The sequence below is a fragment of the Micrasema longulum genome, unplaced genomic scaffold (assembly GCF_059751315.1).
Source record: "Micrasema longulum isolate JH-2025_06_02 unplaced genomic scaffold, ASM5975131v1 h1tg001277l, whole genome shotgun sequence".
Classification (NCBI taxonomy): Eukaryota; Metazoa; Arthropoda; class Insecta; order Trichoptera; family Brachycentridae; genus Micrasema; species Micrasema longulum.
Window position 1 is genome coordinate 88,339 of NW_028278464.1, and position 72,089 is coordinate 160,427.

The 72,089-nt window shown below is 31.6% G+C and overlaps 6 protein-coding genes across 7 annotated transcripts in view; 4 read left to right on the forward strand and 2 right to left on the reverse strand.

Moving 5' to 3' along the window:
- Positions 1–12,424: 12,424 nt before the first annotated feature.
- LOC148276112 (uncharacterized) lies at positions 12,425–13,780 on the forward strand. Its single transcript, XM_088234744.1, has 2 exons — positions 12,425–12,657; positions 13,401–13,780. Exons 1-2 carry the CDS (start codon positions 12,474–12,476, stop codon positions 13,694–13,696), a joined length of 480 nt encoding a protein of 159 aa, XP_088090870.1. The 5' UTR covers positions 12,425–12,473; the 3' UTR covers positions 13,697–13,780.
- Positions 13,781–15,629: 1,849 nt separating this feature from the next.
- Positions 15,630–19,083, forward strand: LOC148276113 (dnaJ homolog subfamily C member 17). Its single transcript, XM_088234742.1, has 3 exons — positions 15,630–15,794; positions 15,911–16,532; positions 18,153–19,083. The coding sequence occupies exons 1-3, from the start codon at positions 15,720–15,722 to the stop codon at positions 18,350–18,352; spliced, it is 897 nt and encodes a 298-aa protein (XP_088090868.1). The 5' UTR covers positions 15,630–15,719; the 3' UTR covers positions 18,353–19,083.
- An 870-nt stretch (positions 19,084–19,953) lies between these two features.
- Positions 19,954–27,744, reverse strand: Cog2 (conserved oligomeric Golgi complex subunit 2). The gene is made up of 6 exons (XM_088234740.1): positions 27,559–27,744; positions 27,248–27,475; positions 26,183–27,029; positions 25,455–25,681; positions 23,358–23,827; positions 19,954–22,853 (listed from the first exon to the last, which is right to left on the reverse strand). The coding sequence occupies exons 1-6, from the start codon at positions 27,634–27,636 to the stop codon at positions 22,577–22,579; spliced, it is 2,127 nt and encodes a 708-aa protein (XP_088090866.1). The 5' UTR covers positions 27,637–27,744; the 3' UTR covers positions 19,954–22,576.
- Positions 27,745–28,214: 470 nt separating this feature from the next.
- Positions 28,215–36,387, forward strand: alphaSnap (Alpha-soluble NSF attachment protein). The gene is made up of 6 exons (XM_088234736.1): positions 28,215–28,469; positions 28,868–29,064; positions 30,598–30,677; positions 32,880–33,065; positions 34,375–34,548; positions 34,933–36,387. Exons 1-6 carry the CDS (start codon positions 28,378–28,380, stop codon positions 35,080–35,082), a joined length of 879 nt encoding a protein of 292 aa, XP_088090862.1. The 5' UTR covers positions 28,215–28,377; the 3' UTR covers positions 35,083–36,387.
- Positions 36,388–50,171: 13,784 nt separating this feature from the next.
- On the forward strand, positions 50,172–64,418 carry Spn77Ba (Serpin 77Ba). 2 transcript variants are annotated; one of them, XM_088234738.1, is made up of 9 exons: positions 50,214–50,558; positions 53,933–54,048; positions 54,721–54,975; positions 56,054–56,201; positions 57,431–57,648; positions 58,480–58,533; positions 62,275–62,481; positions 63,161–63,302; positions 64,198–64,418. In XM_088234738.1, exons 1-9 carry the CDS (start codon positions 50,546–50,548, stop codon positions 64,326–64,328), a joined length of 1,284 nt encoding a protein of 427 aa, XP_088090864.1. In that variant the 5' UTR covers positions 50,214–50,545; the 3' UTR covers positions 64,329–64,418. The 2 variants fall into 2 exon arrangements, with proteins under 2 accessions (XP_088090865.1, XP_088090864.1); XM_088234739.1 differs by lacking the exon at positions 58,480–58,533 and having other exon boundaries at positions 50,172–50,558.
- A 7,279-nt stretch (positions 64,419–71,697) lies between these two features.
- The window catches only part of LOC148276117 (IDLSRF-like peptide), a gene marked incomplete at its 5' end in the record, with an annotated part of 17,166 nt that continues 16,774 nt past the window's right edge, over positions 71,698–72,089 (reverse strand). The window contains one exon of the mRNA XM_088234737.1: positions 71,698–72,089. This exon is cut by the window's right edge and continues 123 nt beyond it. Coding sequence (XP_088090863.1) covers positions 72,019–72,089 — 71 coding nt within the window.

The following is a 72,089-nucleotide window of genomic DNA, read 5'->3' on the forward strand; positions in this document are numbered from 1 at the left end:
AATAAACCATATTTCTTTAAGTCCTCCCCTGTCCATCTTCGAAAATATTGATATCAAATTACCACCCTTGTAAGGAAAATAAAAATTTGATTTATTGAGTCCACGCGTAGTATTAAGTTGACATGATAAAAATAAAATAGGAAATAATTTATAAGTTACGTAAACCTTGACGAAGAAGCTTGTTTGCTTTAAAACCGGTCGGTAGAAAAAAATAAATCCATCGAGAATTTGATGACATGAGACTCTATGAAATAAACGCACGAGATGAATCATCAGCTTTTTATCGAAAAGCGGTCCATCAGATGGATTATCAAGTACCAGCGACTAGGGATCAGACGATTAGAGACAACTTCTGCGCATGAAGGGTGTTTGGGTACGCCTTATTAAGATAAATAATGGGTTTTGTGCATACAGAAGAAAGGCGTGTTTAGAAAAGCAATCTCCCTTATTTGCTGGTAATAGGAAACGCACCACCACAAAATAAAATGGGCTGATGTACTTAGTAACAATAATCTTTCGGTAAGTAGGTAGGTACTTGATATCGGGTCTCAAGTGCTTGTGAGTCACCAGTCACCAGTCGATAGTGTTGATAAGGTTTCCCTTCCACATTCTCAAGTGTACTCCTGTCAATCTATGGGCCTATTTTACACGTATCGTCCAAACCACACGGCGCGGTCAAATTAGGGTGGGCCGTGTTTATTACATTCTTTTCTGCCTCTTGGTACACTGGATACTGCGTTTCATCATCATCATCATCATCAGCCGTCTCTTGTCCAATGTTGAACATAGGCCTCCCCCTTTAGTCTCCATATTTTCCTATCCTGAGCCAACCGCATCCAACCACTTCCTGCAACTCGTCTTATGTCATCAGACCACCTCGAGGCATGCCGAAACTTCTTCTACCCGTTCTGGGTCGCTATTCCAGGACTTTTTTGGTCAATCTAGAGTCTGTGATTCTGGCTATATGACCAGCCCAGCTCCATTTCTGGTTGGCAGTCCTATGGACCACATCGGTGACCTTTGTTCTCGCTCTAATCCATGTATTGGTTTTTCTGTCTCTCAACGAAATACCCAGCATTCTCCTTTCCATGGCTCTCTGTGTCACTGATAATTTGTGTAAAATTATTGTTCGTGAACACTAAAGTTTCACAGCCATATGTCAGTACAGGGAGAACACAAGCATCAAAAAGTTTCTTCTTTAAGTAATAGGAATACTTCGATTTGAGGATATATGAGAGCTTACCAAAAGCGGCCCATGGTAAACCTCGCCTTCTTTCTATTTCTAACTCTTGATTATCTTTCCCGAGCCTTATTTCGTGTCCTAGGTATAAATAACTATCAATCTTTTCAATTATTTGCCCATTTACTAAGATGTTACATGATTGGTTTGCATCACTCTTTACTTGAGTTTTGAAGCTAAATAAATAAAATCACAATAATAAAAAATAAACCAACAGTATTTTGAGTTTGTCCAAATTTTTGTAAACAAGGACTGGATTCAACTCCCTGGGGAACTGTGAATATTGACATATTACAACAGAGATAAAGAACATTTGAGATAAGGTAATATTGTAGTCTAGGCATCTACAGGGCTAATGACCTGTCATTGGCTGGTTTAAGTGGCCACTGTGTAACATTCACCATTCTGCCCATATTTGAACATCCATATTCCTTCGATCCTTTCATCTGTTGATGTTTGTGAAGTTAAAGAGCTGAAACCCTTATTTATGCGGCTGAGATTCATCTCATTGAATTATTTCACCTACATACTAGGCAACGCCTGAAAATTAAAAAAAAAAAAAAATTTGAACAAACTCAAAATATTGTTAATAAATCCACCTGGTCCATGAAGAAGTATAGAAATTGAAAATATTTTTTATAAATATGTACCGGTACTGTATGTTTCCTAAATAAAAGAAAAAAATAAAATACCGAGGTAGATTCAGATAGTACAGAAGTTAAGTTTTTTTTACATTGACTATCAAACTATATCACTAAAATATATGTGTCGTATTATCATCGCTATGATTTTTTTCAAGTTATGTAATTTCGAAATTACTCCACCCGTGACGTCATTAGTTACCGTCAGTGAATTGTACTGACATTTAAAAAAAAGGGCCACGTTACTACGGGCTACCGAACATCAAAATCCACTAAACGTTGAAAAAAATTGCTACCCCGAAACCGGATATCCATCACAACACTGTAATTGATTGGTTGATTCACATTTACACAATTATACATTTTTGTACAACTAAGCGGTACAATAAAATGCTCTAATTTTTACTGCGTGTAAGAAAATATTTTTTATTTCCAATTTACCATAGCACTGAACTTCCTCCTTAAATTGTATCTTTCTTTTTTTTAATATCTTAAATTACAGGTTACTGACAAACATTCTTCATATTTGTGAACAAATATATTATTTTTCATACAGAAAATTTGAATTTCTGTGCAAAGATCTATAAATGACTTTGTCAACTTTCCATTGTAATTACGTGCTAGCAACGCCTTTTCTACCCCCGAGACAACGTTCAGAGTCGCACTGCTGGCAAGTGACAATTATCTGATGGAATTACATACCTTTCTCTCCCTCCTTGTGTTTGATATATATTTTATTTTATTTGGGAAATCAACAGTTCTACATACATATTTCATGCGTTTTCTTTAAAAAAAATCTTATATTATATAAGTATATTTATATTTTATATTTATACATTGTAAGTATATTAAGAATGAAGTGCAGAGTACATTTAAAACATACCAATATATTCATGTGCATTAAAGGGAAAACATTGTCATCAAACCATTGACATATTTATATATAGACGCGCCTTATAGAGTAAAATATTTTAAAAGTAGTGACACGAAAACGTACCCATAGTTACTAAGTCTATTTTTTCATACAATGGTTGCGTTCAAAAATCATTAATATGTTATCGAAAATTGGAAGATGCTTATTTTTGGTAAATAAAAACGTTGGAATTTTAACGTCAACAATCAACATTAGTTTTTGGAGGATCCTAATCAGATTTTTACTATAAATTCCTTATAATTTCGACCAATTTCATTATTTTCAAGGGATTTTAAGAACGCAAAAATAATATTAACGCACATATATTGTATTTTAAAAACGTATTCCTATTAGTGCAGAAGAGCTTCACAATATGGAAATATTACATACTACGAACACATATAAAAAAATATGAAATGGATTTGGAATAATTAGTTGTATTGTATTTTCAAAATCAATATGAAGAAATGTTTTCATACATAAATATAAAAAATAAATTTAATAAAAATACGTTGCCAGAAAAACGCGACGTGTTTGGTCTTGATTGTTGTGACGTCAAGATTTGTAATAATGTCCTTAACAAATTTAAATTGCGACAGGCGTCGTGGCGCAGTTGGTTGGACGGCCGACTGTGAAACTAGCGCGGGTTCGATTCCCGACAGTTGCAAGAAAAAAATCCATGAAAGATTTTTTCTCCATTGGTCTGGGTGTTATGATGTATTTTTCATTACCTCCTTCCATATCCCCTCTTTCTCACATGCTGACAAGCCTCTAAAATAGAGGCTTAGCGGGTTATTCCTTAATTATTTTTGTTTAAATGTAGTCATTATTTCCTAGTGGAAAAAATAAACATGAATCGTGACGTGTTAGGGGCGTGGCCAATGGAATGACCGTTTTTGCGGAAATTTAAAAATATTTTTCATGCTGCTAATAATTTGCTAATTTTTTTTTTACTGGACAGTATTTCATAGTCCTTTATTACTTTAAAAATGTAAAAAAATAGTGATATATTATCCCTATTGCGTTGCTAGGTGTAGTTTTGCGTTTACAAAAAAAGGTATTTATAAAAATATATTAATTGTTGTAGGCTTTAAAAAATTTTAAAAACAAACCACGAAAAAACAATTATCAATGAAAATTACACAATCCGTTTTAAAACGTTCCTTGAACGTTTTTTAACGGTCTTATGATACAAGCAGGTATTTTGGTTTCGATTCTAAACGTCACGCCTGGCCAGCGGTCAACGAACGACTAAATATGCGTTGGGCATGAGTTAAGTGTTATAAATTTTGAGGGCTCAGGGCATGTCCATGTGTATTAATATATCAATGCATCAAACTCACTAAATTAATTTGTGCTGTATTACCGTATGCGCAAGAGCGCAAGCCACTTAATTCTGTCCCTTTTCTTAATCTTTGGCGCCGCTCCCACTCGACTGATTACTAATTATTACAACAATCTTTATTACTACAGCCATGACTAATCAATTAATCAATCAAGGGCCTGCGAGGCCCTGATGACTGGTGAGTGGTGAGTAGTGAGTAACAACAGTTGGTTATGATTAATGATTGTTTATCGCTGAAGCTTTATAAGAGTGTGCCTGACAGAAAAAAATATATGTACAATTTTCCCTTCCCAATTTTCAGCCCCTTAACAATCACACAATGCTCTAGAATCTAAAATAAATGGATTATCAAATGTACCTTATGTAACATACCCGTTTGTTTTTTTATTTTGTAAATATATGCATTTTCAAAATACTTAATGCTTTAAGTGATGTCCCATCTCTGTTGCAATCAATTTCTTTTCATGTTCCTAACCGTGTCACCAGAAGTCAAAATCTGCTATTTATAAAATCTTCTAAGAGCAACTTTGGTTTTTATGCCCCAATGTCCAGAATGTGTAGATAAGTCAATTCATCACACGACTTGGAATTCTTTGGGATAGATCTTCCGGCTTTTCGTAGATCTCTTCGCGACTAAACAGTGTGGAATGAAGTTGGATTGGCATGGTTTAGCTCAAAGTTTTTGATCTTTCGTTTTTTTTTAAATATATTGTATACTATTATTGTTTTGCCCTTGTTTGTCTTTGCTAAATAGTTTTATGTTCTTTTTGTTCAGTTTCTTGCATTTATGTTTCTTCATGTAACTATTGTAATTGGCTTAGCCCGTATATATATAATAAATAAATAAATATGTATGATGTGTAAATAAATATAATATCTGAGCTCAATAAAATTAAATATCCCAACTAGAAACCTCAGACAAAACTTCCTTTTTCATACCGACAACCATGGAACGAACTATGGTTTTCACTCCCCTATGCCTAGAACTCTTAGGTCTGCCAACAAACATACCAGTCTTGATTTATTTGATAACAAGTTCTCTTCTTTCAAACGGTCACTGAATCAAATTCAATTATAAACACCTCTCTCCCGCTTCCACTCCCACAAAGTCTACTATATACCATAGTTTTTTTTCTACTTTTCTTTATAATAATTTTATATGTACAAATATGTCCTTAAAAATGCCCATTGGGCGTATATATAAATAAATAATTAAAAAAATATTCGTATGTATTTGCAAATTGACAAAAAAAAGATACGATAAATTACGAAAAAAATACGAGTAAGTATTTACTATTTTGGTAATAATTATCTTCACTCCTGTCATAATTTAAAACTTTGAATAGAAATTGGAAAATGTAGAAAATATTTTTTTGAAATTTCATAGAGTATTTTATAGAAACGAAAAAGAAGTCTTGCACTGACAACTAATATTGTAATAATAATTCGAAATAATTCTCTCCCCTGATGACTCACGAAATCTCCAATTTTGTATGTAGATGCTTTTTATAATATACACAAACGAAACCACCCCTGCTAGTTGGGATTGAATTATGCATTACTTATATCAACTGCGCTAACTTGCGAGAATCTGAATTTTTATTGTTTTCAATATTTATAGTTGAAAACATGAAGAAACAATTTTTTTATTAATTATGAATTCTAAATTAACTAATAACTATGGAGAAAGACTACAGTTAATTTATATTCCAATAAACTTTATTTAAATGGTATTGGTGTAAATACATATGTTTTAAATTGATTTTATTTATTTTTGCCTATACGTGATTGCAATAAATATGCTGAATACGGGTTCTACGGATAATACGTATCTGTTTTTATGTACATATCGGCCGTTTAGCAGCTAACTGCTTATTAATTAACTTCTAACTTATATTTACAGTCTACATTACGTGATGGGTTAAACAACCCGTAAAGTAAAGCAGACTGCAATAGTCAATTCAATAAGCAATCAAAAGAAAATGACGAAAAAATCAACAAGGCAAGCTAGTTTTTTATACTAAACGACAAATATATACATAACTAGAATACATTACTTAAAATTTTTTTCGTTTTGGATTGCATCAAAGTCAAGTTAAATAAATCTATATCTATGTATACCAGCAGCGTGCGGTAAAGTTTTCGATTAGGGAAGTAGTCATCTGGTATTTGGTACATACATATTTAGGTAAAATGTCTGCTTTGAAATAAACTATAAAGCAATTCTATGCCATAACTTCATAGTTTAATATTATAATGCCATCTCGTCAACCGATTTCAGTACTAAATTTGTTATAAAACGGTCACAATACATAGAAAATGAACCCGGATGTGTTTGTTAGGATTGGTTCCAGAGATATTAAAGATCTCTGTGTGCGCATGCGCGGACTTGTAAAATTCTGTACTGACTAAAGCACTTGCGTATTCTAGTTCGCGCACAACTGCGCGGTCGAAAGGTTGCGTTTGGGGCTGTCGCAATTTTTTGGACGTTATTGATGAATGAACATCGATCCCTTCTCAAATTGCTTCGATTAAAACAACAATTAATAATAAAATATTTCTTGTAGTTATTTAAAGGATTAGTTTACTTAAAGCTGATTTTATTCAATAAAAAGAAAATAGATACGGATTGTTTAGAGGTCAAATTTTAGGGAAGCATTGGTTCCATCCAATGGATGGACGGACCGCGCATGATGTATACCTAATCATCATCGTGACCACCCTCTTATCTGCACCCGATGGTGCATAGGGCACTGTATTGGTATCATCCTTTATATGAAGGTAGGGTTTTCAGTTTCGACCCTCTCAGGAATCGAACCCAGGACCTCAAGGGTGGTAGGCAAACGAGCCAATAGCTACACCACGAGGTGGACTTTTCTCCACTCGATTTCCTTTTCCAGAATGTTCTCCTGAGTCAAAAATCGAAAGCCATCGAGTCAAAAATGCTCGTCCAGGATTCTAGTTTTATTTTACTTACAGAACTGTATTCTACGCCCGTCTGGACGCAGAATGTTTATAATTTACTCATTTTTCTTGTGGGTTGAGTGACTTTTGTGTAACGCCGTCCATTTGCTAAGGGATGGTGTTTAATACTATTGCAGCGCTAAAAAGCAAACATAAGTACTAACTACCCCCATAGCTTCATGAGATGTGTTGGTACTTGATGGTGATTCATCTAAAACATGGTATGACGCAACGGTGCACTCAATTTTCCCCAACATTTTATAGTTCCGTGCTATTTAGGCACGTTTTTCAAATACAATTGCTGGAGACTGCTGCGAGGCATTGCATAGATTTATATGCTATTAAGCATGATGTCCAAATATTTATCAAAATTCATATTAATGTGATATTTTTTTTATTTTTAATGTGCTTTAATAATACGCATGTTCATAATTTCCATTTTGTTGTATCCCAACTCAACACAGGACCCGTGGCCTTATAGAGTTAGCGATCAGTTATTATTTCTTTGTAATATGTAGGTATAATTACATGAATAAATAAAAATAAAAAATAAAATTTCAATTTTATAACACAAATAGAGAAACCAAAAAATATTACTTACATTTAACAATCGTAAGACTGATCATTTTACAATCATGTAACAAAAAACATAACCAAAAAACAAACAAACTGCGTCGCCGTTTCTCCGTGGGGTAAACCGAGAAGATAGAACGACACTTCAGTGTTTCTTTGCATAAGGACCTCGACCTTTGCATAAGGACCTCTATAATCCCATATCTTCTCATGCATGCACAACGATTATTCCGACTTTTGACAGATCACGGATCACAGTTCCAAGGTTCGAATCCCATTTACCGATTCTACCCCAACAAGTTTCCCATTTTTTAATGGTGAGTTATTCTTAGGTCTGCCAACAAACGTACCAGTCTTCATTTCTTTGATAACAAGTTGTCGTCTTTCAAACGATCACTAATCAAATTCAATTATATACACCTCTCTCCCGCTTCCACTCCCACAAAGTTTACTATATACCATTGAGTCTTTATACTTTTTAATAATAATTTTCTATGTATAAATATGTCCTTAAAAATGCCCATTGGGCGTATATATAAATAAATAAATAAATTTACAACTCGTTAAAAATAGCCCCCAAAATTGAAATATTTGACTTAATCATAAGAACGGAAATATTATTTTTTTGCAAAAAAAAAGTGTTTTTCGAATTTGGTCATGACATGTCTTCCTCGTTTTCCGCATACATTAACATTCGCGTCGTAAATCATTTTGGCCGTTAGATAACGCTGCGCTGTGCATGGCCAAACGAACGCAGAACTTTTTCTAGATTTTGTTGATAGTGCTTGTCGACAAACCTCGACATTTGTGCACCCATCGTACGTAGTTTTACCACACATTCGCCTGAGAAATCGCATTTGACAGAATGCAGCCTAATTTAATCCTCTTTTTTCCAATACAATACTTCGTTCCCATATAATATGGGTCGGCACTTTGAAAAACTGAACTATTTGAATCGTAAATTTATTGTTTTTTTTAAGTATACTAAACTTGAATCGAGTATTTTGGCCCTATAGCACTTTTCATCCCTTTAGGCAGCTTCTCAGATTAACGTCACAATATCTGATGTGTCCTCCCTGTAATGCGTACCTACCTCCTGTGGCGTGGTACTGCCGACTGATCTGGTGGTGAGTTGGCAGTAGACACCCTTTATAGCCAAATACACTGTGGAAGCTTTTCAATTTTAAACCCCTACTTATGAATCATATATGTATATGATGAAAAGCGTCATCGGTATATTATGTAGGTACCTAGTACCTAACTTTTATGTTTATTTAAAATTCTGTCCGTGAGATGAACATTCGTAAAAAAGATATTTCACCGATGGATAAATTATTTATTTATTTGGTTTACAAACAATGAAAAATAACACACAGAAATATTCTAATAAAAAAAAGACAACACTTATTATTCGTCAATTAGATGTAAACGCTAATAAAATTGACAATGTGAATGAGGAAAATTAAAATTCAATTATTGTAAAAAGAATTCATTAATATTAAATCTATCATACATACACATGTAAACATTTATAAAATTAACCATTTAAATTATTAAAATTGGATTATTGTGATAAATTTATTCATTTATATAAAACTAATAAATAAAATATGAATACAATATTAATCGAAATAAAACTCGCAATGTTAAATCGGTATTGTGTTCATTATCTTTAAAATAATGTTTTATAACTCCACGTTAAAAAGCTTTTTTAACACCATGTACATATTTTTTAAAGTTCTTACATGCTAAAAGATCTTTAAACTGCATATTGAAAAACCTTTTTTTTTCATATTCTTTATCCCAAAAATCTATCATTACAGTCTGTTTAGAAAAGCTAATGTATTTTACGTAAAATAATGGAGCTTTTCTTAACTATCTGTAGAAAAGATCTTATAAACACCACAATATGGAAATATTATATATAAAAATAGTTTTAGCGTTATGATTAAAAATAGATCAAACGTTAATTCAAACATTAATCTACACGTAATAATACCCATTGTTTATATGGAATATTACTGTTTTCAATCAGTCTTCTCCGAACAATGCAAATCTACACAATAAGGGGGATTTCAAAGAGTTTTTTGCTCCTAAAACACCAAATGGAAGGGTGTCAGAAGAATGACATCACTAATTGAAATGAAATGTTGAGAGGACATCTCAGAGGGGTAGGTAGTAGGTACTGTATATGACTCATACCTTAATTCGGTCACTCGTAGACTAATCTTCTAACCAACTACGCCTGACAAAATTAACAATGGAAATGCATGGGGATGAGAAGCGTCTGTGTCTGTGGCTGTGTCTATACGTTGAGTAATTCGGTACTTACTAACGTCAAATAAAGCCTAATTAAGAAGTCAACTCAATCAACATAAACGTAGATAGCGTTCAACAGAGACAAATAACTCTTTAAAGGATAAGCCTATTATTAGGAGCAAAACTTAAAAACCTAGAATGTATCCACTTAATATAATATTTAAAGAATTTTGTGTGTGTTTTCTACTGTATTAAGTAGAAATTAAAAAATAATAACAGTACGAAAATCCATATTTCACGAAATTTCCGAAAAACAATATTTCCCTTTGATAAAAGCGTGCATATATGAAACGAGTAATTATTCATTCACGGGAAAAAATAACTTACCTTCCGATATAAAAAAGTATTAAAAATAGCCATGGGGTCTACCACAAACTCTGAATTCGGGCAAAGAAATTTCAGGTTTCCGGGCCCCAAAATATTCAATATGTTACCCAAATATTGCAAAACCATGACCTGGATTCAATTTTAATAAATTTGAAAAAAAGTGGTAACTGGGTTTGGGTCGAGAAAAATCGGAAAATTTACTCAAAAACACTCTTACATAATAAATGGTATAAATTAATATTCTATAACTTTAAAGTTAATTAACGAGTACGTAGTAATATTATTGTTTATTTTGCATAAAAATGCCTGCCTTAAAATAGGTAGTACCTAGTGAGGCAGACTAGACATGATCGAAATAAATCTATTAGCTAACTGTGTATGTAGTAGATGAAGTAATTGTTATTTTTGTTAAAAAACATTATTATTATTATTATTTGAAACCAAAATAAAAAATCATCTGGAAACCGTTTCATTAAAACTTCCATGCTGCATATTATATAGATTTTTGTAATAAAGCATATATTTGTGAGTTAATATGATTTTGAAATCACAAGTGTTACAAAAAAATATGCAATAAAAAATGTAAAACGAACTCAAACAGGGATGTTAACACGGGCATCTTGTTCCATTAAATGTAGAAACGTAAAGCATAATATGTATAATATAAAAATTTAATTTCAGAGTGTTTTCCTACCATGCACGAGGTTCGGGTTTGATTCCTGACATGGTTGACACGACATATTTATGTAAAACAATGGTTTTACACTAGAATATTTCATAGTCCCAGGACTCATACCTTCATGTAATAAAAATAACTAAGGTATTTTGAGATTGGTGTGTACCAATGCAGTGTCCTATGTACCACATTAGGTGTGGAAAGAGAATGACGATGAAAAATATATTCAAAACTTTATTTTTATTTTTAAAAGAACACCTACAATAAATAAAATCAAAACATTTTTTCCAATAAATGCCTCGGCGTTTTTATTTCATTGTATTTTATGTTGATGAAAATGTAAAACGGTTTTTTAACAAAATTACATAATACAATTCAAATACAAAATTCAGCAGTTAGAAAATTTCCTAATAAGGAAATTCAGTTTTTTTTTAAATATTTTTTTTTTGTTAATTGAGTATTAAACTAATCAATTTGTTTTTATGTATCGGTAATAAGTTCAAGCCAGCGAGTTCTGCTGATTGGTGAGTTGGCTTCTCGTAAACCGGAAATCTATCACAGCATTCCATCGACTCGGAAGAATTTGCGGCGTAATTTAAAGTAGTTTATTTTTATTAATTTCTTCATACATCTTCGAAATTCCTCGCCGTACAAAAATGCTCTATTTTTTTCCGTGTGTAAGAAAACATTGTTTATTTCCAATTTCCGGTAGCACTGAACTTCCTCATTAAAAACGATCAATGAAAAAAGTGATAATGAATACATTTTCAACAAGTGGCATCACTCCGTGTCCGGGTGGATGAAGAATCTAGTTCTGTGTGTGAAATAGAACCAGAATCGAATGACAATCTCGTGGAGATTAGTCAGCGTCGTGATTATATTCATTTGGTTTTAATGTTCAAAGTTAATGTAGTTTAGTTTTTGATAGCGAAGTGATAACAGCATTGGGGTGATGTCATTAAGCCACGTGGCAGCTTTGAACGGACACGTGTGAAGATTCGGAACATCCCCTCTTTTTCGCGTGGGAAATAAGGGTGAATTAACAATAAATATGATCAAGTATTAAGGGATGATGTCACACTAATAACAACCCAATTTATGTTTTAAATAGAAAATAAAACAAAATCATAAATATTAGACATTAATGTTTAAAAATATCCTTGATTTAATGCGCTTTAGTCTATGGTTCTAACTACTACGCCATATAGTGGACAAATTTTTACTTATTTTAATAACAAAATAACAAAGGCGCTTACGATACATGATAAAATGCAAAATTCCTGTAACTACATTAGATGTATTTATATGAATTTAATTATATCTCAATGTGTAAAAACTATTTTTATAAGCGAGTTATTTTTCACATCTTATTGTTTATTGTGTAGATATGTTTAAATGATAATTTTAGTAATCTATTTTCAGTAACAGCTGCTTGAAATCACTCATAAAAACATGCATCTTGACTGATCAATAATATGGCCGCCATTTTGGAAAATGGGGTCCATTTTCCAAATATTTGCAGAATCCGACAGAGGGCGAGCATGCGCACTTTCACGTTGAAAATATATTTCATGTTTCATCTTGTTGACATAAACATACAGGAAAAACTATTTGGAGAAATACTGAATAAAATAAATCGTAAAATGGCTGACAGTTACGGTAAGTAATTGAATAATACATAATATAGTATACACATATAGTATTACAAAGAAATAATATAATAATAATATATAATTCACTTGAATTTTCATACCCAACATACTTCTGCTATTATCGTATTATCTTTGTTGTAACAATAATCATTGTATTCAGTGTTTTTTTTGTTGTTGGTAAAAACGTAAAAAGTGAGTTGATAAATTCATGCAATCTTTTAAGGTATAATATGCTTGTAAAGCAAACACGAATGAGAAATCTAATAGCCGGTGCACATTTTTTTATTTTTTGTGTTTATTTTTTTACTTTTTACAATAAATGTTACAAATACACTCACACATAAACAATAAAAAATCGACCAAGGCATGGCCTGTGTGAGAGTATACATTTATTTTCAAATTCATTAAAACCTACTGGAAGAATACGAAAGATATTTAAAAAAAAAATAGAATCAATACATGTGTCAATAAGAAAATAATGTACAAAGTGACTTTGTTTTTAATAAGTATTAAAATATGTGTTTCCAAATATCTGATAATGTTGGTTTACGAGTATATGACAGATGATTACGATGTTATTGTTTAGATTCAAATAAAAAAATCGTTATTAGTGAAACAAGTATTTTTTAAATATTGTTTTATGCCACTGAAATACTAAATACCTATCTCCACTTTGTAAAAATATTATTTGTGTATTTAAAATTCATCACGCTAGAAAAAAATAAATAGGTGTATTTTTTGTTGTTTCAGGGTACGACAACATGTCCACTCCAAGTGACGTTACGGAGTCAGTTGACGAACTGAAAGCCAGGCTAAACGCGATGAAGAAATTGATGGGCGAGAGGAGGAACCAAGGAGGAGACACTTCTGAACTCTTTAGAGGAAGGCCTTCATCGCTCAAAGGAGCTGGACTAATTACTGGAAACTTCCTTAGCATGGTGTTTGGCACTGCCCTTTGTGTCATTCTAGGAGTGTCGGTTTATGCGTTTTACAATTTGTACTACGCGGTATTGAAAAGATTTCCATCTAAACACACTGAACTATAAGTACTCTGTATCCTATCAATTCACAAATTTACTAAGTAATTACTTAAGGTTGTATTACGAAAAATAAACGACGTTACACGCGTATTATTAAGTTATTACTGTCCCTTTTCTCCCTGCAATCTTAAATGGTATTTTATTTGACAAGATTTAGCTTGTACAGGAAATCAAAGAAGCAACAAATAATACTTTCCTTATGTCATAGTGAAATACGCATTTCAAAAAAAAAAGATAAATAAGAAAAGAAAGAATTAATTATTTCAGTACAATAAAATATATATATATATATATAACATCCCTATACATGTTTTTTTTAATACGGCAGATTAATCATATTTAAATTGAAGCGGATTTTTTCAAAAATAATATAATTCTCATTTTTTACCGTATTTATCAAGTTTACAAACGTATGTACCTAGGTGTAATGCGTTTGTAGTGTCTAGAGTCGATTATTGTAATGGTATCTATGCAGGTCTACCAATGAACAAAGTGACTCGCCTACAGTCTGTATTGAATGCTGCAGCGAGACTTATTTTCGGAATCTCTAAGTTCAGTCATATCACTCCACTACTTCAGGAACTACACTGGCTACGTTTTCCACAGAGGGTCGGATACAAACTCTGTTGGCTTATGTATAAATTACTGCACAACTCTGCTCCGGAATATCTAAGAGAACTATGCATTCCAGATGAACTAGCTGACAGGCGTCTCACGCTTAGATCAGCTACGTCTACGGCGAGAGGAAAAGTTATCATATCTCTACGCAAACAGCGCACTAAATTTAGTGAACACGCATTTGCGGTCGCAGGCCCTATGGCATAGAATGCTCTCCCAGCAGAGGTGCGAGGCTGTGAAAGTGAAGTGATGTTCTGGAAAAAACTTAAAACCCACTTGTTCTCTAAATCATTTGAATAAATCCGTAGCATGTGACAGCAAAATAAATTGTTTTGATTAAATTACAAATTTAAAAGTTTCAATTAAGTTTATTTATTTATAAAATCGCTATGTAAAGCGCCCTTGAGGTATTATATTACGAAAATGGCGCTATATAAGTTATCCATAATAATAATAATAATAACATGAAATAACGTTTAATCTCCCACTAGCAGCTTGATGAGGTGGGTTATTTCAAAATCAGGTCAATAATAAAAATAAATAAATGCAATGTGTTCATTAATGCTATAATAAATCAAGGTTGTTTTTGGATTAGATTCTTTAAACTGGCTCACGCCTAATCCAAAATATTAACATCGTTTATTTTTGAGTTCCCTTTATTACATGTTTTTTATACTTTACCTACACAAATTTAAGTAATTAATTATTATTTACAAAATAATAAAGTAAAAATATTAATTATTACGATTTTAATTATGGCATCCATAAGATATTACAAAAATAATTATATTTAGGAGGCATTTTGATAGTCGTGAGTAATTTGTTATCTTAGAAAATTGGAAACATGCTGTGGTAAAATCTTGGACCTACTTATTCAAAATCCGAGGCGCCATCACAGGATCCACAATCCGTCTTTTTAAGATAATGTGTTTTTATCCATAATAGACCATAAATAAATCACAGTGATACAGGAGTGATTATGATTAACGAATGGCATATGATATATAGACGCAATGACGAAAATCTAAAAAAATAAAAATATAATAGTAACTCATAAAATGATTTGTTTTTTGAAGGAAAAAAATGTTTGCATCTAAAAGCAGTTCCTCAATTCAGTGAAGTATCTATAATATTACGTATTATATTCATAATGAATTCTTTTCCAAAATGTTCCGGTGTTGGTTATTTGGTTTCGCTGTAATTTTTACGGTAGCTACTTACATTTTTATTTTTAGTGGTGTTATTACTATCTAGTGATGTAAACACTTGGATCTCGCCTGACGGCCTGATATATAAAACATTTTATCTATGAGCCTGTCCTGTCAGTTGTCGTGTCAAAATAACGAAGTTTTGCGTTCAGTTAACCTCAGATTATATCTTTTGATAAATTATTGAGAAATAAAGCAATATTATGGCGAAAATCAAATTGGAAGACACTGATTTATACGAGCTTTTAGGAATTGATTTTAAAGCGGAAACATCTGAAGTAAGTTTAGTATATCTTATTAAAATATTATTTATCGATTAAGTGCCTTCTACAATTTGTGTTTACCTATCTTTGTCATTTCAAATATCTAAATGTACGCCTATATTGAATTTCAGATTAAGAAAGCTTACAGAAAAAAGGCTCTCCATTGCCATCCGGATAAAAACCCAGATAATCCAAAAGCTGCTGAATTGTTTCACGAACTCTCCAAAGCGCTAGAAATTCTCCTTGATGCGTCAGCAAGAACAGCCTACGATAAAGTTCTAAGTGCTAAAAAAGCGGCGAAGCTTCGTCGCCGAGAATTAGATAGTAAAAGACAAAAATTAATAGACGATTTGGAACGCAGAGAAAAAGAAGCGGAGAGAAAATCCAAAGGAAACAAAACATATGACGAGCGAACAGATGAAGAAAGGTTGCAAGCAGAAATTAAAAGATTACAAAAGGAAGGTTCTAGATTGTTAGAAGAAGAGCAGGAGCGCATGAGGCAACAGATACTTTCAGATGCAGAAAGGTTTTCTACGGAAGTTTGGAATTCTACAGAAAATAGAATTAAATTAAAGTGGACAGCATCTAGAGACGACAGTGAGAACGGAGGTTACAATGAGGAGTTATTGCGACAGTTTCTAAAGAAGTATGGTGACATTAATGTGTTAATACTGTCGAATAAGAAAAAAGGAAGTGCCCTTGTAGAGTTTAGTACAAGAGAAGCTTCTGAAATGGCAATAGAATTGGAAAAAGGTACCTTGTTTAGTGGAATTTCATTTCACACTTTTGTTCAAATTGCTTTGTGGTTACTATTTTATGTTTACATTTACATATTGGAAAAGAGATGGAGAGCGTTTTTATTCTTATAACATGTTTGTATTTAATATGTGGATTGTGAACGTCTCAACCTAATACAAGACAACAAGACAAGAAGAACTTCTTATAATAAAATAACTATTTTTTTAGTGCGGCAATTATAAATGAACTTAAAAGAGTAAAGTGAATATGATAAATTCAATAAAATATTCCATTGTTGATCTTGTAAATATAATTTTCAATACTCTATTAATGTTATTTTAGAATATCACCATATCCCTACACATTGTCGCATACATACTCATACACACATTTAGACTCAGCTTTACCAACTTGCACAATAATTACACTGATACACTAAGGTTTATATGTACTTGGCATTCGCGGTTTGTCCATAGATTGGATGGAATCAACGCTTACCTAAAAGTTTGACTTCTAAACAATCAGTACCAATTTTAAAAAAATATAATAAATCCAGCTATAAGTTAACTTATCTTTTTTAGTAACAGCAACAAATGTTTTTTAATTAGTTTGTTGTTAATCGTAGCAATTTGAGATAGGTTCCAATGTTCATTCATTAATAACTTCAAAAAAATTGTAACAAGCTCGCATAAAATCTTTCTCCTGCACAGTTATGCGCGGACTGAAGCAAAGTTCACTGCGCTCCATCTTATACTGAAATAAAGAACTTCGTAAATCTGCTAGTTCTTGTAAGGCCGTTTTCCAGCACTGAATTCACAAATCCGCGCATATGCTAATCAAGATCTATAGTAGCTCTGTGAAAGAAATTCATGTAATTCAATACATGTTTATTTTTCGTATATTGTGACTTTCATAACAAATTTAGCACTTAAATCTGTTGACATGACGGTATTATAATAATAAACTATGATAATGACTCTTATACTGAAATTGTGGCAAAATAATATTTTTAGCTGTGTTAGCAGTAGGGAAATATTTGACCTTTTTATAAACCTAGTACCAAGTGACTGCCTTCCGAATTAAAACCTCACCGCACGCCTCCGGTACTTAGTATATTATGTTACATTAAAAGTTATCCTCGTAAAAGTTATTGAGATACTTTTTATACATATCAATATATTGTAACCATTGTATTAATTTCTAAATGTGTTTTGTTTCTTATGGGAAAGTAGAATATTCCAGAAATATTAAGTCTGCAATATACATGTTCTTATATTATTTCAATTTTATATTCCTGCATACATTTACCTTGTAACATAATACTGAATATTTCACCAAGCAAATGAGCTTGCTCCTTTTTTGGTGAAATATTTAGTTTAGTTTTTCATTATATTTTCTATACCTGTTATGCTTCATGAAATATTATGCTTCTGTAATTTCAAGATATTATTATTAAAATTTTTAAAGTATGTCAAGATTAATATATCCATTGAAAGGATAAAGTTCTACTTAGTATAAAACATTGTTTACTTACATTTAGTAAGGACTTTGTTAAAGATCGTCGCGCAATCTAGTCTTAAATATTGCTTTAAAATACATATTTTTTCAATGTAATTTACTAACGTTCATTTTTAGGTCTACCGGAAAACCCATTGACGCTTAGCTGGATTAAAGTTAAAGGTGGGAGTAGCATTTTATCATCAGGGAGAGCACACAATTCCCAACCAACTTTAATATCAGATAGTGATTATGAGAGTCTTGTCATGAGAAAGTTAAGACAAGCAGCGGAGAGACAAAAACTTATCGATGACATGATGAAAGAAGAAGGGGAGTAATAGTTAAGATGAAAAATTAAGTCACAAGTTCATTAAAAATACTTTGGGCATGTTCAAATATTTGTAGAAATACTAGCAGATAATTGGAAAAGTGTATAAAAAGCACATAAGAATTTTACCCTATATAACTGGACTTTTGTGAAGTAAAGGAGCTGAAACCTCAATAGTGATGTAGGTGAGATTCATCTGACTTTGAATGTATATTATATCGCATAGCCGATAAAATAGAGCCTTAATCTAAAAATAGCAGAATTCCTAAGAGAGCATAAAAACAAAATGAATACGTTATCCTAAAACCGTGTATTTTTCCACGAGTTTTTTGTTTTCTTTTCACCCTTCAAATCAATGTCGATGTGTCATGTATATTTAGATTTGTCATTTAAAATGCTGCAGCATTTTTTCAAGAAAATCTTGATTGTCATTAGTAAAATTGTTAAAATATGACACTGTTTGAGAACGGCAGCAGTAAGTATGATAAAGCCATCAAGCAAGTAAATTGTAAAGCTAGAATTATTTCAATTTTTTGTGTATGAGAGTTCTTTTATAATATATTATGTGTATTTAGTTAAAAATCAGTTTTTGTTTAAGTTATGACTGTTTTATCAGATGTGTGAGATATAAAAATTCTTGGCATCAGATTTTTTGTGTATAAAAGCTTTCCATTGACATGTCCATAAAATCACTTTTACTTAATATTGCAAGCATAATAAATGTGTTTTTAAATACATAAATTAATGTTAATTCAATAAAAAAACTTTGAAATGTTTTGATTTTATACAGGCTATGATGAATTTTTATGCGCTAGTGGATTTGATGATGCCGATGAAATATGGGGTTGTTTAAACATGGTCCGAATGGCAAATATTACACAGTTTGTAAAGTCACCACTTCAACCAGACTATTACAGGTTATAAGCCTAGACTCATATATATCCTAATAATCCCTTCGAAACTCTTGAGATGTCTTTGTATCAACGAGATTTTTAAAAATTGAATGTTTATCATCATCATCATTCCCTTTCCGCACCAAATAGTGCATAGGGTACTGCATTGATACACCAATCGTAGCGTATCTTGATAATTTTTGTTACATGAAGGTAAGGTGATCAGTCTTATGCTTCAGGTACCAGTCTAGGGACAATGAAATATTCTAGTGTAAAAACACCCTTTTAAATAATATTTCATATCAACCATGTCGGGAATCGAACACGAGACCTCTTGCATGGTAGGCAAATGCATTACACCACGAGGGCGATTTGAATTGTTTTTAATTAGTGTTTAAAAAAATGTTTTCCTTTACATATTTATGAATACAGTTAAACATCACTTATCCAGATTAATGAGTGCCAGATGTTATTACATAAAACCTTACTTAAACATGTCCAGCAAAGTTTATTGCTTCAACGAAGAAACGCGCTGGCCGCCAGTACCCTTTTTTATTTGTTATTTTATCTTCTTTATTTTTTATTTCCTGATAATGATACAGATATTTGGCAATCTGAATGACTGTAGTTCGGATTAACGAAGTTCTACTGCATTATTAAAAACAATTGATTATGTGAATAAATAATAGAAGGAACGAGTATGTATCATAAATAAATATTTATTTTTGTACAAATACCAACAGCGTTTTTATTATTTACAAAAAATGCATATATTTACACAATTTATAACATTCAAAGCTGAAATATATTTTTAATAATATCTTAATGTTGAATAACTAAAATTATTTGAGAAAGTACAATAAGGAATTCTAGAAATGTAAAGTAACCATATTAGGTATCGTTGGGTTTATTGAACATTTTACTTGTTTTAAAAAAGTTCATCATATTTCTTTATCACGAATATGTATATTTTATTAACTTTTTTATATAGTATAATGAAATATTTTGGAAATCCAATTGTTCATATTGCTGTCAAATAAATCATCATTTATTATACAGGGGTAGGCGCTTAAAGTGTTACCAACTTCACGCTGCTGTAGCAACCAAACGGCTAATGACAGTGCACCCATGTTTGGACACTCGTCAGTCTGTTATATTGTAAATAATTCTACAGAAGCATATCGTTTTATGTCACAGTTAAAAAAAGTTACCGAAATGGAATTCAAACTCAACAGTGTTATTGCTCTGTATTTGGCTAGAAAATCGCAACCTGCCATTATTAATGAGCTACGAAATTTACATGTGAACAAAATGTTCGTGCATCGGACCATTTCACGTACAATGATACTGGTAGCGTAAAAAAATGCCATGGAGGTGGACATCCAAAAACAGCAACTTCGATAGAAATGGTTCGAAAGGTGAAGGCCAGAATTCAACATTATCCAAGACAAAGCGCAGTTCGATTGGCGAAAAATATCAATGTGCCTGCTCGTAGCATGGGACGCATATTAAAAATGAACTATGATTAAAGCCCTACAAAATACAAAAAGTGCAAGATTTAACGCCTGCACAAAAGGCAGTTTGCCTAGCAAGAGCAAAGGTGTTAAAACACTTGCACGTTGGTGGGGAGCTAGAAAATTTGGTCTTTTCTGATGAAAAATTTTTTACAGTTCCGCAATATGTAAACAAACAAAACGATCGTGTTTGGTTGCAGTGCAAATTAAAAGACAATTTAGACCAGCAAATGGTTCTGTGAAAGCAAGCGCCTGCATCAGTGATGGTTTGGGCCACGGTAACTGCCAAAGGATGCTCACCACTCGTTTTCATTGAACAGGGCGTAAAGGTAAATCAGCAAATCTTCCGTGAAAAGATTTTAAATGATGCGTTGTCATCATGGACATATAAAAATTCGGTAAAAACCATCGGATGTTTCAACAAGACTCTGCACCATCCCATAAAGCCCGTGAAACCCAACATTTTTTACAATAAAAAGTTCCTAGCTTCATTTCATCACAACAGTGGCCTCCATATTCCCCGGACTTAAACCCAATGGACTTTTCCATATGGTTCATTCTAGGGGCCAAAGTATTAGCTAAAAAATATGAGACGGTCGGCGCCTTAAAGATTGCTTTTCACCAAAAATGGGATTAAATACCATCAACCCACATTCGTGCAGCGTGTGAAGCCTTTTTGGACAGACTTGATGACTTGACGCGCTAAAGGTGGCTACATCGAATAATAACATAGTTTTTAAAAAATTAAAATGTTTTTACGATATACTGAAGTTTTTAAATAAAAAAATCAAAATTGACATAATTACAGAATTTTTGATTGGTAACACTTTGAGTGCCGACCCCTGTAAATTTTCTTTAAATTCAAAATTGTTTTAAACAATAATAAAAACTAAATTAATAAGAACATAAACTTTATACAAATAAAGAAACAGTTGGCAATTTCAAATTGGTTGATTCATAGATTGGAGTTACAAATATAAAAAACAAAAAATAGTAAAATTTCCTCTGAAAGTTCCCATGTCGCAGATCCATTGTTATTTTCATATGAACTGTGAGTGCAAAAAAAAAATACTTCAAAAGAAAACACATTTCTCAACTAACCTGATCTCTATCTCCAATGTATGATATTTTTACTTTCGACTATTGATTCTATATTTACAGCACAAATAAAAAGTATAAACTTAATGAACAATTATTTTGATAACAGTAAATATAACCGCTGTGCAAATTGAAAATAAAATAAATAGGTAAACGTTAAAATAATTTTATAAAACATTGGAATAACTGTGATGATTTTTATTAATAATACATTAAAAATATACATGCAGTGTATTGGTACGATTAACTTGGTCCTTCAGTCAGTAAGACATTTATTAAAAATTTGGAAATGTCACTCTATTCATATTCATTAAAGATGCATAATTAAAAAAAAAATATATATTTTAAAGAGACTATTGAAAATCTATGTAGGTGTAAAACAAAATTTAATATAAAACTTGTTTGATAAACCAAGACGAAAATTGACATTTACTGTTTTCATAATTTTTTTTGAAAATTCAAATTATATATTTGTTAAAAAAAAATTACTTTTTATTAGACTGCAAATGAATGTATCCTGGATTATTCGTTGAAAAAGCAGTCAAGTTAGTACTGAAGAGATGATATAATATAATACTATATGTAGGTAGAACTGTACATAGAACACATAAAACATTTTAATTCTTTTTTGAGACTACATAAAACATTTCTTTGGCCTGTGTACTTACTAAAGAATGTCTTCTTTCATAAATATAGTTAGGCACTAAATGTTAACATAAATAAATGCACTTATTGACTGGTATTGTTTTTGTTTGTTACTCTTTCTACGAGTTCTGTCAATTCTTTCAATTTGTCTATTTTATTAGATTGGATGTTCAACTCTCTCAGATGTTGGCAGAATACATCAACATCTACTTTTAACTGGATCCTGATCTTGTCATCATCAGACACGCCAAGTTTTTCCAAGTTGGCAGTAGTAGAACGATCCCTAATAGATTTTAACCGCCTCAACGATTCTTCAGTCTTCTGAACTGATGTTAAAACATCATCAACAGCTACATAATACCTAAAATATTGCAAACATAAAATCAATAAAGGACACATTTAAAACAACAAATGGTTTTGGATCCGTCGATTGGTTTAATAACTCAAATTAAAAAACACCAAGATATAAGTGGAGTGTATACGCCTGGTTAAATATAAATAATTCTAAAATTATATTTTGTAAAAATTGTATTATTAGATTTTTTATTTCAAGTTCTAGCGAGTCAGATTCGGAGCGTGGAATAATTCTTTTCAATTAAAAAAAAAATTAAGATCTCACTTAAAAACTTGATTTATCTAAAAACTAATGATAAATCATCACCCCTTCATAATGGTACACAATTACAGTGTACCTTGAGGATCAGTCGTATTGCATAAAGTGAAGAAACACTTTTCAATCTACTGTTAAGTGAATGAAGTAGACAAATAATATGTGATAAATTTAAGGAAACTTTTAAAACAAGTTAAGCTTTACGAGGAAGATATTAAAAAATACAAAATATTTTAACAATAATAAAACACTTACTGTGATGAGATTATGGAGAACACAGCTTCTAGCCATTCACATATATTTTTTTCTCCAACTAAACTTCTGTAAGTGTTATTAAAATCTAATGGTGATTTCATCAACGCTGCTACATATGCACACGGCTTTGTGGGAATCTCTCGATTCGTTTTTCGAAACAGTCTTGGAATGTCATTCAATTGTTTTAAATGAATAATGCTTTCTGCACTTATATCGAGAACTACCATTTTCTTTATATAAGGCAAATGTGAGGATAATTGGGATCTTGATTCCCATAAACTATTTTCTAGGGCATCAGCTTGCTTTACAGGGTGAAGCCTAGTTTTAGCTATTTGTAATAATGTCGGTAATGATTCAACCAACTTAATGACATCTGCGTGGAGGAATATGAGAAACCTCAGCTTATCCCCATTACTTTTTTCAGAAGAATTTTCATTCAAAGAGTTGTTTTGCTGTTCGCTGGACCACGACTGAAATTGATAAATGTAATTAGTGAAAAAAGTTTTGAACAAAAAAATACCATGCTACCGTAAAGCTTTTTTAAAGTTTAATATACAAATATGTTTAAATCAACAGGATGTAGACTAAACATTTTAGTTTGTAAAGTAGTGAAGCTTTTATGCTAACTCTCACTCTAATGATCGATGGCAGCCAATGTCACCTGACCTTATAGTTTGTGGATAAAATTTGCCAAACTATCGCTAATCGCAGAATTTTTTTTTTCAAAAATTATCGAAAAGCTTGACATTACTATAAATAAAACAACAATCACCACACAAATTTCATCGCTCATTACCTCATTAGTACAGAGAATAATTAGCAATTTTTAACAATAATAATAACAGCTACATATTACAATAAACTAGGTCATTTGTACATATTGCTAGCCCAAAGCAATAGTGATCAGTGGCGGCTGAAGGGATTAAAAATGGGGGGTCATTTCTTTTACTAAATAGGTACATGTGTATCTCACAATAATTTTCACAATTTTTTTTTTTGTAAAAATACATGAATATATTTATGTCTATATAGATTTTTCCAATATGATACACAAATTTATAAAATATCTAACATAGCGACTGCACTTTATCTTGGCTCATAGAGTTTCTTGAAAGGGTCTTAATTCGCTTTAGCGTCGAAAAACATCCTTCACTCTCAACTGCCGTCATCGTAATTCCACAAATAAAAATAACTAGTACATTTAACTTTTAAAACACAAACAAATTACTAAAAATGTACAGGATTTAAATTTTACTAGTCAATAAGAGTTCAGTGCATACGGAACATGACAATCACCAGGTAATTGAACATGTGCAAGAAACAATATAATATTGACAATATTTTGAGTTTGTCCAAATTTTGGTAGGCAAGGACTGGATTTAACTCCCCGGGGAGTTGTCAATGTTAACATATAACAGAGATGAAGAACATTTTAGAGAAGGTAATACAGAAGTCTAGGCATCTACCTATTATGACTTATCAATGGCTGGTTTAAGTGGCCACTTTACACACTGTGTAAAATTCACCATTCTGCTCATATTTGAACATCTATATTCCTTTAATTCGTTCATCTGTTGATGTAGATGCCTAGACTTCTGTATTACCTTCTCTAAAATGTTCTTCATCTCTGTTGTTATATGTTAATATTAATAATATTGATTCACAAAGCGTACTGTTGCTACGGGCTAGTGATATATTTTATACAATATTATAGAACAATGAATTGTTTTTTGTTTTATTATTGATTGTTATAAATCAGGTTGTGGTCTCGTGGCTAGCGTAGTGGACTCACGGATCAGAAGTCAGGTTCGAATCCTACTCTACCCCAACTTTATTCCCATTTTCTAATAGTGATTTATTTACAACTCGTTCAAATGGCTCCCAAAATCAAAATATTGGAGCAAACATAAGAATCACAAAATAATTTGCTTCTCAAATTTTTATTGCATCAATGATCATTTAAATAAAATATGGTGAGTATAATATTAAATCTATAAACTTATATAAGAACCTGCTGACAAATTTCACGCATGCAATTCAGCAAGAATAATTTAAGGATTATTTTTGTAAATAAATAAATTTAAAAATGTAAAGTACCTGCTTAGTAGCTACTGATACCCAAGTTGAATATCTGGATAGTATTTGTAGGCTGAGTTTCCAAAATCTATGCGCTAATGCTAGAATAAAAATTCCATGAGCCCAACACGAAGTTAAAGATGTCCAACAGACAGATGTAGATTTCAAATTAAACTCGACTTCGGCTTTTATTTCGCTCAATATGCATTTATTATTGACAGGTTCCGATAACACACTTTCTAATGACCCTGAAAAAATAATGAAACACCATACTATATATTAGTAATATATGAAGAGTTATATTTGAGAAAAAAACACTCGGAAGACCAATGAGGAAGTCCACTGTTATGGGAAATTAGATATAATTCTAGGCGTTTATAATTGATAATTGTCTGTGAGTCCAGAAGGATGAAGATACAATTCTGTGTGTGTGTATTATTATATTGAACCAGAATCCTGAACGAGTGTTTTAGAATTGATGGGTCCTTTCAGGTGAAAATCATGAAAAGGAAATCGAGTGGGGATAACTTGCTTGAGGTCCCGAGTTCAATTCTTGGCAAGGTGGACATGAAATATTTGTCACTGTATACACTGTCCCTGGACTGGTACCTGAGCGTGAGACTGATCATCTTACCTTTATGTATCAAATGATCAAGACACGCTGAATTGGAGTACAAATGCGCCACTTAGTGTGGAGATGTAATTAAGCTTTAAGCTTTGATAAATAGTTTTATTTTTATTATATTTACCTGCGATTTCCTGAAATCGTATTTGAAAATAGATTGGCAAATTCCATCTATGTTGAAAACTTTTATACTGCGGATGACTGTAGAATGTATCCATAGATTTACGACTATTCAAATATTGTATAAATTTCTGCACAAAATCCAAACTATCGCTATATCTGGAATAAAATAATTCTGGATTTCCAGGGGCAAATATGGACGACATGTGAACTTCTATTCTGTACTCCACTTCTGGCCAAAAGCTGTTTAGCAAAAAGTTATATCCTTCGGCAGAATTAGATTTTTTCGATTTACTCATTATCAAAAGAGTGTCCTTTAGTTTAAAGTCGATAAATGAAATTATGTTGGAGAAGATTCCTTTCAAACCATCTGGGTGCTTTTGTAAAGCAGACTCACTGATGATTTCGTGCAAGGCGGGAGAAATAACTTCCTTCCGCAATAATAATTCTACTGTGGAAACCTTGTCTAGGGTTGAAAATATTTGAAGGCATCGCTGAATCTTATCAAAATTTTTGTTGTTTAAATTTTGCAAAAACATTCCCCCTAAAGTTGATTCGAGAATTTTCCCAATTCTTTCTGCCAACTCTTTTTGCTCCGGCGATACAAACTTCTCGCATTTAGTTATGGTGAACTGTAGTTTATTATATTCTGAAGAAGCTCGCTCAATGACTTCGGGTGAGATGGAACTTTTAGTTTCACCGTCGATGCAAAGAATACTTTTAAGATTAATTAAAGAAGCTTGAGCCTGGCTAAGATACTGAAGACTTCTTCTTCTCTCTCTTAACAATCTGCGCTGCTCTAATCTCCAGGAGAGTTCTTTCATAGCCTCGGATAAACATTCTCTAACATGCTGTAAAAAAAGAAATTTGAACTCATTTAGCGACGTGAATAATTTATCAATAAAAAGTCAGTTTCCAATTTAATTTACATGTAACCCAGTTGTTTAAACAAAGTCGAAAGTCAGTTAAACCACATAAATTGGCAAAACATGCAAAAGAGATACAAAGTTCATGTTTTTAAAGTGATATCAAAACTGTATTACTTATTTATATTATATATATAACTAACCAAAACTTCTTCTTTGAGTTGACCTAAGGGTGTTTGAATATTGTTAATTTCTTTATCAAGACCAATGAGATTGGCTGAGAGATTAACAAAATCTGCATAATCTTTGTTGATTAATTCTATCATAGCCGATCGTAGCACTTTGAGATAAACTCCCAGATCGTCTCGCATGGTTTCCAATGAGCCTGCATTACGATGGTCGTGTAAAAATCCATCGACTGAAAAGTTGTCCTGAAATTATTTAAATAAAAACACATCAATCAAAAATATGAAGAGGTTATTTATGATTTAATACGTTGAACGCGTATACTTACGCCTAAAAACTGATTTTTATCGAAGCATAACCCTTTAGGGCTATGCGGAAGAGTAAATGGTTCAGATACTTTAGACATTTTGAAATATTAACAAAAAATAATTATCGTCTCGAACTCATTTTTAAAATAATTTACCGAAATTGACACATCACAAATGTCAGATTAAAATATTGCGTTTGTTGTGTTGCCAACTCTCACATTCCGGCCATCGAAGTGATGCTACTTCAGTACATGGTGCAGGGCTACATAATTATATTTTGTTTTACAGATTATTTTTTTACATCTAAAACACGATTTGAAAAATAGTATACATTAAAGCCTTATTTTTAAAAACCACAATGAACATTCTTTCATGAAAGTAAATCTAAGAAAACAATTTTAAAATTCAATTTCAAACAAACGACTTTTAAAATATACTGAGGACAGTATTTTATCTCTTGTCCACTGTTCTATTGAAATCCACTGCTATTTCAGTGAAACACAAGAATTAGTTTTCCGTTCTAAAAATGACCGGTATTTGAAAAATAAGTTCATAACTTTAAGTTACATTTGTTCAACCCTAAATTTACATTTTATACTTTTCTCTTTCTACCACATGAAAAGAATATGGCAAATCGATTCCTTGTTTTCTCTCTCGCTCTGTCACACGAGTTTGCATACGTTCAGCGGGGTTAGGTTGGTATACGTTATTTCTGACTGGTTGGATTTCGTGCTTTTGTACAATATTCGCCGAAATAGAAATATCAGACATTTTGTCAATAAGGTGGAGTGTTTGACAGACGAAAATATTAATTTACCTTTATTTTTTAAACATTCACCATGGCTGATAACGAGCAAAAGGCGATGCAACTTATGGCGGAAGCCGAAAAGAAGTTAACTTCATCGAAAGGCTTCTTCGGTTCTTTGTTCGGGTATGTTTCTATATTATTTATCGAGTTTTTATGTATTTATTGTATTTTTTGTGTTTGACAAAAATAATAATTGTTATTACCTTATGCAAAATTGTGTATTAAAGTTTTTGCGATGCAATTATTACTATGTCAAAAATCGATTATTTTAGCAAGGTTGTTGTCCTGTTTTTTTTTTATTCAGAAAGTCATAAATCAAAAGCCAAGTACGTAGATATATTATTTTCCTCTTCTGTAGTAGAAGCGGTTTCCAAATAATCTTTCGCGTTCCTTTTTTTGTCGCTTTGATTTTTATTTGTATTGCACAATTTGATGACGAATCTATGAAAAATGATCTCATCTATGATATTTTGCAATTGCAATAGATTTTTTTTCATAACAAGTGAATCTGTAACTTTCAGTGGCGCCAACAAAGTCGAAGATGCAGTTGATTGCTACCAGAGAGCAGCTAACCTGTTCAAGATGGCGAAGAAATGGAGTCAGGCTGGAGCCGCATTCTGCGAGGCAGCCGGATTACACGGCAAGGCTGGCAGTCGACATGACGCTGCCACTAACTTTGTCGACGCTGCCAACTGTTTCAAGAAAAGTGACACTAATGGTAAGTTCAAAAATCGCTTATAGGAAAATAATACATTTACAAGTGACAAAATATTATTTATAAAATGGAACAGTAAATACTTCTGTTAGTTTATAATTGGGATAAAGTGTTTAGAGTGTTTTTGAAGCAATACATTTTTTTTCATCCTCCTGTAATAATGTATTTAACATGGCTATAAAACAGATTGTCCATTGTTTGGATGGCCATGGCTAGATAATAAATTTTGACTTACAATCATTTATGATCCAAGCATCGCTATTTCTCAAATTCCTAGCCATTGTGGTATTCCCGGGCACGAAAAAGTGGGCACGTTAGCAAGGGAGACGGTCCATTCCAAGGATCCTGCTTATACTGCCACTGGGTGATTTCCTCATTATGATGAAGGAGAAGCAACTTCGCACATGGCAAAAATATTGGGTAGCCCCCTCCCAAGCCAAGGGTCGATATCTTATCTAACTGAAGCCAAACATAACAGAAAAGCCCATTGTGACTCTGAACAAGTTTAAGACATCCTCCATAAGCAGAGTCATTGGACACTGCTCCAATGGTTGTCACTTGTTCAGAATCCATTAATGTCCGGGACTCTGCCACGTGCGAATATCAGCTTGAGGAAGAAGACTTAAACCTTTTTTTTTGATGCCCATAAATGATTGTTTTTATGATTTCCTATCTGACCTCTCTGATATTAACATCTCACTTCCTCATCATATTCTTACTCCTGTGCCCACCTAATAAATATGTACTAAGTTGTAAATATCTAAAGAAATGAAAAAATGAAAACTCAACACCGGCTAGAACACCCCAATTGAGCCGTGAAAAGCCTGTAAAAAACGAAATGCAGTTTTTGCCATTTTTTTCATACAGAAATGTAGCTTTTGCCCATAATGCGGACGCCATGTTTTATAATCACGGCCATTTTGGCTAGACTGATTGTAAAACATGATTAAAAAATTTGATAAGAAAGAAAGAGAAATTCTTATTCAACAAAAAAAGTGCATCCTTCCTGTACGTTACTAAGTCCAGCTCGTAGACTGGATATTCTATCATTAATAATTATAGTTACCCATTAAGTCTAAACACTTTTCACAAGTTTTGTTGCAGGTTTTTATACATACATGTGTATGTATAAAAACATCCCATGTATTAGGTAATTTAGCAAGTTTTTTATTTATTTAAAAGCTTCCATAGCATATATATTTGTAAATAAAATAAAAATAGATACACAAATACAACTCATAGGTACTCAATATACATAATAATATTACGACTTAAGTGTTCCAAGGATGTATATTTTGAGTTCATACTTTATCATTTCAAGATTTTCCACATCACCTAAGATCTACGGGATTCAATAATCGTAAACTAGTGCAATTAAATGTTTGTTCTCTGAAATAATTTGTAATTCGAGGACAGACAAAAGAACCCTATTTAATCTAGTGTTGTGAGTGTGGGAAATGCTTCTTTTATCTTCCAGAATAACAAAATGATCTGCAGTCAATACCAATTTTAATAAATTACTCTCTGCAATTACAGAAGCTGTATCGTGTCTCTTAAAAGCTATTGAAATTTATACTGATATGGGAAGATTTACAATGGCTGCCAAACACCACCAGGTAAGATTTTAAAAATGAATAATAATTCTGGTTATTAAACATAGTTTTTTTATAAATTTGCAAGATGATATTATCTTATTATATTTGCAGTGATATAGAAGTTCTTATCAGAATACAATTATTGATGTAGCCTTGGTTTGTAAATAGATAATATATTTTATATATTTTTGTGGTGATAGGATCACTATTATCTCGTATGTATCAGACTGACACATTATTTCTAATGCTTTGATTCTAATTGTAGTTAACGTGTTTTCAATTAGTTATAACAAATATTCGAATTTTCAATACATATTCTGTTCATGAATTAAAACGTATTCTCACTCGTTATTTTTTAGAAAAGTAATGGATTTGGTTTAAAAATATATTATTAAATTTAACTTTGGTTCCTGGAATACGTGATTTTTTATTTCTTCATTTTAACATGTCAAACATAATTTAAATTGTACATTGGTGGATTTATTGCCAAATGGCAACTTCTTCCAACCAACTGATGGTGATGATTTTACTAAATAAAGGTATTATTTAGTTAATTTAAGTTTTTTATATTATTGCTCAAAAAACTTATATTTTTTTAAGTACTAATTTTTTAAATTTATTATTATTATCTATTTATTCTCAACTTTACTGTGTTATATTTATATTTAGAACATAAGATTTTCTCACGGTTATTGTTATCTTTTATTTAGAGATATTATGTTTCTTTTTTACTTTTTTATTTTTTGTATTATATGTTCACAATTTTTTTTAGTTTTATTTATTCTATTATTTCATACTATGTGCTACATAATTATTGTGCACTGCTGTGATTATTTCTGTAAATTATTATTCTTTTGTAAAAGTTTCTTTGAACCGTTTGATGTATATAAATAAAAAAAATAAAAAAATAAAGACTTAAATAATATATTTTTTTAGGAATCTCCAAATCATGACCATATTCTGTAGCGATAGGAAATCATACAATTCAAAGTATGTGCATCACTGCACACACTAATTTGTAGTGTAAAATTGACCACAACAAATGTGTAATGTTCAGTGCTACCTAGCGGGTGTTTTAATAACTAGAATGTACTTTGCGAAGTTATGTAGCTTCAGTGTGCGGGAGCAAATTTTTACTAATCATGGTACTTAACGACCTGCCTAGCGGGTGTGATACTAACTAAAATTGTATTGTGTGAAGTTCGCTTCATGGTGTAGTTAGCTAAAAAATAATATTAGCCGTCGAATCGCCTTTTCCAATTCATCATATTATTATTAAATTATCACCCAAAACAAAATAATTAGGTTGGTACTGCGAATTTATTCCTTAGGGCTATCTTCATATGCCGCTTTTGTGAAATGAAGACACTTAATGGCAATTTTATTTATTTAATTTAACATATAAAATATTATACTCACATTTAATTATATAAACTTCAAGCGTTTTTTACTAAAAGTGAAGAAATTTATAGTCTAACTAAGTGACAAATTAATATCACCACGATTTTTTTATGTTTTGTAATTTTTTAATTACTCGCGTTCTCTTCGGTGAGTTGTCCTGATTTATAACAACACTCTATCATTGGTTGATTTAGAAGAACTTGTGACATCATTTAAAGTAGTTCATTTTTAATAAAATTATTGAATGTATTCGCACATTTTAGAGAAACTTTACTGTACAATTAAATGCTCTAATTTTTATTGCGTGTAAGAAAAAATCAATTATATCCTATTTTCTGAAGCACCTAACTTCCTCTATTATTTATTATTATTTTCATTTATTTATTCATTCACCCAAAAAAATAATAACGTATCCCTAACTCTGAGGCCAAGAGACCTGTGTTGAGTTGGGATACAACGTAATGGAAAGTGGAAGCATGCACATTATTAAATTAAAATTAAAAATTATTGCATAAACATACATATTTCAATAAAAATCTGGACAACACGCTAAATAGTATATAAATCTATGCAATATCTCGCAGCACTCTCCTGTAATGGTCATTCTGTATGATGTCATTGGTAGCATCGTGAACTCATGGATTTAAGAGGCGAGGTTCGAACCTCGCTTTTCCGTAACTTCAAACCCACTTTCCAACTTCATTCTCAGTTACATCCGACAATCTGAAACTGGTCCTAAAATTAAAATATACATATTTGTAAAATAAAAATGCATAAAAATAAATGAATATATATATTTTCACTTATTTTTTATTGTTTCAGAGTATAGCTGAAATGTATGAGAACGAAGCGGTTGACCTTGCAAGGTCCATTCAGCACTATGAGCAAGCTGCTGATTATTTCAAGGGAGAAGAGAGCAACAGTTCTGCCAACAAGTGTATGCTGAAAGTGGCCCAGTACGCTGCTCAGCTTGAGGACTACGATAAGGCTATTCAAATTTACGAACAGGTAAGAATACTGTCAAAATTGATATAAGAGCACACATATACCTACCCATTAAATCTTCTAGCCCTAAATTTCTGAGGATAATTCGGTACTGTGATGGCAAATGGTTATAGATCCTGTTTTTGTCATTTTTCATGTTTGTTCCAAAAAATATCCCAAATAGTATGTTCTTTGATGTGGCAAAAGGATAAAGCTATAATAATATAAGGATAAAGATATAAGATACATGGAATTATCTTTTATAATTCCCTGCCCAACCGATTTTTAAACTTTCTTTTTGCTCTACTGTAAAATAGTGCCTGTGACAGATATAACCTTTTGCCGTCACAGTATCGAATTGCAGTTGCCTAGTAGATACAGGCACGTTATAGTATCCCTGACGAGTATCATCCCAAAAAGGTTACAGTTAAATGTTATTTATTCCAATTGTGTTTTTAAAAAACAGGTTTCAAATGTCAATTTTGGAAATTCTTGAATTTCATTGAATTTCTTCTTCCGATCTGAGATCTTTAAAGAACTAAGTAAGGAGCTAGGACTTCAGTGTCTAGTTTAAAATGAATTTAATACTATTTATTGATGAATTTCGATTAAACTGTCTATGTCCATAGTTAGGTAATGTGTAATGAGCATTTTCAAATATTTTATTGCTGTATTATTTAACTAAACCAAAAATTTATGCCACTAGTATTTTAAAGATTCAGATTCTTTTTCTGCTATTCTTTTTATTTGTGACGTCACCCTTGCCTCCATAATATTGATGTTTTTCAAAATCTGTAAAAATTTTCAAACAGCCATTTATGATTGGTGAATTAATTTTTTAATGATGTCCACATAAGTACATATGTGTATTTAAAATGTAATTTTTTGACTGTTTTTCATTCTTATATTTTAGACATAGAACTATTATTATTATTTATGCTTCATTAAGTTAGTTCATAACATTTGAGAAATAATATAAACTTTTCATAATATTACAATTTTTTTATTATTTTTTTATTACTATGTCGTAGAAGCACAGCGTTCATCCGTGTCTTGGGAATGGAGATGTGGTTATGTGTCCTCAGCATGTTTAGTATAAAGAAGTAAACAAATCTAGATGTGTCAAAAACTCTACTTCAAGTATTAAAAAAAGGGAGATAGATTTATCTCACTGTGGAACGTAAAATGAATACAAAGTTTTGATTGCTCTTCAGAAAGTCTTATCTGGTTATTTAAATCTATGATTTTAGATTAGTTTCGCCTCATAATCAAGTGTTAGCATCTTACGTAGTATTTCAGATAGCATTTAACTTTCTTGTTTGGATATTTGCAGATTGCTACTTCATCACTGGAAAGTTCTCTACTGAAGTACAGCGCCAAAGAGTACATGTTCCGTGCTGCTCTGTGCCACTTGTGTGTTGATAGTCTTAATGCTCAGCACGCCATCGAGCGCTACCAAGCACAATACCCTGCCTTCCAGGACTCCAGAGAGTATAAACTAATTAAGGTTGGTTTAAATTTAACACTTGGTGTACATCCTCCTCATTTCTTTAATTCTTGTTTTCTTTTGTAGGTACTTTTTTCATTGTCATAGATTTTAGATCGCAATAAAATGAAAAGAATATAAAAATTGTTTCCACTGGATTAACTGTAAACCCAAAGTATTAAAAAGTATAATCTTTTAGAAATTAATACAGGAATATTTTTTGTCTGTCTTTGTTTAGTAAGAAATTAAAATGTTTTCCCTATTATTCTTTCAGTTTCAAAGTAACAAGCTTTCAATCTATAATTAAATTTAATATCTATGCATTTTTTGCATGCGGGGAGGTTTTTTTAAGAGAACTAATGTATAAGATTTTTTGCAATAGTTAAACTAAACATAACTTTTCAGGTTCTGACAGAGCACTTGGAAGATCAGAATGTGGAAGGATTTACAGACGCTGTGAAAGAATACGACAGCATCTCCCGATTGGACCAGTGGTACACCAGCATACTTCTGCGCATCAAGAAACAAATCAACGACAACCCCGATCTCCGCTGATTCTTCCCAACCCAATCCATCCTTGTGGCTCCTCAACATAAAGTCAATGCTGACCCTTTCTTTCGTCTTATTCTCCTCCTCATTATCATTTACTACACTCTCACATTCTACTTTGGCGTTTCCGCTTTTGAAAAGAGTAATTCCACCGAAAATATATCCTTATTTTACAATTTCAAAACATCAAGTCTCTTGAAGACGTTCATTATACTACTTTCAAGTTTAGTATTCTTTAATTACAGCTATCACAGGTGGAATTTTAAATTTCTGAAAGATAAATTAAAAACAATCTTCGGGAAATGAGTGGGAAAATAATTGACGCTTGGTTCTTTTTATTTAAATTTCTTTATATGTGTGATTGATGGGTCGCCCGGTGTCTAAGCCACAACGATTACTAGATTTATTAATTCTTATAAGTTAAATTTTTGTTAATATGTTTCATATATTTTGTTAATGTGTCTTGATATTTTATTTAAAATCGATAATCGTTAACATTTCTAATTAAAATTTTATATTTGCATTACGGTTAGCTTGTTGATAGTGACTTATTAATATGTATTTTTTAATGAACTATTCCTTACATTTTAGTCATAGTCGATAAACATCAATATTCTTTATTTTGGCACATCTGGATGTGTGTCACTCGGTTGGGAATGATCTTCTACCAATTATACGGCAAAATGTCCGATTGGTGAATTGTAGGATTAAGTGTAATGTTAAAAACAGCACCATTGTTATCGACGGGAGTTTTTAACTTTAGGTCATTTGTGATAAATATTTTTGAAAACTACATTTGTCGTTCGAGTAAAAATTAGAATTGTCTGAATTGATGGTTATGATTTCGGTAGCAAATTGTTTATTTCTTTCTCTTTTTATTTCAGGTTAGTTGCTAATGTATATTATATAGATGTTCGTTTTTACTTTGAAGCACTAATATGTATACAAAATCGTTTCGTGTAACTTGTAAAAAGCACTTGTTAATACAAAATTTCCAGTTCATTGTTTGTAATGTATTTATAATAAGGACATTATCTCTTTATCATCGAGTTTCTAAAATTTGATATTAGGTATTTTGACTTAAAATAGGTCAAAATAGTTGACTGCGCAATACTTGCAACAAGGTTATATGTGAGTCACAACTTTTATTTATTCATTTGTACCAAACACGAGTGATATTACGTAGTCGTTTCGCTCATAAACACATCCAAATATACAAACTTACCCACAGACTATTACACCTGTTTACATTACTCTCCTGAAACTTCAAATACCCATGACATTGAATTGAGTGTGACAAGTAAAGAAAAAGCAATGAAAAAATCTTAGTAAATAAATCGTCACCGTTCAGGCAAAAGTCCCTAACCCAAAAAACACAATATTGAGAAATCGCAATTCGAAAGTTTGGAGACCAAGAAAATGTCAGATTTTTGTGTTCCTTCATGTCTTTTTAAGAAATTCTATTTGTAACTTTTTCTTTCTGATTCATTTTAATTCTATATTTGGAAGGTTTTTAATTAGGCAAGGTGGCTAAAATTCAGTGACTTGCTCGTTTACAGTCTGGACAAAGCAAGCCAGAAGAGTTAGTAAAAAAATAAATTTTATGTGTTTATTTAAAAAAGTATATATTATAGATACCTAGACACAAACAAAACGCTGTTTTAGGAATACAACTGTCAAAAATTATAAAAATATGCCTAAACTGTCAATAAATTCTATTTGCCTTTAGTGATTTAGGCGTGTTGAGATTTTATTGAAAGTCTAACGAAAAACAAATAATTCAAATTTTCGCAACTTTTTTCTACCTTACGTCGGTGACGCATGCCTCTTCGAGAGCATAATTCTACACTTCAAATGGCAAACTCAACTCAAAATCTACTTTTCCGGAGTTAGTGACTTGCCTGAATGGCGACGATATATAATTTTACTTCCCGAGAATTGCTCAAAATAGTAAATTTGTATCTTAAACACTATTATTAAATGACAGGTCACAAGCCTTGTAAATGCCTAGACTTTCATATTCCCCTGTTAGAGATGTTTTCCCTCTCTGCTGCAACAAATTTATACTATTATTATTTATATCTACTAATTATTTACATATTTGTGTATGTATATCCTAATGAAAATTCCTGGAATAAAAATCCTGTCTTGAAAGAAATTTGTTCAATTGAATACAGGTCACCGGGTCACAGAGACAGCCTTTCGCTTTTGGTGACAATGACATTCTTTAATGGGCATATTAACTGGAGGAGAAAGCTACCTTTTAGATCTACTAACATTTTTTCTGTAAACTTTGTCTAAGATTTTCTGTCGAGGCTTATTATAATACAACTAGTGGTTTGATTATCTGGTAAAAACACATTCATCACAAAAATTTAGTGCAAGTGCATATAAATATTTGTGTTTTTTAACGGGCGTTGTTTATTCACAATTATTAACGCATTATACAAAAGTGTCTGCTAAAAGTGCATGCTAAGATAACCTTGCTTAATTTATGTAAGGGTGCAGAAAATTTCAGTACTACTGATTTGAATTTTACTAATGTATGTTGCATTAACTAGTTTTACTTCAGTTGATAAAACAGATAAGCTACCTATTGTTGAATAAAGGTAATTTAAATGGTTATGCGATGTATGTATAGTGAATGCATTTATTCTCCGTGTGTCAGTAAACCTAGTACCTGCATATTTTTTATTTGCTCTCAGCTCTTCTTATCGTACTCTGGCTGCTAATGGATCAAATTTTCATATCTGGTATTAGATTACCTTGTTTACTTCAGCAAAAAACTCAGGATGATGTTGAATGGGTGTTTCATATCGTCGGGATCGTAGGACAATGACGGATGTGCGAAAAATGGGACATTTACTTTCTTTAATATTTGATCTTGATAAAGTTACATTAAGGCTTTTTTCCCCAGGTTTTAAAAAAATGTATATAATATGTATAACTAACCCAAGGATCAAATGGTATACTTTTGTGCTTATCAAGTTGTGACATAGTGTCAAAAATATTAATTAAAACGCTCTCACGTAAAGTTGGAGAAAATAACATGCGTCATTGTTCTACGATCCTGATGATATGTACATACTTTATCTTAACATGTCGCAGTTAAAATTTTATTTTTAACGACTAAATAAATTAAAATAGAATTTTATGATGCACTGTTTTGTGCGCAAAAAATATTTTTCCAGTTTCTACTTCATCATCATTTTCTTATCCACACCCAGTGGTGCATAGGAAACTGCATTGGTATATTCCATATGCAGCGTATCCCGATCATCTGTTACATGAAGGTAAGGTGATCAGCCTTACGCTTCGAGGACAGTGAAATATCGCAGTTAACCACCTTCAAAATAAATATTTCACGTTGATCCTACCAGGAATCGAACCCTGGACTTCGAGCATACTTAGAGAACGCTCCAACCACAACATTACGAGGCGGACTTTTTTTTTTTTTTTTTCAGGATTTTTATCTGAGAGTAGCTATCAAATCAAAAACCCTCGTCCAGGGTTCTGGTCCTATCTCACACCCAACTTCATCCGCTCGAACACAGACATTTTTTCAAACACAGGTTTTCACATACCTCATGTTTAACAAAAATGTATGCAAATTTTTGCAACCATTTAAACTTAATTTTATCCATATCAAAACATTTAATAATGATGGTAAGGATTTCAGTTGAATTATTTTTTTAAAACAATTTAGAAGCTCAGTGGTTTTTATTTGGTAATAGACTATCAAACTAAGCCAGAATTTTTTTTACAATATGTTTATGTATCAGCGCTATGATATTTTAAAGTTTTGTAATATTAAAATTACTCCGCATGTGACATCACATATTCTCTTCGGTGAGTTCTGCTGATTGGTCAGCTTCCCGTAAAGCGGAAATCTATCACAACATTCATATATTGATTGATTCAAAAGATCTAGTGACGTCGTTCAAAGTAGTTTTTTTTTCATGCATTTTAAGAATCTTCCCTGTACAATTTAATGCCCTAATTTTTACAATGCTTAAGAAAACATTTTTTATATCCAATTTTCCACAGCACTGAACTTTCTCCCACATATTTTGTTTTTAATTTAAATTAGATTAACATTTTAATTAAATTCAAATTTAATTAACACAAGAGACAATTGAGTACATTTTTACTAATTATGTTTTTACTGGCCATTTTGATTTACACAAAAATGCAAGGAGCACTATTTAATTTGAATTTCATAAAACCTGAATATCACTGCTAACTTTTTATATGAATGTAGAAATGCTATCATCATACTTTGGAAAAAAATAGGTAAATAGTTCGTACATCTGTAAAATCTCCACTAATCAAAAGATCACGGAGTAGTTATAAATAAAAAAAGAATTTAAATTACTACTTTGATGTTTGTATTCTAATAATGCAGATTATCAAGTTTGATATGATGTGCATTTTATTTGTTTATCTGTGACAAATGTTTGCATAAGATATTCTGAAATAAATGATGTAATAAAAATATATATTTAGTAAAAAAGGTGACTTAATAATGCATGTACATCCGAACATCTTTTTACACGGCTTTGAAATAACATGGTTCAATTTCTTTATTTTTTTTAAATTAACATTAATTTAACAATGCTTAATAGTAATATAATTTTACTATTCGTTTTTGGAATCACCTACATGGCTCTTTTACTTGTTAGGCGTATAATATAGGATAGTGAATAATCTTCGCTACAATTTTTTTAAGTACATACATATTTTGTTGTCATGTTATATTTTGTAGTTAAATTAAGAGGAAACGCGGTCTTACTTTTCTTCAAACAAAACAAACAACAAACAAACCAACACGCCGTTTCCCCGTAAGTGTAGGCAGAGAGGATAGAATGCCACATCACTCTATCATTGCATACAGATCTCGCTTCCTTTACATTCATACGTCTTCTCATGCATGCGTGCCGATTATTCCGACTTTTAACATGGCCATCTTCAAGTATTTGTTGGATTTGTTCATGACATGTCTTTCTCAGTCTTCCTCCATTTCTGCATTCATCAACATTCGCATCGTAAATATTTTTAGCTGGCTACTTTTCGTCATTCAAACTTAATACCGTATTTTCTCCCTGGATTATTGCACAAGAGCAATGATTTTTTCACACACTATAGATCATCACAATCATACCATTGGTGTGTATCATTTTGCTTTTTTGATAAATTGTTTCTTATGGGAGCTAAGACCATCCAAAAATCCAAAATATGCCTAGTTTTATCTGCTGTCTTCGGACGTACGGTATACAATTATGTAAAATACTTTTTTAAAATGGAAAAGGTACCAACACAGAAAATTTAATTCTGATACTCTTTCTAAAAAAAACCTTAAAATCAGTTCAGTTTTGAGGTGCGGAAAACGGGTCAGCGAAATGTGGATTTTGTCAATTTCAGTTGGCCAAAATCAGTCCATTGTGCAGCTATCTTTTTCGTACTGTATCGGAGCGGCATCTGCGGGAGAGTGACAGAAAGACAATGTTCAAATACCCATTTGTCGAAATTCTTATCTACCGCATATCCTCTTAAGGTACAATAAATAATAAACAATTAATTTTTTTTTGAAATCCCAAATTGATTTTTATGCATGGAAACCTATTTTTCATTGTTTCATTTTTTGTATTATTTTTTTACATGGTACTGCTTGGAACGGTATCCAGTTGTAAAAAGAGGTTCTGGTGTATTTGTAAACTCTTGATTCTGTAAAGAGTGCATTGTTATTTCCAAAAAAGTCAAAAAGTGTATTTTGATTGTTTTAAAATTTGTAATTCATCATTTTTTAGGAACATGTTTTTCTGGGTAGTTAATAAAAAATATCATGTTAAATAATAATATGTAATATCATTACACAGAAAATTGTTAGATTCAAAAATAAAAAAATGCTCCATCATGAAAAGTTAGTCAATAATCTTAATTGATTCAGTAATCATTGAAAACTTATCAGTTCACAAATGTAGGGCACACGGCTAAAACAGGTTAATTGCGTTTTTTCAATTTTTGAGATATTCATTCTTGTGTCTATGATGTCACATAAGTCTACATATTATATTACAGGGCGTGATATATCTCTTTTTAAAAAAAATAATTAAGCCTTATTTGCCATATATTAGTGTATTGTCTATGTAAGTTCAATACTGCGGATGAACCATTTGTCAAAATGTTCAGGAGGGACAAAAAACCTTGCAATTTTGAAAAAAAAATGATTAAAAATAAATTTAAATGCAGTTTATTTTGTGTTGATTTATGTTAGAAAATCTATTTTTACTATCATATGCGTCTATATGAAGTTGATTGTGGCAGATATTGGCAGTTACATATGGCGTATTTGCGGTATTGCCTTTACGCAAATCGAGTACATCTCATCTACTGTATAGGATTTGGGGACGCGGTATTGCTTCGCTTCTTTAGTAGGGAAGATTCATTCGCGGTACTGAATTTAATCGAATACAAGCGGTGTATTGGTCAATTTCGAAATTCACATGCACCAATCAATGCGGCTTGTCCCGTTTAATTGAAAATGCCTAAAAATCATATTTTGTTTTTTTTTGCTCATAACGGTATTGAACTTACAAAGACAGTATGTATTTGTTATATTTTTGTTTTTAAATATACACCATTTTGAAATATCGCGTCTTGCTTAATGTAATACGACCAGCACTGTTTCCATAGGGCAGTGGTCGGCAAATTCATTAGTCAAAAGAGCCAAAGATCAGCAGTTAAACAATTAAGATTTTCTTTGAGAGCCAAATTCCTTAACTGTTTCTTCTGAAATGGCAACGTACCTTAATAATAAAATACGTGCATAAGTAGTAGAAAATATGCGTGTTCGCTCTCCATTTTACCTATAAATTCTTTAAATTGGCGATGAAAAGCTTTGCCAAAATTGTTGATCATTAAAACATTTTTTCTGGAAATGTCTGCGCACAAAGCGGTTCTTGTTGAATAATGCAATGGTAAAGAAGTATCTCGTGATTAATTTTTGACTTTGAAATATTCTTAAAAAAACATTTTGCCCCATCTGCATCATTGAAACAATTTCATCAAGCTCAATTTAGTGACAGAATTTGCAATATTCTCGCCACGTGTCGGAAGATTCAGTGACAACAATTCTTAAAGTTCTTCTTTAGAACCGGTAGACGAAATAAATCCAATAAAGGTGAAACTTGCGCTGAGTGAGTTGAGCCGCGGTCAAGTGGCTAAAGAGCCGCATGTGGCTTGCAAGCCGCAGTTTGCCGACCTCTACCATAGGGAGTTAATACAATTTTTTTTTGGGAATGGGTTCAATGAAATAGAATATTAAAAACTAGCAAAATGTAGTTCCCTGCTTTGTAAATTCTAGGAAATAAATATGGGGTTACGGGTGGCAAAAAGCAGATAAAATGCGACATTTGCTGCAACTACTAAATTTTTGTCAGTGCATAAAGGAATTTTTGTTAAATATAAAATTTACATTTTTGTTTCTTTTTTTCTGTGATTGTATGCAAAAATATGCGTTGCATTAATTGAAAACCTATATTATTAAATATATGAACCCAGCGTTTCTATCAAAAAAGGTTCTTATTCGTCCTTTTGCTCTTCTGTAAAATTAATTATTTAATTGTTAATGTGTCCGTTTTCACTGTGTACCCTTCAAATGTCATCCGCTTCAAGAAATACGTAGGTATCTTTTTGCTCGTGTCTTACATTATGTCACTTTGTCTTACATACGTATGATTAAGAAGCATAATGAAATAATTATTTTGAATTGTATCATTAGAATAGTGAGTTCACATAATATGGGTGTTTAGGATGTTCCTAAGCCTAGCCTAACCAGCTTACTTTATAATATTATAGCAGTTAATAAATTGTCATTATATTATATGTGTTTATGCAATAAACATTAATTATCAATATTATTGTGTTTTAATCAAATATTTTGTAAAAAATATTTATGAAAATTAAACAATCTTGCACCTAAATAATTAGTCTACATATTTAGTTGGTGTAAAATTACTAAAATAAATTTAATATGCCGACCGGTTTCAGAACATGACTATTCTTTTGTTTATTTTTAAGCCTTGACAAATAAACAGTCATGTTCTGAAACTTTGTGTATCTTTTAAGATATTTGTACATGAATACAAAGTGAATATGTACAATATTTGAGTTTGTATTATATTATTTATACCACGGATTGAATAAAGTCTGAAATGATTTTAAAATGAATCAATTCGATAATAAAAGTTTCTAGAAAATACGGCTTTACAAATACCTCAATTGATAGATGGTAGTTTTTTGGCCAAAAAAATAGTAGGTAGGTCAACAATGGTAACAAAAAAAACATTAGTTTTTGGTTTAAATTTGATCTAAAAAATGTTATTATCATTATATTTTACTTTGTGAGTCAGTTTGAAATAATTACATTTAATATTTATTTATTATAAATATGGCCGAAGCCAATCATATAAAACAACATAAATATGTACAAGAAACGGAACCAAAAGAACATAAAACTCTGTAGCAAAGACAAACAAGGGCAATAAAATAATGAAATACAATATATTGAACACAATAAACATATAAGACTTCGAGCTAAACCACGTGTTTAATACGTAATCTATAAGTAATTTTTTTGCCTTATGCTAATTTTTTTTTATAAAACACTTCAGTTAAGAGTATTGAATTAGGTATTTTATCATTCAAAATGTAAAATCAAAGGTCAAGATAAGACATAGAATTAAGAATAGTCCAGAAGGAGTGTAGAATCATATTTGAATACATCGGACTGTGTCCAAAAATTCCCCCACTTTGCCCTACTTTCGCCGCGCGCATTCGTGAAGTCGCCGCGTAATGTTACCAGATGGGAAAAAAATATAATCATAACACAATGTAAGGTAAAAAAAAGCAATTTGTTAATTTCTCTAAAATTTTATTGTGCACGCGGAAATATTGATTGATACAACAGAGTAGATAAGTAAAGGGTCATTTAACAAGAGTAATTGAATTAATGAACTTTGAACTTGAAATATAAAACAAATTTAATTTTACATAAAACGGATATTTTTATATCATGTTAAATAATATTAGATGTTTTAAAGATAATGTCGGTTAAATGTCCACCACGGCGTTGTTTAATCTGAGGTTCAATTTTCATTAGTTCTCTCATTAGATGAGCAAAGTAGGGTGAAAAAAATACTACCCTGGCAACACTAACGAAATGTCCATTTTGTTTTCTTTGACAATCTGACAGATGGAAAAATATTTCAATGTTTAAGTAATGCATTTGCTACTTACACATGCATTTGTTAATTACACATGAAATGTGATCCCATCCTGTTTATTAAAGATCCCAGCAGTATTTCTACAATTTAAAACGATACAACACGGCATAGTTGAATTCAAATCGGGAGTTGCATACTGAGCGACGTCTACAAAGAAACTAAAGGGTCAAAACGTAAAACATCTCTTTTAAGAGTAGTTTAGTCGCCTTCTGTTTGATGCGCGTATGCGGTTTCTGGACTATTCTTAATTCTATGGCCAAGATTTTGTTAAAACCAAAAAAGTTACCACGTTAAAACCAATAGAATATTAATGTAATTCGGACATGTAAAAAAAATATTATTTCGTTATTAGCAATAAAAAAACACTTAATTGATATTAATCAATTATTGAATTATTTTAAAAAAGTTCCTACAAACATATTTTCAAAAAAAAATGTTTTTTATGAGAGCGTTCAGATTTTTAAAAGATTTACTTTCGTTTTTAAAATCCGTGCCGAAATCTGGTGCAAAAAATGAGAACGTTACAAATAACGTTAGGTGTGACGTCATTATTTAGCACCCCCAGGAGTACACAGTGATATGTCTAAATTGGTCATTTTGCGAGAGAGCAAAAGCAAACTTTAAATTTTGTTAATCCACGTAAATTAATTATACTGAAATATAATGCCCAGTTTTTTGTCTTAGCTTATTGTAATATTATAGTTACTACTGCAGTATTCTTCTCGATATTTTATTAAATGAGGAAGTTCAGCCCTACGGGAAATTGGATGTAAAAATATCTTCTTACGCGCGGTAAAAATTCGAGCGTCAAATTGTACGGTTAAATTTCTTTCACATGTAATTTAAAAAAAATGTATTTTAACAAAAACAAACTACCTTGAACGACGTCACTGGTTCATATGAATCAACCAATGACAAGAGAGTTGCGAAAGATTTCCGGTTTACGGTACTTCAACAGACCAATCGGCAGAACTGAACGAGAAGAGGCGGAAGAGAACTTGAGACGTCACACGCGGAGTAATTTCAGAAATACAACACTTTGAAAAATCATAGCGCTGATAATACGATACATTAAATTTAAAAAAAAAATGACTTAGTTTACAAGTCTATTAACAAACATTTTTTTTTAAAACTGCTAAACTTTTCATTGGCTATTTTGCAGGCGAGTTAAAAAGAACTTTTTAAAACTTGTTCTTCTTTCTTCTTCAGCCTTATTATTTCCACTGCTGGATAAAGGCCTCTTCCAAACGTCTCCATTCCTTCCTATCACCCGCTTTCATCATCCACATTTTACCGGCAATAGAGGCAATGTCATCGACCCATCTTATCCTCTTAACTTGTTAATCTTCGTAAATTTAATATATTTATATTGACATTATAATGCTTAATTTTTTATAGTACTAGCACATTTGACTGTATACATACAATAAGAACATTGTAGTATCATATTATAGTTACTGCAGTGTTCTCGATATTTTACTCAATGAGGAACTTCAGCCCTACGGGAAATTGGATACAAAAAATGTTTTCTTGCGCGCGGTAAAAATAAGAGCATTTAATTGTACCACAAAGTTTCTTGAAAATGTACGGAAGGATATTTTAATAATAACGCAGTACTATGAACGACGTCACTGATTCATATGAACCAACCAATGATATGACAGCTGTGAAGGATATCCGGTTTGCTTATCGTAAACGAACCAGTTTGGAGAGCCGACAAAGAACCTTTGACGTCACACGAGGAGTTATTTCAGAAATACAAAACTTTAAAAAAAATCAGAACGCTGATAATACGATTTATAAAATAAAAATAAAAATAAAAAATTGGCTTCATTCTGTATTAATTTTTTTTTAATTCACTGCACCTCCTCATTGATTTCAAAGAATATTCGGGTTTGTAGTATATCGCGCTCAAAAAAATAAACTTAGAGATATGGCAGTGGTCTTCTAAGAGAAACAAAGGTGGTTGAATCGTATTAATAACTTAAAACCAAATTTAGACTTATGACAGTGTACTTCTGAGGGTGATAACATGTTGCACGCCTATTATTGGCCAACGAGGAATTTCAGTGAATTTAGAATATATTTCTTTTTGGGTGATACCGTGTGTATTGGATTTGTTCCGACGTTTCGGCTACCATTGCAGGAGCCATCTTCAGGGTAAACTATGTGTTTTGTAGAAAATAGTTTGTGTTTAAGTACTAGTAATTTGTACCGTGTCGCAGTCGGCAGTAGGCACATTTCCATTCAGGCATCAGGCTCTCGACTTCCTGAACTGCTGACTGTTCGTCGGCAGTTCATGTCAGAACTACGAGATGCGAACCTGACTTGGGAGGATATGCTGGAGCTGGCAGCTGACAGATGTGCCTGGAGGATCTCCAACTAGGGAGCGGACAAGGAATGAAGATGATTTTTTTTATTACTACGCGAGTGACGTTACTATAGTTCTTTCCGGTGAGTTGTCCTGATCGGAGGGTTGGCTTCCCGGAAACCGGAAATGGTTGATTTCGGAGAACTAGTGACGTCGATCAAAGTAGTTTATTTTTATTAAAACCATTAATTTAAAAAAAACACGTTTTCAAAAAACTGCGCCGCACAATTTAATGCTCTATTGAGGAAGTTCAGTGTCTTTTTATTTTTTTAAATTTGTTAATAGATTATTTAACTAAGCCAATATTTTTTTATAAATGTCGTATTATCAGCGCTATAAATTTTTTAAAGTTTTGTATTTCTGAAATAACTCCGCGTGTGACGTCAGAGGTTGTTCTCTGTTAGTGCTTCCGATTGGTACGGTAAGTCAACCGGATATCATGCACAGCTCTTATATCATGGATTGGTTCATATCATGAACCAGTGATGTCGATAAAAGTAGTGCGTTTTTATTAAAATATTTTTTATGATTTTTTTCGTAAATTTTCAAGAAACTTTGCCATTCAATTTTATGCTATAATTTTTACCGCGCGCAAGAAAACATTTTTTGTATCCGATTTCCCGTAGGTAGGGCTGAAGTTTATCATTAAAGGCGGGAAAAGGGGTTAGGAATGCATAGGTATTATATTAAATATGACGCTGTGGAACGTGCGTTGGAAATTTGTTACTTACTTACTATTTTATAGGTTTTTTTCATGTTTTATAAAAGTTTCGCTACACAACCAAAAATAATGTTCGTATTATCATCAATCAAATTTCTCATAGAAGAGAAAAAAGATTTACATGCATACAAATTCGATCTTCGAATCCAAAGTCCGCCTGGGCTGCTATTTTAAACGCTCTCGCGGCCATATATAACGCTTTTATAGTGCATATTTACGTACTAAATACGCGTTATAAAAGCCTTATCTGCGCTCGCGAGAGCATCCAAAATACCAGCCCATCTTGATACCTATACACATACACAGTATTGATAATATCTACTTAGATATATCTATATGTTTATGTGTAAAATATATGTCTTTATTGTATTCCTCAAATAGCTTGAGGCAGTACAGCGATTCCTACGCTAAATACAAACTCGTTTTCTACAAATTAAAATAACAAAGTAGGTAAAGTTGTCCTCGAACTGTGATAGCTTAGTAAATAACAAAAATCAAAACTCATTCAATCTTTATTCATTTTAGTAGTTTACAGTTAAACTTATAAGATATGATGTCCCTACGTACCTACATATTATATACCTAATAACAACAATTGATATTAATAAACTGGTTTGAAAAAAAAATAAAACTTGAAAAATGTAGATACTTAAGCTTAAGTAGGTACGAGTATCTAGATAGGTCAAAAAGTTAGGTATTTATGAGTACCTACCTATGCCGCAATGAAAAGTTGTGGTCCCGTGGCTAGTGTCTCGGACTCATGGCTCAAAGGTCCGTGGTTCGGATCCCACTCTTCTACTCCTTGATCTCGAACTTTTCCTTTTTTCTAATAGTGAGTTATTTACAACTCGTTGAGAATGGCCCTCAAAATTAAATATTTGGGTAAATCATAAGAATGCAAATATTTCTTTTTCTTTAAAAAAAAAAAGGAAAACAGCTCAGAGGTCCGGTCCCATAGGTATGGAATTGGAACATAGTGCATAATGCATACAAACTGAAATAATACGAATTGATTATAAATACTTATATTTTATAAGATAACTGTAATTTGTTAGACCAGTTATTTTTATTCAAATTAATAAATAATAAAAATGATTCTCCAAACCTACTTGAAAGACTTCCATTCCGTGTGCCATCTAGACGTGATCTAGACCGACAAGATAAAATCTTCTGTTTTACACTGAAAACGCGTCAACCAACTATTTTAAACAATCTACATACCTAGAATATGCGACCAATATAACAATATATTTACCGAGGCTGATATTTTTTGTGACAATGTATGTAAATTTAGGTCAAAAATTATAGAAATTTTGAGAGAAGCAGATATTTAACTTTATTGTTATTATTATATACATATTTTTTAATTTCGTTTCTTTTACATTTATTATATTGCACATAATTTAAATTATTGTATTAAGTGTAAAAATTTTTTTGGTGTGTGCATGAGTTTCTTACACTAATATACAAAGAAATTGGCAATATATGTGTACATACTGTTTGTTTACCCAATAAAATAAATAAATAAATAATTTTACGAGTATACTCCGAAGTCAGGGAACAAACTAATAATGTCTCGGTAATATCTGGATGCTTGAGAAATATCGTAGAGCGCAATAAACACATGCTGATTGAAAGCAAGGTCCGTATATACAAAACGTGTGTTTGACCAATCATGGCGTATGCAGTAGAGACGAGAGGAGACACGGTGAGAACAAAACATCTGCTCAGAACATCAGAGATGAAAGTACTAAGGACAATAGCAGGAAAACCCCAAGGGACAGAATCCGGAATCAAGAAATTAGACGGACTTGTGATACCCAAGACATACAAGGAGAAGATGCTGGAGAGATTACATCGATAGAATGGACAGCTCCAGAATCCCCTTTACCGTGGCCCATGAAATTCTAGCTGGTCGTCGTCTGCTTGGAAGACCACCAAAGAGATGGAAGGGCAGCTGGAACTCAGCGTCTCAGGAATCACCATCTAGCCGATAACAGATTTTTTGTTTTAGACTTATCATTTTATTACTTTTTGTTAATTTGAAATTACGTGTGGTGTTGACTAATTATGGATAAACTGATCAATCATTTTATTTATCGGTAAAATGCCATAATATATGGAAAGACACATAAACCGTAAAGGCATTTTTTACTCAGTGTACAAAAATTAAACGCTTAAAAATTGCACAAATGCATTGTTGTTGAACCATTTTGTTTATTTTTAGAAAACGATTTTGAAAATTGTTTTTAGAACCTATTAAAGTAAAAATAGGCTACACGAGAGAACTTTCAATTAATTAGTGATCATAATATGGTTTATTTATTGTTACATGTATACCTATGTTCATAATATATACCTAAAACTTATTTTAAATAGGCGGTAGGGATAAATATCATTAAAAAGTAAGTTCGTGTTAAAAAAATAACACAATTTAGAAAATCTTACTTGTGTCCGTAAATCCGTATATGTAATTTATTTTCAATTAATTTTGTCAAGGTTTTGTTTATGAAATTCACAAAATAGTTTATAGCGATAACTGTAAATTAACTTATTAGGTACTCTTTTGATAATTTAAATAAATAATAACGTCACGTTACGTACCCATGGTTGATCCGGCATGTTATAATATAACGCCACTAAATGAAAAGAATTAATCAGAAAGTAGCTATAAAATATTTTAGATAAGTATTTAAAGTTCTCCATTGACTAAAACTTTGATATTAACTGGTTAGAGAATCCGGATTACCTACTACAGACTACAGACCACACCGAGCAGTGAGCAGTCAGCGATGTCAGCATGCCGTGTTTTTATATTTCACCAATCACTGCCGTTTGCAGACGTCCGCGGATATTGATAATGGCGACACTATGATTGTGAAATAAACCTTAAACTTCACAACATTTTTTTTGTATTTGCTTGGTTCGGCACATCAAGATCTTGAAAAGTAAATTAGTTTTAAAAACAACTGAAATTCCTACAAAAAGTAACAGTAGTCAACTTTGAAAGTGTGTTTATTTATATTTATAATTTTATACCCAAGGAAGTGCTGTGATTTTAATTTGTTTTCTATTTGGATAAGTTTTCACAAAATGGCTTGTGCAGGTGCGTATTATTTTATGTGAAATTGTTATTGTGTTAACCTGTATTTTTTTCGAAATACCATTTATTGAGCCTTTCGTTTTTTCGTTTACAAACACTAAAAGTTAGAACATCGTAATAAAACGAACCCGATTTGAATATGTATCTCTAACCCACAATTTGACCCAAGATAAAGAAAATTGTCATAATAACAGAAGGAAGCTTGATCGCTCGATGTGAGAGAGTATTTAGGAACATACTTGTATCGTTTATTTTTCTACTCTGTGCTTATGTAGTGTGTATTGGTAGGTAGGGACTTTGTTTATATTATTTTTTTATAATGAGATTACGTTATTTTTAAAGAAAAACTGGAAACTTTAATAATATTAAGTAAATTATACTCTTCAGATAATACATATTATAAAGTATCTTAATTGAAGCAGTATTTGAAGGACGTTTACTTAAATATAAAAAGAAATACAGTTGAACTTGGTTATTACGAGGAAGATGGGACCGATTGAATTAGCTCGTTATAAGCGTTACTCGTTATACCAGAGAAATGTTTTTTTTATACAATCGCTATTGCACATTGTCACTAAGTAAACACGAAAATACATATAATTTATCCAGAATATTAAAAAAAATGTTAGGGAAAATTATAATAAATGCTTACAAACATACCTATCACATGAAGACATTATTACATTTAAAATCGTCGTTTCCAAATTGTTTTGCGTTCCGCTTGCGCCTTCATATTGGTCCGTCGATGGAAAATCCTGCGTTTCTTTGGATGCAAAACCATTGGAGCAATGCTTCATCGGCATTAGTATGATCGTACTTTTAAATTTTTTTGTGTCCGTGATATTCTTTTCAAATGCAGACATATAAACATCCTTATTTTTCCACAATGTTGACACTAAGAAAACAAGATAAAGAAAACTTTGTACACACTTCCACATTTTTCGCGCCACGTTCGATTTCACGAATAATTGCCACTTTTTCACGAATTGAGAGACACTTCCTCTTGTTAGTAGACATGTCTACAATTCAGAGGTTGGGTTTAGGTTTTAACTGATCTGGTCTAGAACTCATTAGACATCACCCACTTGTAATGTTTATTGTGTATTGAAATAAGCGCAGAACATTAAAAAATCTTTTTAAAAAAACCCGTAAAAACCCCCGAAACAAGCGTGTCATTCATAAACTTCAAAAGCAGCTGTAAATTGTAACAATGAGCCGAACCGATACTTCCTAAGTTCACAAAGCTGGATTAAAAAAAAAACCATGTGTGTTCATTTTTCAGTATTGTCGGCGAAAAATCCAATTAGGTACCTAGACACTTACATAGCTATCATAAACATAATCCGATCCCAACGCCCGGCGGTATTTATCCTTTACGTTAGCCGACCGTTTGGATTTTATTACTTAGGTTCATATTTCGAGAAAGATGTTTTTAACAATTGAAGATTTTTTGTGTAATTTTTGACAACATTTTTGTTCTGTATGTCCGAGAAGTAGCTCGTTTTAACAGTGAATAATTGTATGGAGAAAACCATAAACTAAAATGTCAACTAATGTTTCCTCGTTACATGAGGGATCTCGCTATTTCCGTGATCGTTATAACCGAGTTCGACTGTACGTTTAAGTAGACAAAATACTGAATATATATATTTTACAATGGACTTGTGGGAAACTGATAAATAAACATACGATGTGCATTCTAAATAAATTATGCATTAATTTTGTATTTTAATAAACGAGTTTATTGATTTTTAATCACCAACTGGGTGTCGGGAACTTAAAGTAGGTATATACTCTAAGGTTGGGAATACCCAGTTCGCATGCTGGCGTTACAAATGTTTGAATAGGTAGGTATTTGTTTTTATATCGAGTACGCCTCGCTGGGTTTTTCCAATAAATAGAATAAGCTGTTATGTAGATGGAGTTTGTCATTATTCGCTGTGGAATAATAGGAATGTCAACTGCGATTTGTTTCGATGATTTGTAAAACTAAAACAAAAAAACAATGGCGACACATCGAAGCTTCTAAATAACGTCGAAAAAATAACGTCATAGGGCCTTACTTATAAACTCGGTGCAAAGTTACACTTACTGGTGGATTTTAAAGCTGGCGCGTTCGCAATACTTACACAAACGCATTGTGTAGTAGGTATCTGTGAATAAGTTCATGGTATGACATCGCACGGCATACGCATTATAAAAATAATCTCTCTCTCTTGCGCCCAAGCGCGCTTATGGGCGTGACATAGACAACTAATGCTTCGTTAGTTGCAAACGATATGGTAATCAATCATACACAAAATGCTTCTGCGTTCGCCTGAATTTCGCTGCGATTCTTAATAGTAAAATATAATAATACGGATTCGATGTATATGTATTAAGCTATGGATTAAAAACACTGGTTTTTAAATACATATTTTCACTTAATCAAATCATGTATAGGTCGATTATCTAGTGCTGGCGCTTTCGCAAAACTTACACAAAAAGTTAGTTTGTTTTTAATGTACATAATACTGATTTTGAAAATATTGATATTTTATTAAATGTTTTTAAAAACCTCTTTTGGATTAGAGCGAATAAAACCATTACTTAAGAAACTGTCATATATTTATTTATTTTTAAGCAAGCATGTTTTTTATTTGATAATTTAAATGCACAGTACAAATTATATTGGGGAAAATATGTACACACACTTATTGATAAACAATAAAGATAGCTCATTTGGTTAAAATTAAATATGACCTTTTTTTAAAATCAACATCCTGTAGATTTTAAAGGCGTTTGTGAGTTTTGCGAACGCGCCAGCTTTAGTAAAACCACCAGTACGGGTAGTGGTATAATTCGGATGGGAATACCATCCTTATTCTACCACTATAATAAGGATTGTGTTGCCGACGTAACGCCGCATATGTTTACTTGGCGGCCCTTCCTGGGGCCTTTCAATATATTTTGTACATAGGGACTTCAGTATGTGGTTCAGTATGAAACTGCTCGATTGTGGAATGATCTACCCACTAATCTCCGAGAGGTCCTTCTTTATTCACATTTAAATCATGGTTGAAATATCCCTATTTGAATATTCGAGTTTTTCCTTTCTCCTCCTTCCTTCCTTCCCACCCCCCTCCCCATTTCATTATAAAGTGTAGATATTTTGTTAATTTCTGTTTAAAAAAAAAACATATAGTTAAAATATTCTAATATACTGGTACCTACAATATGTTCATATACTACTTATTTTCTCTAATCGAATGGTTTGATTACGTAAGAAGATATTGCTTTAGGACAATATGCTCGCCTTTATTTGTAATGCATGTAAAGTTAAAATAAATTTCAGAAAGGTTCATTTCTATTATAATCTTGAATTATTTTGTTTCCAGGGATTATTTTTGCTATAGCAGCTTTGATGTTCATATGCCCTTCTGAAGCCCAGAATAGACCTGATTTGAAATCTGTCTCTAAAGGAATTGAACCATTTTCTTACACCCTTCTACTAGTAAGTAAATAATAGTTTTAATTAGTAGGTAGTTTTGGGATACTGAGGACAATTTTATTGTTGACTTGATAATCTTATTTATATAAATATTTTCACCAATATCGCTTCATTGATTTGTTATTATATCTTTAGTCGCATCCTCGGGGGGCCACTGGTTAAACCTGAGGATGTTAGAGTGCTCCTACCTAATAGCCCGATTCTTTGAGGATCTGGGCTTTGGGGGTAGATTGAGTAAGATGAGAACACTCACCTTTCACTCAGTACCCGGCTCTTTAAAGACCAGGGATTAAGGAATGAGAACTAATTTACGGGGACCTGTCACAATATATCTACACAGGGCGCAGTGACGTCACGAGCACTGACCGCCATTCTTCAGAATAAGAATATTATATATTTACGATGCGGCTTTTGCATTATATAAGAAAAAAAAGATCTGAATAAATAAAAAAAAAAACACTGCACCCGCATATAAGCTAAATAAATGCCTAGGTAAGTAGTATAAATGTTAAAATAAAAAAAATATTTTTCTAAATAGAAAATGGAAATCAAGTTTCATTTTAAACAGAATTCGAACCTAAGATTTTGCAACTAACTATGAAACCACAACCTGGTTCTTTATTACATAAAATAAAGATTGTTGCACAAACAATGCATGTCATTTTCTCATTTCAGAAATGTGCATTGGAGGATACTGATTCGAATATCATAGTGAGTCCATTTTCTGTTTGGTCTATGATGTCAGTCCTCTACGAAGGTTCTGCTGGTTACACAAAGGCACAGCTGTTGGCTGCACTCGGATATTATCGATCACAACCAAGATATGAACCAAGCTATATATTTAGTACACTTTTGCCCAAGTTTCTTGTCAAAACAGAAACAATTGAATTGGAAACTACAAATGCACTATTCTGCGATTCTAAAGCACAGGTAAAAATAGTACTTGTTTAATAGATAATTATGATTATGATGATTTGAAATCAACTCTTTCTGTCACGCTTAAAATTCTATTACATACATACTTCATACATTCCGTAACCTCAAAGATATTCATAAACAAGTATAATGTATAAAATAAAAAACTAAATACAAAGATGTTCGGGGATGGAAGGCAGAATGATAATGGAAGAAGACTGCCAGAAGAATGCCTGGAATGGAATCTTATGTAAGCATCTGATTCTCGGAAACAGGTGGTTATACCTACCAATGAAGTTAAACGAAAAAATTTATTGGCTGTTTGTGAGCTTATCATTGAAAAAGATGTTTCGGTACCATAGTTTTACATGGTAATTCAATTTATTTATTTTTCTTATAGTAGGTAGTAAATGATCATCCTATGAACTGTACAATTTACAATAAGTACAGCGGAGAGACAATCACTCCCTCTCACTTCTGTTCAATGTACTTCATAGTCCTAACGCTCCTATATACCTGCGTGAAAAATTTCAACGCTTCTCAGTACATGGTTTACCTCTTCGTTCTAATTCTCAAGGCACTCTTTTAATACCCATCCACAATTTCTCTTTCTTCTCTAACTAATATAGTGTCTATGCGGCTCGACTGTGGAATCAATCTCCCATCCACCATCAAAGATGTTACTACATTATCTCTGTTTAAATCACGTCTGAAGAAACATCTCCTTTCTCTTCCTTAATCTCTCCTCCTTTCCTTTTTCCTCTTATTTCCCCTTTCCCATTGAATAATAGTTTTGATTTAAGGTAATTTATAAACAAATACGTTTATTTCTATTTTTGTATATCTTTAGCTTTTTAATCTTTTTTTTCTTTTGAATATGTTCTGTAACTTGAATTATAAAAATAAAACTTTTATTTTATTGGTTGGTTGGAAGAAATTGCCATTTGGCAATAAGCCCGCCAATGTACAAATAACATTATGTACAAAAAGTTAAATAAATAAAACTATATACAACCAGCAAACCCCAAACTGTTACAATTTTGTTATATTCATTGAATATTATTTAAAAGCTTGTTTTTAATCTCAATTACAGTTGAAAAAGAAATATGAAGATTTTATAAGAGACACATATAAAACATCTGTAACTAAATTAGACTTTACAAGGCCAGATTCAAGCCGGCAAATCAACTCTTATGTAAGTCGTCAAACCAGAGGAAAAATTAATGAAATTGTGAAGTCATGTAAGTATTATATTATTTACCATGTTTAAATTTTATGTACAGCTAATAATTAAGTAAAAATATAACACAAACAACGTAAGACAAAAATATAAGACTGTCATTACAAAATTAGGTAGTAAAACAGTCGCATTAAAAATGTCTCTTCTCCTAGGTTTAGTTTAGTTTATTTGTTATCGGCTAGAGGATGACTCCTGAGACTTTGAGCTCGAGCTATTTTTCTGTCTCTTTGGTGGTCTTCCGAGAAAATGGCGACCAGCGGGATTACGTGGGCCACGGTATAGAGGATACTGGAGCTGTCCGTTCTATTGAAGTTTTAGAATCTTCTCTTTATTCTGCTCCACCGTACTATGTCATGGGTATCGCAAGTCCGTCTAATTTCTTGATTCCAATTTCTGCTCATTAGGTTTTTCCCTGCGATTGCCCTTAGTACTTTCATCTCTGACGTTCTGAGCAAATTTTTTCCTGTGTCTCTTGGTTCTGCCGAATAAATAAAAAATACTGTCATCGACGGCCTTCCAGGATGGCAGAAGCCCGCAGGTGTGAGTTGAGGCAACTTGGGTTAGGTCTCTCCTGAGGCATAAGCAACACGTATCGAAGCCAGGTCCACCTCATTTATGCTATGCTTGTTCTAAATATTGCCATTGGGACATTTTAGATTTAAGTGAAGGGCGCTGGAAAGGGCGGGTAAAAAGTAATTAGGCAGGTCTCTACTTTAGATTTGTTCTCTGGCCATGATCGATACTAAATTTACTATTTATTAACTAATTTTATGATCTTTTATGGCACAAACTCATTCTCTTCTGGACATGGCTAAAATGTATCAGTTATGGTTAACCTTCACCTATTTTTTTTACAAATAGTGTACAAACTATAATCGGTATTTACGTATGAGCAAAAAAAAATATTATTCTTTCTTATACATCTTTTGAACAATTAAGATTTTGTCAATTGTTAAGAAACATTCCTTCATTTTTTAAATTACAGCAAAAATATACATTTATTAATAAGATATATACAGTTTAAATGTTTTTTTTATCTACAAGCTCTTTAGAAACTCAGTACAATAAAAATAAAAATTTTGTGTCCATTCTCTCTTTAATAATTAATCTGTATGCTTTCTACCAAACATGAGTTTAACTTACATAGACTCCAGCTTATTGACGTCACTCGAATCTAATTTCTAACCGAGATTATTTTAATTAAACACAAAATATTTTTTTTAATTGCAGTTGACTTAAGAGATGCGCAGATGATCCTCACAAATGCAATATTTTTCCGAGGGCAATGGACTTTGCCATTTAATGTATCAGAGACTCTACGAGCTCCATTCTTCAATGAAAATAATAAAGTTGTTGGAGAAGTAAATATGATGTTCCAACGGTCTGCATTGCCATATGTTAATATGCTCATTTTTAAAGCGCATGTTGTAGAACTACCGTATGGAAAGGTAAGCCATTGATTTATTAGTGTAAGGAACTATTTTAGGATATCTAAGAAGTTTTACTGGATTTCAAAAACTTTATATGAATTCCTATAGTTCATTATTTTAATAATTAACGATAGAACATGCAAAGTTCTACCAGCAGGACTTTGGGACCTACAAGTAGGATGCATATTTTTTTATTAAATAAAAATTTCTAGACCAGCTAGCAGAATGCAGTTAATTTAAATATGTAGTGCGTCTTTTTTTCTTTTAGAGACTTTTTAAATCATGTTTCTACAATCACTCTAGCCAAAATGGCTGCACGTATAAGACATGGCATCCGTATAGGGGCAAAAGCTATATTTTTTTATGAACAAAATGGTGGAAAACCCGTAGAGTCATGTATGGGGCATAGATTCTGCCAACAAGACAACCCTTATTCAGTTATACAAATTATATCATAAAATAAGTCCTGTTAGCAGTACCTGTTCCTCCGGGACGTTTTTCCGGAAGCACCTTCTAGAATAATACGGTCTTGGAGGTTTGATCATTAAGTCCAACTTGTAAGAATTCTACTCGTATAGTGCAAGTTTGAACTATTTAACTGGAGTTAAGCTTAAACTATACTATTTCTGCACTCTATAAGTGTGAAAGCGAAACAATTTACAAAACGATTAACCCATCTATATTACTATAACTTCAGAATAATATAATGTTATGGGATGCTAGACGTGGATCTAAAGTGTACAAATACTAGTTTCAATTACTCAATTAGAATTTTAAAAAAAATCAAGAATGCTAAAAAATATATTTTTTAAATTATTGTAAAATAAAATAACTATTTTTTATATGCAGGCTTCTTGTTTAACTTATGTGGACAGTTGTCCACCAACAACAGGAAATAATCAGGTGAATTTAAAATTTTGGCTTCCCATCTTTATGTTTTCAATCATGACTAAGCCCATGTATATGTGTAGCGTTATTAACATTATGTGCTTACTAAATTAAATATTTGTATTTGGGACTTGAAAAAGTCCTCGGTACTACTACAGCCAACCTTATCGTGAAGGTCATTAGGCTTGAAATAACAGTATAATATGTTATTCCGCCAAAGTGTAAACAACATACTTTTTACAGCGTTAAACATGTCGAATTTCATGCCAAAAAATGAGTATTTGCGGGAGAATTTTACTGCATTACGTTTTTCATAAAAAATTTGCAGCTGCAAATAGAATTCTTGTGGAGGCTTACGGTGACAATTCTCTGGCCTAACAACATGCAAAATTAGTTTCGACGCTTTCAAAATAATGATTTTGATGTTGAAGAAAAATAATAAAATCATTAGAAATTGATCACACAACAGTCGTCAAATCTTTAAAAGCATTAAGAATGATTCAAAAGCAAGGAAATTGGGTGCTATACAAATTGAAGCCGAGTGACGTCTAACTGCGTTTTTTCATGAGTGAACTCTAACAACAGAAAAGGAAGGGTTTATTTGTATCGTATTGTGCCTGGTGATAAAAAGTGGATACACTTTGATAATTCAAGCGCAGAAAATTATGGTCTAAGCATGGCCATGCATCGACATCGACGGCAAAGCCGAATATCCATGGTTCCAAATCTTTGAGGTTAGCTACATGTAGTGTATTATGAGCTCCTTAAGCCCAACAAACACACACACACAATTGATGCGTTTGAGTCAAGCATTGAAGGAAAAACGGCCGCAATACGAGGAAAGACACAACAAAGTAATTTTGCAGCTTGACAATGCTCAGCCACATGTTGCATGTTGCCAGTCAAAACATACTTGAAAACGCTTAAATGGGAAGTCCTACCCGACCTGCCGTATTCACTGGACATTGCTCCTTCTGATTACGACTTGTTCCGATCGATGACTTATGGTCTGGCTTAGCAGTACTTCTAATAAAGATGCCAAAAAACGGTTTAATTTGCAGATAACCTCTAAAGATTAGTCGTGCTTTCGCGATAGTATTCATATGCTGCCAGAAAGATTGGAGAAAGTAGTCTCTCGCGATGGACAATACTTTTAATGACATGTGTGGAAAAATGTATGCAGCAGCCAATTCAGTATAATTCTGCTCTCCTTTGATAGTTGGCTAGGATCTCTACTAAATTAATGATATCTTTAATGTACTGTATAAAAATATTATTATTGTGACGACCTTCTGACTCCAGGAGAAAGCAAAAAAGGCCAAGTTATAGCCCTCGTGCTATCTATATATACTAAATCAAGAGTACCCACCACAGCAACAATACTCTGGGTTAGCACTCACAAAAACCAATAAGAATTTAAATTAAGAACTCCATCTAAAGAAAAACTTAAGAAATAAAGCATTGATTTTCACAAAAAAACAGCGAGAACTTATTCAAGTCCCCAGTACAATATATTGTTTCCCCATTTCAGTTAGAATTGTGATAAATATTGAGATTTACATCTATGATAATTCTCTAGTTCTTTAAGGCTTCTTTATTTCCTAAGTGTATTTATCATTCATGATGTAATTCTAATAATTCTTTAGTCTAATTCTTCACTGATATATTGTTTATCATAAAAAGTAACAAAATGAACTTAAGTTGTGATTAAGACAAGAGTGTGTAAATCTGACAATGTGTGGATATGGATTTAAAAGTATTCTGAATAGTGGAGCACTACCCCGCAAAGTTAAAATATTGAAACAACTAAATAAGGAGACATTATTAGACTGGTTTCGGTGTTGTATACCAAAATGAAAAATAAATTATTGCAAAACTTGGAAAGCATCAAATGGTGGTATAATAGATTTGTTACTTTAAAGTTTATAAAAAAGATTTGGGATACAAAAAAATTCAATGTTGAGTGGTTATAAAACAATTCTTTGTAAATTAATCTTTGATAGGGTGGAAATCAAACATCAGAGCTCTGATGCTGAGTTAGCAATTTAGCTCTGATGCTGAGTTAACAATAATTTGTCTCAAATACCAGCATAATAAAAATGCTAAAACATTATACAATCTTGTCTTAAGCAAAACTATAATACATGGATTTACACATTGATTATGTATCTATTATAATACACATGTTCACATCGATTATCTTCTGGTAAGTTCTAAAATTATTCCAAATATCTGTGCTTTCTTTTTAAAAAGTTTATGAAACTAAAATTCCTAGTACGAACAAATAATAATACGGAAGTTATTATGTCTACCGTCTACCTGCTTACCAACATCACATTAACATATTATTAAAACAAATCAGTGCATATTCAAATAACATCAAAATAAGCATTTATGTTAAATGATCTATGTATTGGTGTTGGCATAAGTTGTGTCCGTTTTTTTATTTCCAAATTAGGAGAATAAGAGGACATAACAAAAAAAATTGCTACAAATTAGTCAATAGTTCATAGCATCTTCACACATCGACCTATTAATACACATAGACGAGCCTTGTAGAGTATTTTTTTTTCTCATTATTCGGAACATAATTTCAAACAATCATTCTATGAAGCATCATCTCTATTTAATTATACCTCAAAGGCCTCAGAGCATTTTGAGAATACTTTGACAGCTGGAGTTATCCTCAATAATCTCAGTCATATTAAATAACTTTTGCAAGGGAAAATATTTTTTTTAATTTATGAAACTATAGGCCTTCAAATGTAACATGATTAGAATGACAGTTGTCAGAAAAAGTGACGACATAACTTTGTAGTAACGTCAAAGGAGTTATTTATATTGACACACGAAAAATCATTTGTATCTGGCGTGTTAATTTTTTTTTTTTAATACAATGCTTGAAACATAAATCAACATTAATTTATAAAATCAGCTTTAAAACTAAAATAAACTTAATTATTAACGACGTTCTAACAAGGTTACATCATTTTGCAAAGATGTTAGAGATAGGACAAATTGATCAATGTAAATTGATCGAATAAAAAAATAATTCATTTGATATTTTGTTCATGAAAAAAGTATAAATGTCTCATTTTTTGGTGAACAATTGTGTTAAACACACTATAATAGGCTTGTTTTTGCGTTTTTATATCAATTTTCGGGAACAGAGTTTTATGATTGCATGAAATAACTGATAAAATCGATTTGATCAGTGATCAGTAATTTCCCATCACTAATGAAATTAGTTTGACAGCTGTCATTCTAATCAAGCTATATTTTAAGGACTATAGGATTAATTTAATATCTTATTAGACTTTTTCAAGTATATAAATTTTGAAAGTCTTAATTGATATATGAGGGGGTTAACTACAAAACCGCTACTGAGCATGACCACTATTTATGGGAAGATCAACTAAACCAATAGCCAAATGACTATTTTGTTTAAGTTCAATGTGTATATTGAACTTAAAATGAATAGTTTTTTTGCTACCTGTTATACCACGCACAAGTTGCACATTGAACTTAAAAGAAATAGTCTTTTTGCTGCTGGTTTAGTTTGTCTGCCCAAAAGCAGTGATCATGAATAGTGGCGGTTTTGCATGTAACCCCCTCATATGTAACACGTAAAAATGAAAGACCATAGAATAACATTTAAATATGATTGATTCAGAATGACAAAACGGCAATAAGTAAACATGCAGAAAATGTATAAAATAATAAATATTTTATGCCTTTGTTACCATTATTTTCCAGGAAAACAGACTATCGATGATAGTGGTTTTGCCTCATGTAGGAGTAACACTTAAAGAGGTTATTTATGAATTCCCTAAAGTTCCAGTAGAAAAGATATTCGAATCTTTAAAGGAAGCTGCTGAAGTATATGAAGACGATGAAGTAGACGTTTTCCTGCCACGTTTTAGTGTCTCGTCTGATATTGTGATGAACAGGGTCCTAACTGAAGTAAGTTAAATATTAAATCATCGTCATGAAAACCTTATCCGCGCCTGATGGTGTATGAGACACTGCATCGGTAAAACAAATGCAATGTATCTCGATCATCTGTTTCAGAAACGTAAGGCAATCAGTCTTACGCATTAGGTGCCAGTCCAGAGACAATGAAATATTTCAGTTTTCAACCACCTTATAAACAACTATTTAATGTCAACCCTCCCAAAAATTGAACCCAGAACCTCAAGCATGGTAGGCATATGCATCTATGCTGACGCTATAATTTATTGAAGCTTCGTATTTCTGAAATAACTCTGCATGTGGCATTAGAGGTTCTTCTTTGTCAGTTATCCGGATTGCTTGGTTTACAGTAAGCAAACCGGATATCCTTCACAGCTCTCATATCATTGGTTGGTTTATATGAACCAGTGACGTCGTTTAAAGTAGTGTGTTTTTTATTATTTTTTGTACTTTTTCAAGAAACTTTGCTGTAAAATTTAATGCTCTAATTTTTACCCCTCGCAAGAAAACATTTTTGTATACAATTTCTCGTAGGGCTGAAGTTCCTCATTGTATTGTTCGTCCGCCCAGACGCAGATAAATTACATTTAACAATTATATATTATTACCAAAACTGTGATGAGTGTAACGAGAAATAATTTATTATAAATTTAAATATATTCTCTTTCAGATGGGTATTTGGGAACTGTTTGATCCAAAGTTGGCAAATCTCACCGAGATGTCAACTTCTGAAAATCTTCATCTATCCAAAGTAATCCATAAAGCGCAGATTGAGGTGACCGAAGAGGGAACTGTTGCATCTGCCGTTACAGGTATTAAAATATTGTTTATAAAGATCCTCACTTTATAATAATAGTACTATTATTAGGTACCTGAATTATATTATTTATGAACGCCATACAAGTTACAAGTATTTAGGTGAAAATTAGGTACCAATACGTAGTCCACATGACGACAGGACAATACGGACTTGTCCTAGCTTTGAAACTATTGTCCTAGTGTGCACAGAGTTTTGAAGGATAAGACAATGTACCAAAAAATTGTCCTAGAGATAGGCGGGCAGGCTATCTTCGCAGTTGTTAAACGACATGTTATTTTAAAAAATCAAATATTTATAAATACTCAAATAAAAATCAGCGAAGTCCTTATCATTTTTTTTATTGGAAAAAAATATTGACAAAATAAGTATAAAATTAAAAAATGGTTGGTACATACATAATTGATGTTTTTTGTTGATATTTCTTGATATAACTCCAAAGTTAATGATTTTGATAAAATTATAAATAAAATTATCAATGAAACTTCTTGGTTTAGTTTTACTTTTTTATTATTTTGACCAAGGAGCGATTTCGCCTAAGTAGGCATCTTTAAGACCAGTCTTATCTTACTATCTGAAACAGATTCCTTAAAATTAGAGATTACATTCTAAAAGATACACAATTTTCTACTGTATGTAATTCAGGCTAGGGTGGGTCTCGCGTGTTTTTTAAATTTAAATTGAAATGTTTACCCAAATATTTTAATTTTTGTATTCTGTCTAGTCTTAAATTAATAATGGTGTTAGAAAATGGGTAAGTTGTGGTAGAGCAGAGTTCGAACTTAAGATTTTCTGATCCGAAGTCTCAACACTACTACGGGACCACAAGCTATCTCAATGAATGATTTGTTTTATTTTCTAATTAATTAATTGTCTTGATTATGTTTCAGCCGGAGAATTGACAAACAGAAACACACCACCAAAGTTTTTGGCCAACAAACCATTTTTATATCTCATCATAGAAAAGTCCACCAATGTAATTCTTTTCGGAGGAACTTATGTTAAACCATCACTCTTTTGAATAAATATCATTTAGGAATATAGTTTTATCAACTTTTTATACAAAGTGACATATTTTAAATGTATAATAAATAATTATTTTTCAGTAAAATTATGAACGTTATTTATTTATTTATTTATTTATTGATGGACTTATTCAGTCCAATATAATACTAATAATTATTTATAATTTATTCACTCTTTAGAAGTCCCATTTTCGTAGGGAGGAGAATTTGAGTTTTTAACAATGTTTTTATTTTAATTATTTAACTGTTGGTCAGTACTTATTTAATATAAAAAATCTATCTGCAATTTCCAGTGAGATCATAATAATCCCTCTGCAAACAGTGCTATAATGTCATGTTACATTAAGCAAAAGACGAGATATTTTGAAATACACACATATTATAACTATTGCATATCCGGTAAAATAGAGTCATAACTAAAAAAAAAACAGAATTTCCAGACAGCCAAAAAACTAAATTATAAGATTGGTTTAAAACCTTGTATTTTTTTTTGTTTTTCTTGATGTGATATGTGTATAAAGAGATTTGTCTTAAAAATGCTATAACGTTTCTTAAAGAAAATAGTTTTTATTATTAAATACTTATATTACACTATTTGCGAACGGCGGTGTTAAAATAAAAATTACTAAAGGGTGTCATACAGTCATCGAGTGGGTAAATCGTAAAGCTAGAATGATGGATGTGTGAAAAATGCGTCATTGACTTTATTTCATATTTGATCTTGAAAAGGTTATATAAAGGCTTTATATTCAAGGTTCGAAAAAACTCGGTAATTAACCCAAGTACCGTATGATATACTTCTGTACTAATAAAGTTGCGACATAAAGTGTCAAAAAAAGTCACTTTCTAGGGGGTAGAGGAGATTCAAAATAGCACCCCAGGTGCCAGTTTAGGGACTACGAAATATTCTAATGTAAAAACTAATTTTTAAATAGCTGTTAAAACATATGCAAGAATGCACTAAATTAAACCAACAATTTAACATCAAAGTTCTACTGAGACACCTATTTCTAAAACTTAATCATTTGGCATATTGTGTTGCAGTGGGGGCTATAATTTGCATTAGTTTCCTTATAGGAAAGAAGGCATTATAAACAATGAAAGTGCCCGCTCCTTTCACAAAGCTGTTCATAAAGATTGCATTTTACTATAATTTAAAAGAAAAACTAATTTACAGAAAATTTAATTATATTTTTTTTATAATCAAATCGCCAAAATAACTGATCATTGAAACTTCAAAAGCTTTCATTGTATCCCTCACTACAGTATTTGCCAGTAAATTTACTAGTTTCACCTTGTAGTAGTTTCCCCGCATGACAGTGAAGGAATACAGCGTTAGTTTCAAATTGATTCCGAGCTCATACTTACTTCCTGGATCCTGCTTTGAAAGGAAGAACGTCGTAATACATAAAAAAATTAACTACTACATAAAACTTCTATACATCTAGGAAACATTTGCAGAATCCACCAAATATAACATTATGGATTTACCGAGGTTGATATTTTTCAAGTCAAAAGTCATATAAATATTTAAAAAATCACATCTTTAATTAATTTTTATTACTAAATACATTTATTTTGTGTCAGATTTTCAAAATTAGTTTTATTTGACAAAATTTGAATTACATCGTACATGAAGAGCAGGATACCATTCTCTGTCATCACTCCGAAGCATCCGATTGTAATTACCAGGATAAACATTGCAAGCCCAACTGTGCCCAGAATCACAGAAGGCATGTGGAGAGGAGTTTCTTGCAGAATATACGGACAAGCAGGCCCTCCACAACCGCCTATCCGTCTCCTACTATGAAATTCTTTATTGGAGGAGAAATTATATTTGAATTGATGTTGTAATTTAGCAACTACCCAAATAAATGCAAGAGGCAGGTTATCCTGAAATACAACAATGTTTTGAGTATGTCCAAATGCTTGCAATCTGGCTGGATTTTCTCCATAGGGATTTGTTCATATTTAAATTTGTTGCAACAGAGAGGGAAAAACATTTTTGAGAAGGGAATCTGGGAGTCTAGGCATTTACATGGGTTATTATAATTTTTCCATTTGTTTTGTTTTCTTTCTGAGAGAACGTATCGAGTGTCGGCCTTGTAACTTGTAATCGCTCAGTACTACCTTAGTAGATAAATACAGACGATCGTTAAGCATATCGTTTTGGCAATGGTTAAAAGTCATATAAAAATCATACTTAAGCAAGTTTTTTTGCTTGAATTGGGACTTTTCGGAGTTTATAATCGCTTTGAAGTGGGCACTTTCTATCACAGAAGCCTATTCAAAATATAAATAAGAACTATTTTGAATGTTAATGACGTAAGGAACGCGGACTTACGCGGTTTGCAATCATTTAATGGCTTTTTTCGATCATATGATGTCCAGAGATAATGTAGAACTATGATGATGTTGATATGACAAGTAGGTAGAACATACCGAGGTAAGATACAGATAGTACAGAAGTTAAGTATACCGTCTCGATATATACAGATGAAGATAGCGTTTATAATCGAGGCACTGGTCCCTTTATATTCTTTAACAAAATGAATTTTGGAATATTTCAGTTTAGGATATCGTTACTATTAAGGGTAAATATAAACAGGTAAATAATGTATGCAATATTTTATAATTCATTTATTAAATATAATTCTCCATGCCGTACATAATGCTATCAATGGTGGTTCTGTACTTTAGTCATATGTCATTGTACATTCCTTAATCTAACAGATATAGCATAAATACGTTATTACAAAAATAATTATACAATTCATAATAAAATATTGATGTGACATAAACCTTGTATCAAAATAACAAGTGTGCATGTGAAACTCACACCGTGCTATTGGAAACATAGTGAAATCACGTAATAAACTTGAGTTAATCACAAATTAAACATGCGTAAATCAAAAATTAACACGCGTGGAACATTAAAAAAACCTTTAACGCGTGTAAATCACAAAATAAAATAAAGGTATTTTTTTCAATTCGCGCAGGATTTCTTCGTATTTTGAGGATACCACTTTTTTAAAGTTTGTTTCATCATTTATGCCCAGCGTCGATTGAATTATCAATGAAAAATTCTTAACATTCCACGCATATTTAATGATCTAACCACATTTTTTTATAAATTAATAAAATGAAAAATGATATGTAATGTCATATATTTAATATACATAGTATTCTTCTAATATAGCTATTGATATGTATTCAGTATTAAATCGGTTTTACATTATGATATGCATATTAACTTTAGAATTATAGAAGTATAATGATATGTTTTTTGCTCGAGTCTTTTGAATACATAAACATTTATAAATGAGTTCACGGGAAAAAAGAACAAAAGTAAGGTAGTCATTTATTGATTTTATGTGTGTCAGCTTTTAAGTTTTCCTAAACATGAGTTCATATTTTCCCTGAACTAGCATTTTTAATGTAAATAGTTTTAAATGGTTCCGACAAATGAAGTTTCAAGAACAAATTAAAAAATACAGCCATAAGAAAATATGTGACACAATATAAACATACAAAAGTTAGTTTTAAGTTAAAACAATAATTGATTATAGATAAAAAAAGTTTACGAATATAAAAATACGAATTTAATCGTTTCGAAAATTCGTTTTTGTGGCCCTAGAAAAAAGACTTTTCAGAACGATTTAAACATTTCAATATTGAAAAAAATTTCGTATTAAAAAATACTAGGGACCAAATAAAAAAATATGAATTTACACGACAGAATCGTGAAAAATTTACGTTTTTTTATACGTATGATCTAGCACGAAATAATCAAGAAAAAATAAATGTTTACCAAGGGACAACAACATACATACATATTTTGTCATTTTGGTATATAAATTCATACAATAAATATTAAGAATATCATTAAATTTTCAAAAAATACTGTCATTTGTAAAAATCTACCATTTCTTAAGAAACATTTCAACCTTCTCGCGTTCTATGATCGTTCCTCATCGTCATATCTCAATCATGTATCTTTTTCGTGAATATCGGGGGAGTCGATACATTTAGCCACGGAATTCTTACATATTATTGGCTCCTACCTTAAGTACTAAGGAATATTTTATAATATATGTCGGATAATGCATTAAATAGTTACGTAAAATCCAAATATTTTACTTTTAACTATTTTCTAAAAAAGGTACAGCAACTCTTTGATAATTTTAAATTATCTTTTTTCTTACGCCTAAATCTAAAACACCAGATAAAATTTCACAACATTTATTAGAAAAGATGAATAGTAATTTGTATTAGAACCTTGTAATTTTAAGATAAGTGATTAATCACTAAATAAATAAAACAGAGCACGCTCGTTTTACATGAAGCTACATAAATCAAACAAACTATTAACTAATCAGAAAAAAAAGTGTTTATAATTTACTGTAAATAGATTCAAAATAAAATTCAATTGAATTGAATTTTTATCATCACTTAAGTAACAACGATACAAAGCGTGTATGCTTGTGGATTACACAATCCAATGTGTAGGACTACTGCCTACTGAATAAATAGGTATTAATATTATTTTGGTGTATTTTACACTCAATAAGTGCAATTTCTTTATTACAAAGAGATAATATGTCTCTGGGTGCATGTCATCTAAAAACCTTTAAAAAATTAGCGTTATTCTAAATTTGATCAATAGACAATTTGACTCATTTCACCTAATCCCTAGATTCATTAGAAGTCATTAATTGATATGTTTATTTTACCTTAACATTATAGTATCCGAATCCTGCTTCCGAAAGAAGAATTTTATTTCAAATTGCGTGAGAATGAATGATAGGAATTATGAAATATCAAAGGGATATGTTTTTGGAAGAAATCTAGTAGCCGAAATAAAACACAAAAGTCAGATAACCGTAATAATTCTTTAGCCCAAATGAATCGGAATTTTCATATTCCTCGAGGTATACGAATATAAATATAATTTATTCAAAAGCATTAAAATTTGTCACCATCATTCATTAACATCATTCATATTTTTTTACGTTCATCTTTTACAATCTCTAAGCTCGTGGTTCGCTTTACTTATCCATCAAATGATGTAAATATTATTACACCTTAATAACAACTCTAAATTTCATATAATTAACGTAATATAAAACTTAATTTTAATTCAAAAATTTTTAAATTTTGAAATCGTCGTTTGGATCGGATGATAATCCAAATAACAAACATTTTTTGACTTTAGATACAAAAACTACGAAGCATTTTGCTCTAAGGTAAAAATTTGCATAAACACTCTCTAGGTGTTAAGCTTTCTATGTAAATCATTCCTTATGCGTCAGTCTAGTTTATATCCGACTCAATAAGTGACAACGTGTATGTTATATTTATCGTCGACGACAATCTATCATCGCGTAACTCAAATTGGACCTCTTTAGAGGAGAGAGATTAAAACGCCTTTTTTTATGAGTGTTCAGTCCAATTTTTTTTTTTTTTTAACATTTGGGTAAATCATACTTTGATTTATCTAAATGTAAAAAAAAACGTTATTGGAATGAACACAAGTATTTTTTTTTTTTAATTTGTCTCTTAAGGGGTTCAATTTGAGTTACGCAGTGATGAATTATTGCCGTCGGCGTTAGGTTTTTGTGAATAGGCAAAAATAGTAAATAATATCATTGTAATTAATCAATCGAAGAATGTATACAAATATATAAGAATATTTTTTTCGGTAAATACAAAATATATTACGAATATTTTTTTCTTCGGAATTAGTTTTCAAGAGAAAACGAAATGCCTGTTGGAAGAGGCATTTCGTATTATATACTATTCAAATTAATATAGAAGTTTTGTTATCATTAAATCAGAAAAAACTGTTACTACAAGTATGTTAAATACATAATAATTTTTAATATTGATGGGGCATCGTTTTGAAATGTGATAATATTTTATCACACGTTTGTAAATAGATATACAAAGTTCACAAAGGTAATTTTTATGTTTGTCGATTTTATAACATATCTGATAAATGTTATGAATATGAAGAGGGACAATGAGAGTAGGTTTTGGGGTTGAAAGGGTGTATGATATTTTGAAGTACAACCTTACATTTACCAAGATTAATTATTTCAATTCTTAATTTGAAAATATTTTTTAAGGAGAAAATCGATTTGATTGAACTAACTTCAGAATAGGAATAAATACATTAAATTTAGGTGATGTTGAATGATTTTGACACCGAAAACATTTTCCAAATAGAACTATTTGTTTCTTGCTATTTTTATTCATGGCTTTGTATATTTTTATCAAAGAAGCCTTTTTCCGAAAGAAGATAAGACTTTGTTTCGAACAATTAAGTCATTTTTTGTTATTACTTAGATTCACAAATCATCGCGCCCGCGCTGCACCCCCAAATTTGTAACTATTAAAAACATATTCCAAAAAAGGAAACATGATTTGTTGTTTATCAAAGTTTAATATATTATTATTTAATCATTGTTGTAATAAACATTTTCAGTTGTCAACATTATTGACTTGATGCTCGAAAGTTGAGAATTTAATATTAACTGTGAATTATGAAATAAATTACTATTTTTAATTTTGCTATGTTTAATTAGCAATGAAAACCAGATAATTAAAACAAATGGTAGTTATTTACGTTTACTTGCTTGTTTAATTGGCATATTAAGTTAATGGACTTATAAATGTACGACGCAAGCTTTGTCTGTCATATTAATTGTAATAAAATTTAATATTGTAGATATAAATATGATTACGTGGTTAAATTAATTTATTAATTATTTAGCTCATTATTTAAGTTTAAGTTTTGATGCCTCTGGTTTTCACAATTTTAGTCGGTTTTATTTTTCAATACATCATTAAATTAGCATTACCATTTTCAGTTTATAAAACAAACGAATCCCGGTAAAGAAGCTTAATTATGAATAATTCTGAAAATTACTTTAGTCCATACGTAATAATTTTGTCACACTACTCTTTCAATAAAATAAACGATTGGAATAGGAAGTTTTATGTTAACTGATTTTTAAGAATATTCTATATGAAAAGTCATATTATCTGGAATCTTTAACGTTGAAACCTACCGTGTTAACTGACATTAATATTAATTTCAGAAAACTAGTTTTTAGTACGCGTAATACAATTAAGAAATTAGTCCTTTGCAAATGTGTGGTAACCAATAAAATTCTTGTTGATACATGTGTAAGAAAAGCCAAGAGTTAGTTTTTGGCAGAAGTAAGTAAACAATTGGATAGTTCTTGGAAAATAAGTAAACTAGAAGTTAGTTTTTAGTAGATGTAAGTAGTCGAGAAGTTCGTTCACGGTAGATGTAAAGAGACAAGAAGTTAGTTCTTGGTAAATGTCAGTACACAATAGTTTGTTTTTTGGTAGATGTAAGTAGACAAGCCGTTAGTTATCGGTAGATGTAATAAGACAAGAAGTTAGTTCTTGGTAGATGTCAGTAGACAATAGTAAGTAGACAAGAAGTTAGTTTTCGGTAAATGTTAGTAGACAATAGTTAGTTCTTGGTAGATGTAATCAGACAAGAAGTTAATTCTTGGTAAATGTAAGTAGACAAAAAGGTGCCTATTTGTAGTTGTACGATTCATAGGGAAGGTAGCTATAGAAGCCGGGGTTAAGGGGTCCACGTGGGAGAGACTGCACATAGTAGTATTCAGAAGCAGGCTCGGGCGCTATTCAGTCCAAGAAGCCGGTGTTTACCAACTTCTCCAGGAAGAACTTGACGTCACCAAGCTCCGAGTCCTTAA

What these genes read in the sequence shown, in the direction of transcription:
- LOC148276112 (XM_088234744.1), top strand. Translation starts at nt 12,474, where the DNA reads ATGGCCGCCATTTTGGAAAATGGGGTCCATTTTCCAAATATTTGCAGA. An exon ending in TAAAATGGCTGACAGTTACG is followed by an intron (nt 12,658 to 13,400) that starts GTAAGTAATTGA and finishes TTGTTGTTTCAG; the next exon opens with GGTACGACAACATGTCCACT.
- LOC148276113 (XM_088234742.1), top strand. Translation starts at nt 15,720, where the DNA reads ATGGCGAAAATCAAATTGGAAGACACTGATTTATACGAGCTTTTAGGA. An exon ending in TTAAAGCGGAAACATCTGAA is followed by an intron (nt 15,795 to 15,910) that starts GTAAGTTTAGTA and finishes ATTGAATTTCAG; the next exon opens with ATTAAGAAAGCTTACAGAAA. An exon ending in GGCAATAGAATTGGAAAAAG is followed by an intron (nt 16,533 to 18,152) that starts GTACCTTGTTTA and finishes GTTCATTTTTAG; the next exon opens with GTCTACCGGAAAACCCATTG.
- Cog2 (XM_088234740.1), bottom strand. Translation starts at nt 27,636, where the DNA reads ATGTCTAAAGTATCTGAACCATTTACTCTTCCGCATAGCCCTAAAGGG. An exon ending in AACTCAAAGAAGAAGTTTTG is followed by an intron (nt 27,030 to 27,247) that starts GTTAGTTATATA and finishes CTTTTTTTACAG; the next exon opens with CATGTTAGAGAATGTTTATC. An exon ending in ACGATTTCAGGAAATCGCAG is followed by an intron (nt 25,682 to 26,182) that starts GTAAATATAATA and finishes TTATTTTTTCAG; the next exon opens with GGTCATTAGAAAGTGTGTTA.
- alphaSnap (XM_088234736.1), top strand. Translation starts at nt 28,378, where the DNA reads ATGGCTGATAACGAGCAAAAGGCGATGCAACTTATGGCGGAAGCCGAA. An exon ending in TGGCTGCCAAACACCACCAG is followed by an intron (nt 30,678 to 32,879) that starts GTAAGATTTTAA and finishes TTATTGTTTCAG; the next exon opens with AGTATAGCTGAAATGTATGA. An exon ending in CTATTCAAATTTACGAACAG is followed by an intron (nt 33,066 to 34,374) that starts GTAAGAATACTG and finishes GGATATTTGCAG; the next exon opens with ATTGCTACTTCATCACTGGA.
- Spn77Ba (XM_088234738.1), top strand. An exon ending in TTTCTTACACCCTTCTACTA is followed by an intron (nt 54,049 to 54,720) that starts GTAAGTAAATAA and finishes TTCTCATTTCAG; the next exon opens with AAATGTGCATTGGAGGATAC. An exon ending in TGTTGCATCTGCCGTTACAG is followed by an intron (nt 63,303 to 64,197) that starts GTATTAAAATAT and finishes ATTATGTTTCAG; the next exon opens with CCGGAGAATTGACAAACAGA.